Source organism: Aethina tumida, chromosome 1, assembly GCF_024364675.1.
Source record: "Aethina tumida isolate Nest 87 chromosome 1, icAetTumi1.1, whole genome shotgun sequence".
NCBI classification, from domain to species: domain Eukaryota; kingdom Metazoa; phylum Arthropoda; class Insecta; order Coleoptera; family Nitidulidae; genus Aethina; species Aethina tumida.
In genome coordinates this window covers 52726229-52796756 of record NC_065435.1, presented here as the reverse complement: position 1 = coordinate 52796756, position 70528 = coordinate 52726229, and the positions used below count along the sequence as shown (strand labels likewise).

At 30.8% G+C, this 70528-nt stretch overlaps 9 protein-coding genes and 1 long non-coding RNA gene across 17 annotated transcripts; 5 read left to right on the top strand and 5 right to left on the bottom strand.

The window, feature by feature from the left end:
* Window positions 1-5146: 5146 nt before the first annotated feature.
* Window positions 5147-7713, bottom strand: LOC109594606 (F-box only protein 39). Of its 3 annotated transcripts, XM_049961402.1 has the most exons (7): window positions 7456-7713; window positions 6332-6578; window positions 5862-6258; window positions 5783-5805; window positions 5653-5693; window positions 5358-5516; window positions 5147-5303 (listed from the first exon to the last, which is right to left on the bottom strand). In XM_049961402.1, exons 1-7 carry the CDS (start codon window positions 7622-7624, stop codon window positions 5164-5166), a joined length of 1176 nt encoding a protein of 391 aa, XP_049817359.1. In that variant the 5' UTR covers window positions 7625-7713; the 3' UTR covers window positions 5147-5163. The 3 variants fall into 3 exon arrangements, with proteins under 3 accessions (XP_049817359.1, XP_049817357.1, XP_049817358.1); XM_049961400.1 differs by having other exon boundaries at window positions 5653-5805; window positions 5873-6258; XM_049961401.1 differs by having other exon boundaries at window positions 5653-5805; window positions 5873-6255.
* Window positions 7714-9264: 1551 nt separating this feature from the next.
* Window positions 9265-10135, top strand: LOC109594569 (uncharacterized). Of its 2 annotated transcripts, none has more exons than XM_020009794.2 (3): window positions 9265-9381; window positions 9745-9927; window positions 9987-10135. In XM_020009794.2, exons 2-3 carry the CDS (start codon window positions 9756-9758, stop codon window positions 10052-10054), a joined length of 240 nt encoding a protein of 79 aa, XP_019865353.1. In that variant the 5' UTR covers window positions 9265-9381; window positions 9745-9755; the 3' UTR covers window positions 10055-10135. The 2 variants fall into 2 exon arrangements, with proteins under 2 accessions (XP_019865353.1, XP_019865346.1); XM_020009787.2 differs by lacking the exon at window positions 9265-9381 and adding an exon at window positions 9468-9652.
* An 836-nt stretch (window positions 10136-10971) lies between these two features.
* On the top strand, window positions 10972-16807 carry LOC109594638 (C-1-tetrahydrofolate synthase, cytoplasmic). 3 transcript variants are annotated; one of them, XM_049961398.1, is made up of 12 exons: window positions 10972-11031; window positions 11596-11653; window positions 11708-11906; window positions 11972-12108; window positions 12239-12473; window positions 12538-12649; window positions 14032-14431; window positions 14491-14960; window positions 15017-15698; window positions 15754-16039; window positions 16095-16247; window positions 16576-16807. In XM_049961398.1, the coding sequence occupies exons 1-12, from the start codon at window positions 10980-10982 to the stop codon at window positions 16663-16665; spliced, it is 2874 nt and encodes a 957-aa protein (XP_049817355.1). In that variant the 5' UTR covers window positions 10972-10979; the 3' UTR covers window positions 16666-16807. The 3 variants fall into 3 exon arrangements, with proteins under 3 accessions (XP_049817355.1, XP_019865430.1, XP_049817356.1); XM_020009871.2 differs by lacking the exon at window positions 10972-11031 and adding an exon at window positions 11259-11400; XM_049961399.1 differs by lacking the exon at window positions 10972-11031 and adding an exon at window positions 11436-11459.
* Window positions 16808-16944: 137 nt separating this feature from the next.
* LOC109594139 (C-1-tetrahydrofolate synthase, cytoplasmic-like) lies at window positions 16945-20203 on the top strand. The gene is made up of 9 exons (XM_020009328.2): window positions 16945-17105; window positions 17357-17499; window positions 17550-17723; window positions 17775-17911; window positions 17961-18293; window positions 18542-19223; window positions 19273-19558; window positions 19614-19766; window positions 19973-20203. The coding sequence occupies exons 2-9, from the start codon at window positions 17378-17380 to the stop codon at window positions 20060-20062; spliced, it is 1977 nt and encodes a 658-aa protein (XP_019864887.2). The 5' UTR covers window positions 16945-17105; window positions 17357-17377; the 3' UTR covers window positions 20063-20203.
* On the bottom strand, window positions 20149-21381 carry LOC109594619 (probable methyltransferase-like protein 15 homolog). The gene is made up of 2 exons (XM_020009847.2): window positions 20889-21381; window positions 20149-20796 (listed from the first exon to the last, which is right to left on the bottom strand). The coding sequence occupies exons 1-2, from the start codon at window positions 21379-21381 to the stop codon at window positions 20201-20203; spliced, it is 1089 nt and encodes a 362-aa protein (XP_019865406.2). The 3' UTR covers window positions 20149-20200.
* Window positions 21382-21383: 2 nt separating this feature from the next.
* On the bottom strand, window positions 21384-21970 carry LOC109594147 (ubiquinol-cytochrome-c reductase complex assembly factor 2). Its single transcript, XM_020009340.2, has 2 exons — window positions 21749-21970; window positions 21384-21669 (listed from the first exon to the last, which is right to left on the bottom strand). Exons 1-2 carry the CDS (start codon window positions 21829-21831, stop codon window positions 21384-21386), a joined length of 369 nt encoding a protein of 122 aa, XP_019864899.1. The 5' UTR covers window positions 21832-21970.
* Window positions 21971-22097: 127 nt separating this feature from the next.
* LOC109594631 (dihydrolipoyllysine-residue succinyltransferase component of 2-oxoglutarate dehydrogenase complex, mitochondrial) lies at window positions 22098-27295 on the top strand. Its single transcript, XM_020009858.2, has 8 exons — window positions 22098-22277; window positions 22452-22531; window positions 22583-22699; window positions 23497-23765; window positions 25469-25775; window positions 25974-26266; window positions 26320-26477; window positions 26817-27295. The coding sequence occupies exons 1-8, from the start codon at window positions 22191-22193 to the stop codon at window positions 26949-26951; spliced, it is 1446 nt and encodes a 481-aa protein (XP_019865417.2). The 5' UTR covers window positions 22098-22190; the 3' UTR covers window positions 26952-27295.
* Window positions 27296-29820: 2525 nt separating this feature from the next.
* LOC109594452 (40S ribosomal protein S20-like) lies at window positions 29821-30505 on the bottom strand. The gene is made up of 2 exons (XM_020009674.2): window positions 30360-30505; window positions 29821-30226 (listed from the first exon to the last, which is right to left on the bottom strand). The coding sequence occupies exons 1-2, from the start codon at window positions 30360-30362 to the stop codon at window positions 29864-29866; spliced, it is 366 nt and encodes a 121-aa protein (XP_019865233.1). The 5' UTR covers window positions 30363-30505; the 3' UTR covers window positions 29821-29863.
* Window positions 30506-49212: 18707 nt separating this feature from the next.
* LOC109594883 (uncharacterized) lies at window positions 49213-49770 on the top strand. The gene is made up of 3 exons (XR_002191274.2): window positions 49213-49325; window positions 49395-49538; window positions 49605-49770. It is a non-coding gene; the product is annotated as an uncharacterized LOC109594883 (long non-coding RNA).
* An 11424-nt stretch (window positions 49771-61194) lies between these two features.
* On the bottom strand, window positions 61195-67011 carry LOC109594869 (flagellar attachment zone protein 1). 3 transcript variants are annotated; one of them, XM_049961156.1, is made up of 13 exons: window positions 66774-67008; window positions 66509-66721; window positions 66399-66451; window positions 64077-66346; window positions 63726-64020; window positions 63626-63664; window positions 63540-63572; window positions 63374-63493; window positions 63271-63318; window positions 63135-63218; window positions 62979-63052; window positions 62282-62348; window positions 61195-61294 (listed from the first exon to the last, which is right to left on the bottom strand). In XM_049961156.1, exons 1-11 carry the CDS (start codon window positions 66924-66926, stop codon window positions 62980-62982), a joined length of 3381 nt encoding a protein of 1126 aa, XP_049817113.1. In that variant the 5' UTR covers window positions 66927-67008; the 3' UTR covers window positions 61195-61294; window positions 62282-62348; window position 62979. The 3 variants fall into 3 exon arrangements, with proteins under 3 accessions (XP_049817113.1, XP_049817114.1, XP_049817115.1); XM_049961157.1 differs by having other exon boundaries at window positions 66795-67008; XM_049961158.1 differs by lacking the exons at window positions 61195-61294; window positions 62282-62348; window positions 62979-63052; window positions 63135-63218; window positions 63540-63572 and having other exon boundaries at window positions 63374-63495; window positions 63629-63664; window positions 66774-67011.
* Between the last annotated feature and the right edge of the window lie 3517 nt (window positions 67012-70528).

The following is a 70528-nucleotide window of genomic DNA, read 5'->3' as shown; positions in this document are numbered from 1 at the left end:
ATACCGGTCAGCTGTCTGAGATACACGACGAACCGCTATTAACAAGGTATGCGCTTCAAAACACTATATATACCACTCCATATCATAATAGAACCACTTCCACAATTTCGGGTTTCTCTAATGTTACACTGAGCAAATCTTTACCTTCGCGTCTGTACACTGGAGTGCGTGTATCAGAACCGAAAAGTGAATATCTAGACTTATCCGTGAAAAGGATATTATCCCAGTCCTGAATGTCCCAATGAATGTGTTCTCTTGCTTACTTATTCGTATCACACGGTGTTCCCTGGATAACAACGGTGCAGTAACAGGCATTTTCTTAACCTTTTCCTAACGGTTTTAATAGAAGATAAATTTCAGATTTTGATAGGGCAAGGAGAATCGCCTTACATCATGGGATCTCAACGACACTTGCCTAGATCGGCTGAGATCAGAATAGTACGATTATCAGGTGGTGGACGTCCAAGAGTAACAAATGAAACGTTACTATCTCAGCTGCAAGAACACAATTTAGAAGAACCTACGATAGACCGATATCTGCATCCGACGGCGACTTGCTGATGCTACTTTAAGATCCAGGCGGCCATTAAAAGTGCCTAGACTGACTATGCAACATATAGCCACCCGTCTACAATGGGCTCAAGAGCACATAAATTGTCTTTTACTGCACTGGAGGAACGTCCTTTTTCAGACTAGTCCAGGTTTAAATTGACGAGTGACAACCGACGTCTGAGGGTTTGGAGAAACCAGCACGTGCCGTAAGACTGGCTTTTCCCAGAGAAGTAATCACTTCAGGGAGGTACTGAATGTTTTGGGCGGTATTAAGTTTGGTCGACGCATTCCACATAAAACACATACATTAGCAGGGAATATCTACTTCCAAAACTAATTATCCAACCCACGAAACAACAACTGGAAGAAAATTTTATTTGAATGGATTGTAATTCGCGACCCCACCGCACAAAAAACTTCCAAAATGCGTTAGAAGAAGCAAATGTGCAAAGATTGAATTGTCCAGGAAACTCACCAGATATGAATCTGATCGAACACGTGTGGGATATGCTAGGTCAAACTATTTTAAGAAGACTAAATCTACCCACAACTTCTCAGGAACTAATTGTAGTAATTCAAGACCAATGGGCCAACATTTCGCAAGAAGACATCAATAATTAATTCTTTTAATGCCACGGCAGATTAATTCATTATATTATTATTTATAATACAAAGTAATATAGTTACTATGTGTTTCTACTACATTATTTTACAAATTTCAATATACTACTTTTTTGGTTCTAGTTTATTTAAAAACCTTTGTAATAAAGCAACAAATTATGTACAATTAATTAAAACATGTTATTATTATTTTATTTCTAAAAATATTAGGGGGTCCAAGAATTTTGACGGTGTGTGTATAATCAATCGATAATTGTTGCAGTCAGGGAACTTATCGAAGATTGTGCCAAATATTGAATTCGAGTTATTAAGATATTTGAGTAATCAATGTTCGAGTTATCAAGTAAAAATTACACATAATTTTCACCTTGCCATTGTCAATCAATTTACTATTTATATATATATTTTGAACTTGTTTATACTGTTTCTTACTATACTATTTATTATTTCCTACATTTCCGATATTGAAATTTTCTTTATGAGTTCAAAAATCAGCTTAACGCAACAAAAGTGGCACGTTGGATTCACAATGTATTTGAAGAAGTAAGTGATGAGGTTGTACGATTTTCGTTTTGTTGGTTCATAGTTACAATGCGATCGTCTTGAAACCTGTTTCAGCAAATAAATTAAGCAAAAAGTCTTGTAAAATCTTGGTAAAACATGTTGAAAATATGCCTGTCTTCAAATTGTATTAATCAAACATTAGAAAATGTCTTCGCGAATTGTATTTCATTAAAAAATTGGACAAATCTATTACACATAAATGCTCCTTACGTACGACGAAAAGTGAATTGATTTTGATAATTCTCGCCAGTCTGGACAATGGGTTGAAACTGGTAAATGTGAGGAGACATTGTTTAAAATAAAATTTTAACGCAGAATTGATCATTGCATGCATATGTATGTGTATTATGTGTGTATCTTTACATAATGACTACCTACCAAGAGATGTAACTGCTGGCAAATTGACCAAGTTCATGAAAAGTTGACTCAAAGAAGAAGCTCTACCGAACAAGTCTTCTACTCCTTCAAATCAGTGCAAAACCATATGCAACATTAGAATCTCAAAAGAAGCTTCAAAATGATTATTCCTATTATTATTATTATCTATTTTTACCATTATTTTTACCATTGTGCAATTTTTACACTTGTGAAGTGGAAGGTAAAACTGAGGTTGAGTTTTACATATTCTTCAGTTCTTACAACCCAGTCTTTTTCTCTTGTGACAATTGTAAATGTAGAACGTTGAGAAAATATTGTTGATTATAATGGTAATTTTGGAAGGTGTATTCAACTATTCCCCATAAAAATACCCTAATCATTTTTTGACTATAAATAATAATAAACTAAACCTGTTAGGTGGTATACAAAACTTAATAATACTATGATTATATTAACAACAATGCTTTTACAATCTCCTATAATTTTTATAAATTTTTAAATCCTCAAAGCTCAGTAAAATAAAATTTGTACAATCTCTGGTGTTACTAGGCTCAATAAGATATATTATTTTATCACAGATATAAGTTCTTTAATTTCTGTTATTTGATCTATTACTTCTTAAAATCGGGTTGTGGATAAAAAAGGTACTATGATTTTTCACATTAAATACGCCACACTATATTTATACATATAATTTCAATTATAAAATCTTCATGTAGTACAGTTTTTTTGCAAAGGATAAAGTATATTTTATATATACCTCTTGACGTGTGAGATTTATTTTGCTAGTAGTGGTAAGTAATATCTACTTATAAATTTTTCAAAAATTATGCTAATTATAAAGCAAAATTTAATTCATAAGTATAATATATATTACACTTTATTGTTAAAATGCTATTTTAATTTCAAACAATAATTCTGGGATACGTTAATATTTACTGAAATAGATATAAAAATTATTATTTTCTAATTAAGAAAATAAATGTATTAGCGGTTTTGAGTAAAAACAGTTTAATGTTTCTTGTTATGTCTGTCTATTATTACACATATTTAAAATTTAATTTATTCAGTGAGATTTCAATTTGTCGATTAATTAAAATTAAAAGGAAAAGCTTCGATGTGTAAAACAACGGTGTATTCATCTCTTTGACATGCACAGCAAATACAACAAATATTTCAGATTCCTCCATCTATGTTAACATATTTTTTTGGACATACCATAAAATGAAAACATATTTGTATTAATGCTTATGTATAATATTTTATTATTAAATTTATAAAAATTCAATTACGAGAAGTATGTAACATATAGTAAATTGCTTTGGTTAAGAGGTACTACTATTTAGATCGTATTTAATAAATATTGATCCATTATCACTTTTTCATATTTCTCTTATTGTCCGATACATGAGATAGAATAATAGCAATGTGTTTTTTTTATATTCAAATCTTCACATGCCTAGTATTAAATGTATAAAAATAAGATTACCATTGGAAATAAATGACAATCGGGTTCCTCACCTAGCAACACTAAACATAACAGTCATTTGTTTTCAAAATAACTAATACATCAAAATTGAGAACTACATTATTGAATGTCACTGTAAAGTGCGACTAGAAATTTGAGTGAAAAATTATCTCCAATCATAAATAATAAAATTGTCAGCATGTTCCACGAACTATCTGATGAAACTGAGGACATGGAAGTAGAAGACGTAAAAATTGTATTGGAAAATCTTGTTAAGAAACAGCCTCGGGAACTGGACATTAAGGTAGACCGATTTTTACAAAGCGTTAAGGAAAAATGGTCGCCGCTTGGCCATTTGGTATTCATAGGTGGAGAAAACAACGGCCCAGTCAATTACTTGATGAACGGAATTAAACGGGCCAACTGTTTTTTCGATATACGAACGTCAGACTACAAATGTCAATTTATAGTCAACAATATTTGCGTTGTGGAAGATGATTTACCGTACCCGCAACTCACCAACAGAATTCGACATAATTTGAAGCAGAAGGCGTACCACAAATTAGCTCAGGAATGTTTCACGGTTGTAAAAAAAGATCAATTTGAGGATATTTCTTTGGACGAGATTGTTTGTACAATGAATGAAGTAAGCGCATCGAATGAATCTATGTCAGAATCCGATAAGTTAATGGTAGCTGTGACTAAAATCCTTAAGGATTTCGCTAGTTCCGATAAGGTGACTATTCTCAGGTTCTGTGCGGAATTTAACAAGGAAGAACGTGACATGATTCATGTAACAGCAAGAGCATGCCTGTTGAAATCCAAGAGCTTAGGAAGTGGTGCAAGCCGCAGAGTCTCAGTTTCCAAGGTGTGGGACCCAATGGAATTGGTTCGAGTCCTGCTTATTAACGGCTGCGAATCACTATCTTATCGCCTCTTAATTCCTGTGAAGTTTGCCTACATGTGGAGGGCTATCCAGTCTAATTAATATATATGTATTATACTGTTACATTTTCTTATATACTCATATTATACTTAAGATTGTATTAATTATATGAATAATAAACAGAATATTAAGATACAATGTGTTTCAGTTATCTGAAAAATTTTAACTACCACCATTAAAAAAAAATATATATAACAGAGCAACAGGAAACGAGATAAAAAATAATTCAATCCTTCTATAAAAGCTGTTTGTTTTTTGTTCTTATTGATTTGAATGCAAGCTTTGGCCCGCCGAATTCAATTTTAGCACACCGTTTTTAACCTTATATACAGGATGTTTCGCAACTTACATAAGTAGTCGATTTATCATATCATTTTAAATGAACTTCTTATGTAACAGTGTATCGGATAAGTTGCAAAACACCCTGTAAAATAGTGAAGTGTATCAGTGTATTATAAATTAATATTTTTCAAATGACATTTATTTAAAAAATAAATCTAATAATACATATAAACTCCTTTTCTGAATGCTCCGGAGTGACCAACTTAAATAATGTGAACGATAGTAATCGATCGAAAGTTTCTACTAACATTAAAATTTTTTTGATGCAATACGAATTCTCAATTTAATTGGTTTAATGATAAATATAGACTACATTTCCTATCTCATGATTTACAATTTTGAAGTCGATTCCCTTTTTAAAATATTCATCCGTAACTTGAGTCCTTTCATCGTCATCACGTTTTTTTAACTTCACGTGAACATACTTGGTATCTAGAAAAATAGAATATAAAATTATACAATATATACTAATTAACTTATACTCACTTTTGTTTTCTTTTAATTGACATATATCACGTACAGTATTCATATTCGTAATCACCCCACCGAAGTTCACGCCTGTTAATTTTGGACAACTCTTTACCAAATTTAAAATATCATCGTCAAGTATTTCACTGTGGTTTCTTAATTGAAGGTTTATGTTCTCTGTAATAAAATAACTTGGTTTAATTTAATGTATATTTGAAGTATTACAAAATTATAAAAAAATGGTCTAATTGTCACCATGTAGTAACATTAAAATTGTTTGGAAAAAGAAAAGAAACGGAGCAGTTATACTTACCCAAAGTTTCGTGATAATGCTTCACCAACAAATGTATAGATCTACGAAAGTGTCTTTTAGATTGATCACCCATACCAGTATACATTGAAAATGACGAAAGTGGTATATTTGGCTTTAAAAAATTACACACCGCATCATAATGAACCACATTCGCTGCAACAAACCATAATTTATTTGTTCATTAACTAGAAACATTTATTTTGGCATACTTTTGACTTACTTATGGTGAAGCCAACGGTTAGTTGAGGACATGAATGGCTTAATTTTCTCCAATCTTCTTCTAATATTGGACTACCAGAGGCATCCCGAATTCCAACATGTAAATACCTTAAATTTTTATTGTGGCGTCCTATTAAAGCTCTGATAACGCTTCTGGAAAGGATGAAATAATCCAACTCTATCACTTTTAAATTGGACAGCCCTTGCACTAAACTTTGAAATTGCTGAGAATCGTAAGCTAACTGATAGCAGCTGGTATTGTGAAGGGATATATAGTTTATGGTTTCATTTGAGCCTTTCGAAAGACTAGATATGAAAAGTTTTATACAGTCATCTCTATACATGTTCAAATTATTAAACGTAATATTGCTCAAATTGTCCTGGCTGCTATAAACAATAAAATTACATGAAGAAATGTGTCATAATATTAGTAATATTTTCATAAGTAATGTACACTTACACCAAAAAACGATTTAAGTGGTATATGATTTTTTTGCATTTAAATACATCATACCAATCAAATATTTTGATGTAGTTCAGTTGAACGTTGCTCTCAATTAGGACACTTAACCATCTTACTGTTCGTTTCGTGAGAGCCCTATGTTTCAAAGGCAACCATGATCCCATTCGTTCTGGGTGAGCCCAACCAATTTCCAAAGATTTTATGTATTTGGAAAAATATCGGGTACAAATCATCGTGCTTGGATCTAAAAGTAGTGTAAAATCTTTATAAACATTAGTTTCTATTAATACACTAGTCACAAAAAGTATCGCATAATTGATTTTTGACTATTTGATTATTTTTACCTTCTAAAACTGTACGAAAGTGGCAAGTAATACAACTTAGGAATGGTTAATAATGGTTTATTGCATAAAATTAAAGAAAAACCAGCAAAATAATAAAAATAACAGTAAATTACCGAAAATATGAAAAAAACGCTTCTAACCCCAGTTGAATCATTTTAAAATCTAGTATCTGCCTTTGGCTCTAATGACATCCCTCATTCTATGTGGGAAGTTTCTTATAAGATTTCTAACGTAGTCCAGATACAACTGTTCCTATTCTTCATTTAAAACGTCTATCAGCTCATCAAGACTGTTTGGAGCTATATTACGGGTTCTTATGCATCTCTGAAGGTGGCCCCAAACATGTTCGATTGGATTTAGATCTAGATTATTTCGTAGTCAATCTAAAACAAAAATTCCAATCCCTTGGTAGTAATCTGCAGTTATTCTGACAAAGTGAGGGCGAGCGTTGTCGTACATAAGAACTAAATTGACGCCTATAACAGGGACAAACGTTACTACATTTTCTTCAAGAACCTTTCTTATATACCGACCAGCTGTCAGAGATCCATGACGAAACACTATTCACACAGTATGAGCTTCAAAACATATACCACTCCATATCATAATAGAACCACTATCATAATAGAAACACTAAAGGACACAAATATAAAAATGTTTTAGTAAGAACTACGATTAAATTTTAGTCTTTTTTCCTATTTTAAAATTTATGCGATACTTTTTGTGATGAGTATAAATGGATATACCAAATAATTAGTTGAACTCATGGGAACGTACCCATTAAATCATCATCAATATTGACGACCATATAATCCCATAATTCGACCTGATCCATCGCCCTTTTCCATTGGGAACACACCATCGCACAGGCTAATCTATCCTTCCTCGGTAGATAACCATATATTGCTACTAGTGCAGTTAATGAAAGTTTCTGCCAGTTAGTCATTACTCAACTTTCGCAACTCACTTACTTTCTTTGAACAACACTATTACAGATTCGTGTTACGCAATTTAATTTTTTATAGGACCATTATATCTGACATTTCAAAAATAAAAAATCGTTTTGACGGAAAAAATAACCTAGGTAACTCAAATAATGACACAAGAAGGACGAGCTTCGTATACAGATGCTCTTTTTCAATAATCTTATTTATTCCACTGCAAATGTCTTGATTAAATTATACAGAATTGTATCAACATAACTTTTAACCCTGTAATAAAACTAATATCATCAAATTTCTTGGAAAATTAATAAAGATTATATATAAAAAAGAGAATATTAATCGTTACATTATTCAAATCAATACTTGGTCTGTTTTCATTCCACCCTCCTTGGTATACTCAAAATTAATGAATGAATAAATGCTTGATTCACATCTCGCCATTCTTCTCTAAGAACATTACAAGGTACTTCAAATTTAGAAGTTGATGGTTTCCAGTGTAAATTTGTCTTTGAAGATGGTCCCATGTGTTCAATTGGATTGCAGTCTGGTGAATGCGTCCTCTGTATCCAAGTAATGTTGTGAGGTCAGGCAAATTTTTGAGCACATAGAATTATAATTGATTGAACAACCAATCCGTGGTGTCTTTAAAAAATTCCACCCACATTATTACAAAACTACCTCCAAAATCAAAAGTTGGATCCATGTTTGGCTCATGATATTTCTCACTACGATCACGTCATGTCCAAATACGGCTATCCCAGTGATATATGTCCATTGAGCAGCAGTTCTATTTAACAAAATGTCTTACAATAATTCTACTGTTTGCACGAAGCGTGGTTGTAGAGAATGTGCAATTCCATCCAGTAGAAATAATCAGTTCCTCCATTCTAGCGCGTTGCCTGACCGTCTAGGGCTAGAAATATTCAATTAATATTACTGATTAAAATAAAACATTTTGAATCGGCAATATCGATCGTTTTTATCGATTATCTCTTTGGACATTTTTTTCTTAGGCACTTTGCCTTACGCGTGTCACAAATGGGCGAGGGAATCAGAACCTTGATCTTCGGCTAATAGATCAAACTGGAATACGTGACCCATACTTTAGAATTTTGGGAACCGGTTCGTTCCGCTCATTTTGAAGATCTGCATCTTTGAACTGGATCAGTTTTGATCTGGAAATTTCTAGTCTTAGTTGTTGATGTTTAGTGTAAATTTCCACAAAATTTTGGACAATGACTCTCCAGTTTCAATATTTTTAGTGGAACTTTCTTCTGGTTTCAATAGTCATTTATTAATAAACTTTGGAGTTGGTCAGTACAATGATTATGATTGTTCTATTCCACTGACATTGTTGATTTTTAAAACAAAAACTAAAAGTAGTTTTTATTATTTGTTTGTATTTTACCTGTTTATTTATAGGTATCAATGAACTATAGTGATGTAACATTAATATATCACAAAATTGAATAACTCAATTCTTTGCACCATGTCATATATATTTTTTATAACTTTTGATAGGGACTGTATACCGGAAATGGTCAAAATACTACTTGTTATTACTATTTATTATTAATAATATTATTTATTTATTTATTATTTATTAAAAGGGATTTAATACCGATTTGCAAATGCAATTCTACTGAATTAATTTTAAATTCCGTGGCAAAACTCGTGCCAGTCGCGCCGCGACTTGCGCATTGTTTCTCGGCCGAAGTCGGTAATTCAGTCAGACATTGCTAGTGAATAAGTTGGGCAGGTAATTTTTTAATGAAACTGCAATCGTTTCATTATTATGCATTGTAACATCTAGAAATCGAAGTGGTGCTTTTTGTTTTGAGTGTACCCTCATAACCTGTTTTGTTTTAGTGTGATTTCCTGTTATTAACATTGTGTTGGGCAAAGTGACGTTTTGGTTACATAAACTCCATATCACCCCATTTAACTTAATTTTCATCAACTAACCATCAAGATGAGCAACCTAGAGAAATCTAAGGCCAAGCCAATGAATTCCGTCATTATGGACATAAGTAAACCCCTCATTTTATTACTAATTCATTTTAATCATCATCTTAACCTCACATTCCGATCATTGGGCATAATGTTATTCAAAAATTTTCAGAAGACACCACCATGGCCGATAAGGTAGAGAAAGTTGGCAACCCAATGAAATACCCGTACACCTTCACAGCCAAAATGGCTCAATTCCCGTGGAAACACTATTTCAAGAACCAATGGATCTGGAAATACTATGCCGTATCACTCCTCGTCTGTATTCCAGTCTTCAAGTCCATTAGTAATTTGTGTAAGTACAACTGTGATAATCTTTGTGTTACTAGGTGAATATAATCTTCTTGATTACAGCTAACTCCCCTGAGAATGTGGCCAAATGGGCTGAAATCCGCCGCAGGGAAGCTGCCGAACACCACTAAATTTATTGTTTCATAGTCTGTATAGCAATTTCAATCCACATTTTTGTTATATTATTTATGTATAATAAAATGTAAACAGTTTACATGTAATTTTGTTTTCTGAGAGCCTTATTACAAACTTTTAACCAAGTTGATTCATTTTTATATTTCATTTATTTAACCAAATGAATAATTTCAACTAACCTTTCAGAAAGGCAACACCTATAACAACTTGTTACACTTAGTTGCCTACTTCAAATCTAAATAAAACTTATCACTCTTTATATTTTTTATTATTTTTAATTATTTATCCATTTTTTAGTAGAATATATATTAATAAATTTATAAGTCACTATAACAGCCTTATCATCAATGCAATCAATTATGTATTAATATTTGTATCTAAATTACGTTAAATATTGCTTAAATGTTTATTTTTGTGTTTATTATAAATATCATAGTCATATTTTATTAGATTATTAAAGTAATAAAAAATATGTACATATGTGATAATTAAAAATTTTAAACAAATTTATTTTTCATTGATGCTCAGTATTTAATTTTTCCTGAATAAAATAAAAATACTTACTAGTGTGATTTTTATTACATTTTTTTTCAAAAATTGTAATAAATAATAATTTAAGTCACAATTGGAAAAGAATAATACTGAAGATATTTTAGAAGTAAATTTCTAGATTATCAAATTTAAAATGCAATTATTTAATTAGTTAAATTGTATGATAATAATAATTTTGTTTTAAAATCTATTGAAGTCATTTTTGAAATTCATATAATATGGTAAAATAATATGATTTAACGTCATTTTAATTGTAAACAAAAGGGACATTCATATCAGTTCAAAGGTAAAACTAATGCCACTAATGATAATCTTTTGACCCATTTTAAAACTAATAATAAATAATAGTACCAAATGAAAATCGAAAATATGTTTGTGAACAAAGTGTTTAAGAAATTAATACCGCGTTCAATATATAAAGGTAACAACAATTTATTATTGTAAAATAATTATTAAATAGCATTAACAAATGATTTTAGTCTTAAGAGAAAGACAATAGTATTTGGGCATAACCGCAATAATATTTTAAAATTTGCGCCTTGGTGATCAGTCAATGCGGTGCATCACACGGGGAACGCGAAAAACGCGCCAAAACATTGTGTTTAACCTTAAAATGATTTTTAAATTTACCTTTACACCGAAAGTTTTTAAATTAAGATAACAATGGCTTTTTTTCAGAAAATTAGTGTTTTAAGATTATTTAGGTTGCTAATTAACCTATACTTTTCGTGTTTCCTTCCCGTATCTTGGAACAACATTTTTTTAAAGAAAAAATCAAAATACAATGAAAGTAAGTTATATCCAGAAATATTCTGTTTTTCTGGCGCAATATTTCATAATATTTATTATGTACGTTAAAACATCATAAGACATTTATTTTTGTAGCTCTTATCCTACTAAATGATAACCCCTAACCTTTTGTTTACTCCTTAATAAATACTACCAGCACCCATGGTTAATAGTTTCATTCTCATACTCATTTTAGACATTAGAAGAATGTCCGCCACCACAGGAAATATTTTATCTGGAACTGACATAGCCAGGTACGAAACGCACACAATTGCTTCTCAGATCAAGTTTTAAAAAATATTTTACAGGGAGATCAAGGAACAGTTGACAAAGGATGTAGCTGCAATTAAGCAAAAGCTGCCCAATTTCCAACTGGGGTTGGCTATTGTACAAGTGGGTGGTAGAGAGGACTCCAATGTGTACATCCGGATGAAAATTAAAGCTGCCCAAGAAATTGGTATCAATGCTGAACATGTTAAACTGCCAAAATCTACCACTGAAGTGGAGGTAAGAGATTGTTTTTTCTGTTACTAATTAGTTACAGTTTTTAATTGCTTTAATAAAAATTTCAGTTGCTGAGTAAGATTCAAAAACTTAATGCTGATCCAAATGTGCATGGAATTATTGTACAAATGCCTTTGGATTCTGACACAAAGATTGACTCACATTTAATCACTGATGCAGTTGCTCCTGAGAAGGATGTGGATGGGTAAGAAAAATACTAATTATTTCATGAATTAAATTTAATTAAGAGCAAAAAATTTATAACACTTATTGTAGTAAAATTAATAAATTTTCGATGTAATAAAGTAATTATAATAAATTTTATTATTTTTCAGTCTTAACACAATCAACGAGGGGCGAACAGCTATTGGCGACTTAACAGGTTTCTTGCCATGCACTCCAAACGGCGTTATTGAAATGATAAAACGAACTGGAATTCAAATGGCAGGTGCTGAAACTGTTGTATTGGGCAGGAGCAAAATCGTTGGAACACCCGCTGCAGAACTTCTTAAATGGAACCACGCGACTGTTACCGTCTGCCATTCAAAAACTAAAAATTTGAAAGCTCAAGTACGTTGGTTAATAATTTAAGTGATTTTCATTGTCTTGTTTATGCAGATTTTGTCTATTCCAGTGCCTTAAAGCGGATATTTTAGTCGTTGGTATTGGACAACCGGAATTAGTGAAAGGTGATTGGGTGAAGCCAGGAGCCGTAGTCATTGATTGTGGAATAAATGCCATTCCAGGTAAGTTTTCTTTTTGTTTGATTAACCACTTATTATTAATATTAATAAATGCATACCATTAGTCAGATTACAGTTAAATACTAAACATTTCTTGGAAACATTTAAAAGTAATTACATTATTGACAATAATTTTGTTACCAATTTACTTTATTATCTTGCTCAAGGATACAAATTAAAAAATGAAGACAGAATAAAAAATGCAAAATTTATTACGTTAATCTAAAATACATATTGCATGACTATTACACCACACTGATACATGTAATTCTATTACCTTAGTTTCAATTACTGTTACTTATCTCTACTCAATTGACTGAGGTTCTTTTGTTAATAGCAGTCCACTTCTTATCGTCGATCAGTAACCAGAAAATGTTTTTTATAATTAAATATATATTATCTTGATTTTACTTTCTATTGCCCACCTTATCAAAACGGATTTTCTAAACATTTAATCGTATTTATTTTTTCGAGATGGAACCAACAAACGGTAAATATTCTTAAATATTCTATAATAGTTTGGTGAAAATGAGTGCTTACTAACAAATTTTTCTATTGTATTGTTTCATGTTTATTTTGTGTTGTAATATTGTGATGAAAAATGGTTTATAGCTCCAGTGTTTTATTTTAGGAAATATTTAATGTATAATTTTGTTTGGTTGAAAATTCAAATGTTTCCATTTCTCTGACCATCACTGTATAATAAATTTTAATACATATTAAAAATTTCTTAATTTTTAAAATTTCTTGCGCAAATCTAAAATAAATATCGCATGACCCGTTCATACATGTGATTCTATTATCTTAGTTTAAATTACAGTTGCTTTTCCCTACTTTATTGACTTCAACTTTTTTATTATTAGTTCAGTTTTTCGTCGATAAGAAGCAAAAAAGTGTCTTTGATAATTAAATATTTATTACCTTGGTTTAACTTTGAGATTTACTAAACGAATATTGATTCGTTTCCACTTATTTGACATGGAATCAATGAATGGTAAATATAATTAGATATACTGTGGTAATAAATTTTTCTGTTTTATTTCACAATTATGATACATTAATATATTGTGACCAAAGGTGGTCCCTTATGTTTTCTAAATAGTTTTTATATTTTGTGCATACTGCAATTAGGGTGTAAATTAAAATGTATAGCATGCTACTTCTCTTCACTGTATAATAAATTGTAATAATATATTTTTAAATTTTCTATTGTATTCTAAAATATATATTCGTATTTATTATTAAAATAACTTCCAGTACCAAATTTTGCTATTTGATTAATTTTATTGTTTATTATACGCATATTGTGTTTATTAATAAATCTCCCAAGCATTTGTAATAACAATTTTATATAATATATTATATATATATATATATATTTTTAGATCCCACCAAAAAATCTGGCCAAAGACTGGTCGGAGATGTTGCATATGAAGAGGCTCGTAAAAATGCCTCTTACATCACCCCCGTCCCAGGTGGCGTCGGTCCCATGACTGTAGCCATGCTCATGAAGAACACCGTACAAAGTGCCCAGAAATCAGCCAACCGTATTTTGAACGCGAAATGGAACCTGAAACATTTGCCGTTAAAACTTCTGAATCCAGTTCCCAGCGACATTGCCATTTCTAGAGCACAGGAACCCAAGAACATCGTTCAATTGGCCGAAGAAATTGGATTGTATCCGGGAGAGGTTTCTCCCTATGGTACCACCAAGGCAAAAATTTCACTTTCGGTTCTTGACAGACTGAAAGAACAACAAAACGGAAAATACGTCGTTCTTGCTGGGTAAGAAATTTTAATGCAGTTGGTGCATATTTTTCTAATTTATGTGATTGATGTTTTAGTATTACTCCGACTCCATTTGGCGAAGGCAAAAGTACCACCCTTTTAGGTTTGGTACAAGCCCTGTCCACTCAACTGGATAAGAATGTGTTCGCTACACTTAGACAACCGTCTCAAGGACCAACCTTCGGAATCAAAGGTGGCGCTGCTGGTGGTGGATACTCTCAAATCATCCCCATGGAAGACATGAACTTGCATTTAACCGGAGACATTCACGCTATTACTGCGGCTCACAACTTACTGGCTGCCCAATTGGATGCAAGAATGTTCCATGAAGCCACCCAAACGGATAAAGCTCTATTCGATAGATTGGTACCAACGATTAAGGGTGTGAGGAAGTTCTCTGACATCCAGATCAGGAGATTGAAGCGACTGGGAATTAACAAAACTGATCCCAACTCTTTGACTGATGAAGAAAAGGCCAGATGGGCCAGGTTGAACATTGACCCTAACCATGTTACTTGGGATAGAGGTAAGATGATTTTCAATATAGAGATAAAGAATAATAAGCAATGTATCCTTTTCCAGTGTTGGATGTCAACGACAGATATTTACGTGAAATCACTGTGGGCCAGTCTCCAACAGAGAAAGGTCTTTCCCGTAAAACGGGCTTCACCATTAGTGTGGCCAGTGAAATTATGGCTATTCTTGCCCTCTCTAATGATCTTAAAGATTTCAAGGAGAGACTATCTAAAATGGTCGTCGCTTTTGATAAAAACGGCAAACCTGTGATTGCCGATGATTTAGGAATTACTGGGGCACTGATGGTATTGCTTCTAGACACCATTCAACCAACTTTGTTGCAATCTCTGGAGGGTACTCCCGCTCTTGTACATGCTGGACCTTTCGCTAACATTGCGCACGGTTCAAGCTCTATAATTGCTGATAAGATTGCACTGAAATTGGTTGGAAAGGATGGTTTCTGCGTTACTGAAGCTGGATTTTCGTCTGAAATTGGCATGGAGAAATTCTTCAACATCAAATGTAGAGCATCTGGACTTACTCCGAATGCTGTGGTGTTGGTTTCAACTGTTAGAGCATTGAAAATGCACGGTGGTGGTCCTGCCGTAACGCCTGGAGCTCCTCTTGCTCCTGAGTATACCCAAGAAAACCTGGAATTAGTCAGAAAAGGCCTTCCCAATTTACTAAAACATATTAGCAACGGTGTTAAATACGGGGTTCCCGTAGTAGTTGCCATTAATCACAGAGAGTAAGTTTTACTAATTTTTAACTAAAACTGTAGATTAATTATGTTTATTTTTCAGCGGAGATACAGACGCAGAAGTCCAACTTATTGCTGAGGCTGCCAAACAAGCTGGTGCTTATGATGCTGTTGTATCTAAACATTGGGCTTTAGGAGGTCTTGGTGCTAAAGCTTTGGCGGAAGCACTTGTCAAAGCTACTGAGAAGCCCAGCAACTTTAAGTTCCTTTACGACACTAATTTACCTTTGCAAGAAAAAGCTAATATCATCGCTAAGGAAATGTATGGTGCCGCGAAAGTTACTTTTACCGAAAAAGCGCTGGAGAAAATTAAAAAATACGAAGAAGAAGTATGTCATTTATATAGATAAAATATAGGATAATCAAAATTGATTTCGTTTTTAGGGATATGGAAAATTGCCAATTTGCATGGCAAAAACTCAGTCATCACTTACTGGTGATCCCAAAATTAAAGGTGCCCCAACTGGCTTCACCATTGATGTTTTTGATGTATCCATCTCTGCTGGTGCACAGTTTGCTGTACTCTATGCTGGAGAGGTATTATAACTCATTTTTATGCTTATTAATGAAAAACATGTTTTGCAAAATAGTATATTTAACATGAAAAAAGTCAGTTTCTCAATCACTGAAAAAAAAAAACTCCTTCAATGGGGGAATCCGAGGAGCTGAAATTATTTCATCTGGTTTCTTTTGAATAGAATTAAATACAATCAATTAGAATCTTTACCGTAACTTTACCATCGACATATTAAGACCAAGATTGCATTGATAACCGTTTATCCAAACTGTATTGATATAGTTAGCAATTACATACATTAATGTTGTGAACTTAAAAATAAGTACTAACTAAATGTAATTTTTTCAGATCAATAAAATGCCTGGATTACCAACTAGGCCAGCAATTTACGACATTGACGTGGATACTGAAACTGGAGAAATAACTGGACTATTCTAAATTAAATTTATTATTTGACACATTGAATTGAATGGAAATTGAATTACCGGAGTAGTTTTATTTTCATATTTGAATTGTTTTTATTTGTAGTTGTACATTTTTCATTAAATTTCATATATTTTTTATAAATATTATACTTTAATTACAGGTGTTTTATTTACTTCCATTTATTACTGCAACACTAAAATATATTAATAGTATTTTTTGTAAATTGAGTGTTATACATGTTATTGATATGTAATTTGTAATAAATATTTACAGTATAGAAACGTAATTAAATTTTTTTTCGTTTCAATCATTTACAATTACATAGTATATAGGTCATATATTAAATTTCTAATACAACCGTTGAGCTCACATATCATCTAATAATGACAAGATTCATTTATGTCAAGCTAAAATTGTTCCAATAACTTTTTATCGAAAAATCAACATTTCAGGTCAGTGACTCATTCCGCAACATTTTCAATGTCCAACCAAAAAACATGTTTGTTAATTTCAAAATAAAAATAGAAGTTGCCACTTATGTTGTAATTGTTTTCGATTTGAATTATCTATTTCCAAACGACTCATATATTTAAGCAAATACGTGTTCAATACGTCGATAATCGTTTAAATATTTGCATCATAAGTAAAGAATTATTAGACGGCAAATAGTTTTATCAATATCTAGCTGTTAATTCATTTTCAGTGGGAACAGTTAAATTGCAGCATGTTCATAAAAATCACCTCCAATATTGGTAAAATACAAGTGCGCACTTTAAAGACTCCTGTTGCAACTGCCAAATGGAACAGCAATATTCTACCCTTGCACATAGAGGACCCTGTTCCAAGGTAGATATTCAAATTTAAAAATTATACATGATCATGTATTATAATTTTAGCGATATACAAATTTCGCGCTCACAAAAACCAAAATCCATAGCCAAATTAGCAAGTGAAATTGGTATTCTCGAGGACGAAATCTCCCTGTATGGTAAGACAAAGGCAAAAGTTTCCCTGTCGGTTAATGACAGACTTAGGAACGAGAAGAAGGGAAAATATGTTGTGGTCACCGCGTAAGATGATATACAATCAAATCACAAATAACTAATAGATATCCGTTACAGCATAACACCTACTCCATTTGGCGAGGGCAAGAGTACAACGTTGTTGGGGTTAGTTCAAGCCTTATCCAGTCAACTTCGAAAAAATACATTTGGAACTTTAAGACAACCTTCACAGGGTCCAACATTTGGCGTTAAAGGTAAGAATGTCATAAACAATTAAACATTAAATCAAAGTAAATATATTAGGTGGTGCAGCTGGTGGTGGTTATGCCCAGGTTATACCAATGGAAGACATGAATTTACATCTAACTGGTGACATTCACGCTATTACAGCCGCAAATAACTTATTAGCAGCTCAACTCGATGCCCGCATTTTTCATGAAGCCACTCAGAAAGACGACACCCTATTTCAACGGCTCGTACCAAAAATTAAGGGTAACAGATCGTTCTCCACAATACAGTTGAGAAGACTTCAAAGATTGGGAATCACACAAACTAATCCCGACATGCTAACGGAAGAGGAAAAAGTGAGATTCGTTAGATTAAATATTGACCCCAATCAAATAATGTGGAATAGAGGTAAAATAATTTAATCAAAAATTTATGTGCATTCATGACTAACAGTACGAAAGAAACTTACCACATTAGTATTTTATTAGTCATTTGGTCATATCGGCTGCATTTTTATTGAAACAGATAAAATGAGAATCCGATTTAACCAAAAGTTATTGAGCTTAATTGCCGCATTATTTCATTAAATTTACTATTTCTTGCTGTTTTTACGGAATGGACATATTTCATGTTTTAACCAAAATTTCCTATTTTAGTTGTGGATATTAACGATAGATTTCTTCGAGAGATTACCATTGGCCAATCGCCTACTGAAAAAGGAATGGCTAGGAAAACTGGATTCACAATCAGCGTAGCGAGTGAAATTATGGCTATTCTAGCTTTGGCTATTGATAGACAAGATTTTAAAGAGAGGCTCTCAAAAATGATAGTGGCATTCGATAAAAACGGATATCCAGTAACCGCTGATGATTTAGGAATGACTGGAGCACTAGCAACATTGTTACTAGATGCAATAGAGCCGACACTGTTGCAGACATTAGAGGGATCGCCTGTTTTTGTGCATGCTGGGCCATTTGCAAACATTGCTCACGGTTGTAATTCAATTATTGCTGATAAAATTGCGTTAAAGCTAGCTGGCGAAGATGGATTTGTTGTCACTGAATGCGGATTCTCATCTGACATTGGTTTAGAAAAGTTCCTCAATATCAAATGTAGGACTTCTGGAGATATTCCTGACGCAGTGGTTTTAGTTACAACAATTAGAGCACTGAAAATGCACGGAGGAGGGCCGAAAGTATCTCCTGGTGTTCCGCTTCCTAGTGAATATACTCAAGAAAATCTGGAATTAGTAGAAAACGGCTGTGCTAATCTCAGGAAGCATATAAGTAATGTCAAGAAGTACGGTCTTCCAGTAGTTATCGCCATAAATCATTGGAGGTAATAAAACGGCAATGTCTATTTATTATAGTCTAATTGTTTATTATAGTAATGATTCACCATCCGAGACCCAGATGGTTATTGAAGAATCGAAAAAAGCTGGAGCCTTTGACGCGGTTGTTTCAAAACATTGGGCTTATGGAGGAGCTGGTTCGGTGGAATTGGCAAATGCAGTGGTAGCTGCATGTAATGAACCGAATGATTTTCGTTTTTTGTACAACGAAAATTTGTCATTGAAAGAAAAAGTGGTGATTATTGCTAAAGAAATGTATGGAGCTGAAACAATAACATTCTCCGATACAGTATTAGATAAATTGTCCAAGTATGAAAACCTTGTAAGTATCTAATAAGAAAAACTAAGAAAAAAAGGAAAATTTTGAAATATTTTAGGGGTTTAAAAGTCTTCCCGTATGCATGGCTAAGACACCTTTGTCGTTGACAGGAAATCCGGCTATAAAAGGAGCTCCCACTGGGTTTGATTTGAAAATTAACGATGCCTCTTTATCAGCAGGAGCAAAATTCGTGGTGATACTTGCAGGGGAGGTAATTTAATGAATTACTTAATTCATTTATTTATAACATGAAACATAAAATTAGTAGATCAATTATATATGTAGATTTAGGTATTTAATAAAGATATGATACATAAACTTATGAAGAAAATTGAGAAAACATTCCATAACATATGAGAAAAAAAAAAAATTAGGAAGTTACTATTCTTAAAAATATGTATTCAAATTATGTTTTAGATTACCAGAATGCCTGGATTGCCAACACGTCCAGCCATTTATGATATTGATGTTGATGTAGCAACTGGAGAAATTTCGGGATTATTTTAATCACCTATTTAAATATTTCTGTAACTACATACATATAAGTATTATATATTTTTAAATTTATTACTAAATATAAATTAAAAAACAGATTTTTCAAAAACATGTATATTATAACAATGCAAAATATAACAAATATGATGTCTACTTCACTTTTACTGCAGCCCTGAGTTTAGCAGACCTACTCCTAGGATTTTCGTCAACTTCTTCAAACTTAGGAACTATTACATGCTTGTGCAACATTTTCCAATTGGAGTCCATTACAGCTTTAACAATATCATTGTTTATACTGAGAGAAACATTGCTATATTTTAAAGGCAAGGGATTTGCTGAATGTTCAATAACATTTCCTAGTAGTTGTCTTTTAACAATTGTATCCTCCAATGAATGAAATGTTATTGTTACAATTCTACCGCCTATTTTTAAATACCTATGAGCTAATATTAATCCATAATTAATTTCATTCAGTTCATTGTTTACAAAAATTCTCAATGCCTGAAACGTTTTTGTTGCCACATGTGAACGCCTCTGCAATTTATCTAACTTATATTCTGCTGAGGACACTGTTTCCACTAAATCAGCTAGTTCCTGAGTAGTAGTCAATTTTTTGAATAGATACCTTGCATCCACAATTGCTCTTGCGATTTTCTTTGCCTGTTTTTCTTCACCATAATATTTAATTATTTTGTATAAGTCTTCTTCTGTTGCTTTTGATAAAACATCTGCTGCTGTTGGCTCATCTGTAAATAAAAAAATATATATTAAAAATGAATATTTCAAAATATAATTGTTTAAAATATTTAATATATTTATATGTATTAATTTTACTCACCAGGATATCTTCTTCCATCCATTCTCATATCCAATGGTCCATTTTTGGATAAGGAAAAGCCTCTGTCACCAGTGTCTAATTGCATTGATGAACAACCAAAGTCAAACAATATACCATCTATAGAATTTTGTTTAATATTATGTTGCTTTAATAGTTGTGGTAGCTCTGAGAATCTTCCTAACAATGGTACAACTTGATCAGGATATTCTTCAGCCAAAGATTGTGAAAATTCATGTGCACTTGGATCTCTGTCAAGGGCTAGCAGCTTAATATTAGGAGCACATTTTAGTATTTGTCTGCTGTGACCTCCTGCCCCAAAAGTCATGTCTAAAATGGTTTGGTTCTCTTCTGGTTTTAAATTTTCCAATACCTCCTTGCTCATTACTGGTATATGTGGTCTGGATAAATCTTTTTCTGCAATATTCTGACATGCTACATTACTATATCTCCTTAAATAACTAGTTCTAAACAAATTTCTAACAGAGAGAGCCATGCTTAACTTTGATTCTTTTCAGGTCTCAGTGAAATTAATCTTTTGAAAAAGCTTTGATTTTCTTTTTCAAGTTCAGCGAGGTACTCGTTAGAGAGGGCTATGTTGCACTGCTCAGCATTTAAGCCAGTAGCACATGAAGACAACACTCGAGGGTACTTGTTTTTGTGTTCGTTCTCTACCAGTTTTTTAATTGAAAGATATTGCTTGTCCCAGTACTTGTAATTCGTTTCGAATTTGTTCTCTTTGTACGATCTGTTCACGTACTCCCGCAAATATTCACCCAGGTCCCTAAAAATTGAGGTTATGTTAGCAAAAATTGTTTGTTGACAGTTTGAATTGAAAGCGGCGTGTTGAAAATTTCGTTTACCTTCCTCCAGCCTTATTTTTGTCAATGGGCCACTTTTCCAACAGCTGAAGAATTCTTTTGTAATTTCCTGCGGCCGATGCCATATTTTGACAAATAAGCAATTACGATTGGCAACGGTTCAAGAACATGTGACTACATATCGAATTTAAACTGCTTGAATTTTTTATATTGACTTGTTATATAATTAGTTCAATTAATATATTTATAAGTGATTAGTTTGTAAGCGGAAGGACTGTAGTCTGGTATTTCACGTAAATCGTCTGTGTCGAAATTCAATATACACATGACGCGGTGACGTCAGTGCTGGATTAGGAGCTCTACCGTGGTAGAGGTATACCAATAATTTTGACACTAGCAATCCTCGACCAAATTCAGTGGCAGCGGAGCGAGAACGAAACCCCTTATTAATATTCGTGGTGGAACTGGGGTAAAATTTATAGAAATGAGTATGCTAAAAATGGCATCGCGGTCGTTACCGCGAACAGTGCTTAGGACCATAAATACTTGTGTAGAAAAATGTGTGTCTGAGGTGAGTGCAAAAAATAAATCCATAACCATTTGGCGAATTTGGTGCATGGTGAATTACAAGTGCAAATTATGTAATGCTATTATGTTACTTAGATCAAAATGTAGTTCAACTTGTGCAACGAATTAATAATAATTCTCAATAATTGGTTATGTAACCACATTGTATTTTTTTTAGGCACCTATTGCACAAAGGGGGATTTGTCAGGGGGTCAAAGTTATTCGTAAATATAGCATAAATAAGCAAGCGTTAGAAAGGTATGGTAAAATATTGCTGGTTATTTTTAAAATATAATAAGAATGTTACAGGGGGAATACATTTAGAGCTTATAATCAAAGGTATTTCCAAACGTCAGCAACAGTATTTGATCTTCAGACAGTCAAAGTACCACCCTTTGCTGATTCTGTGTCAGAGGGAGATGTTAGGTAAGTTTAAAATTCATTTAACTTTATTTATGTGAAGGTTTTAAAGTAGAAGTATAAAAATTGCAATTTTGTACTTATTTTGCACAAGTTTGCTTCAATCATATGTTTTAGTTTTCCAACAAGATCAGTTTCTCACCCATTAAAACAAAAATAAATAAGTTATGTTTACTGTTAACACAAAACTCTGTGAAATAATCATTTCTAAAATTTAAAGTAAATCAACTACCTCTGCTTTTGAGTCTCTCATGAACAGCTATATTTTATATTTGAATTCCCCTATTATATGTTGCCCATAGTTGAATATCTAGGAAGTTTGTTGTTACATGAATTTAAATTGGCTGCATTAGTGTTAATTTAAGATAAAAAATGTTTACTTAAAGTATCGGTAATTTTGTGTAGTGAATTTATATTTATTTTATCCTTGAAACCGTATTCCAAATTGATATTTACACAAATTTGTAGAGTTCCATTCATATTTATTCAGTATTTAGCAAATATATTATGTATAACTTACTTTACTTTGATAACAAACTTTGCTTGAATACTTTGTAACATTTAAACGCAATATTAAAATTTTGTTTTGTCGTTTTTCTGGATTTTATGATAAAAATTGTGGCTTTTGACCCTTGATATTATCTTCTTTTCAATTACTAATTTAAAGTAATTGATCAGAAAACTACTGTGACAAATAAAAAATCACATTAACTTATATAATGCATAATTAAGCAGTCTCAGCAGTCTGACTTATTATCATGTCAATTACTTTGTGGACAAACTAATTTTTTATTTCTACCAAGGTTCGAACGAAAAGTGGGCGATCATGTGGCCGCCGATGAAGTCGTGTTGGAAATCGAAACTGACAAGACTTCGGTGCAGGTACCCGCCCCCGGTCACGGTATCATCAAGGAGTTCCTGGTCGCCGACGGCGAGACCGTTAAGGCTGGTCAGGAATTGTTCAAAATTGAAGTGACTGGCGAAGCACCTGCGAAGGGAGGTGATGCTCCCAAAGCTGCTCCTCCACCGGCTGCCGCTCCGCCACCACCTACTCCACCACCGCCACCACCAGGTAAAACATGCTTGATAACATAATTTATATTTGACCTTATTTAATATGATAATAATATGAATTACGTACTTTTTGTGCTAACATTTTCCACTATTATATAATTATGTTATCTACATAACTCAATAAAAGCAAAATTAATAGTAAATTTTGATTAATAGACATTCATAGATCACGCTATTAAAATTTTGGAAAATTTAGATGAGACAGTAGTGAAATAATATTATTGTTTTGATTAAAATGTTATCTCGCAATGTTCGTTTTGAGTTTGGAGATTGGCCAATAGTATGGTTTATTTTTAAAGTTTATCAGAGGCTGTTGTTTTCCCTTAGACGATTTTAACATAAGGAGATTCCGTGTCTCTTGTCAATTCTCTTGCCTTATGCAATGCTAATCAGTGTTTGTTGATGCTCAATATGTTACTCAATATGTACAATATATTAAATCCATAATCTGAACCTTGTGCTGTCGCCAATTAGGGTAGATATTGATTATCTCTTTACATAAAAGCAATTTATAATTCGTTTTTGTTTAATATAGTTACATTTATTTGCAAATTATAAGTTTTATATGGTGTAAATATTTTGATCAATTTTACGTCAGAGTATTTGTCAATCTTTACAATACTGGTTGAAAATAGAAAAATACAGAATAATATGCACTTAACAAAGATTATATTGAATTTAATTATTATTAACACACTATAAGCGGGTCGGGTAAAAATACCCGTCTCGAGAACTGTTGATTGTTAGTGGGCCGGGTAATTTTTACCTTTTTGAATGTACTTACGTTAAAAGCGGGGTGAGATAATTTTACTCTATTGGTTTTACATACGGAACTGAAAGAATTATCTCTTATTTTTTGATATCATTCAACAACTTAGTTTGGACTATTTTGCTACCCGCCTATAGAGTGTTAATAGTTGAGATTTGTTACTTTTATGTCACCTGGCAAACTAATTTTGAATAATAATATATGAAACAAAATAATCAAAATAGTATATTTGGACGTAATACACAAAGTTTGTTTAGCACCCAGATATATCAAAAGATACAATATTACATTACAACGAAAATTATGATTGATTAATATTAAGCTTACGCTTTATGCACAGATGTATATTAAAATTTATTGCGTTAAGTACAAATATTTCAAAATTAGTTTCACAGACAAAACAATATCCATTCCTTTAATGGGTAATTAATTATACAACAATATTTAAGTTGAAGATTGAAAAGAACGCCTGATTAAATTTTCAAATTGATAAGTGATAAACATTAAATATTTATTTTGTTATATAATTTAATTAAAGTTATTCATGTAGAAATTAAAAATCTACAGAATTTTTTTTAAATAATTATCACATTTTACATTACGTTTTAGATTAATTCGAACCCATTCATTTCAAATTAGATATTTGTCTTTGTGACAACTCTTATTAGATACTTCATTAATTGTAAAATATACATAACGTACAACTCGGCTTGATGTAGATTTACTAATTTTAATATTTTGGATGTCTATAGCTCAAAAATCTTTACATAATCTCAATAGTTTTTATTTTATTACGTTATTTATAAGATTATTATCAAACTTCAACACGAGTGCTATTTTCATAATTTGCACTCGGGGTTGATTATTTTTATGTAACAAAATGTATTCACACGGTCACGAATTTGTTAAAATGGATGATTCGACGTTTTTAGCTGCTGCAGCTGCTGCCCCACCGCCACCACCACCACCGGCGGCCGCCAAACCAGCAGAACCATCAGCTGGACCGCCAAAGAGGGCTGCACCTGTAAGTTCGATTCCAGTCGCTGCAATCAGACATGCCCAGTCTTTGGAAGCGGCCACCGTCAAATTGCCACCCGCCGACTTCACCAAAGAGATCACCGGCACCCGTACCGAGCAGCGCGTCAAAATGAACCGCATGCGACTCAAGATCGCCGAACGGCTTAAGGAAGCTCAGAATGTTAACGCTATGTTGACCACCTTCAACGAAATCGACATGACGTAAGTTTCATTTACCGTATTACGTTTGCAGCCTAATTCCAATTTTAATATTGTTAGATATTGAATTGGCATACATGTATTAGTATCTTTAAAACATATTCTTGATGGATTGACGAAGAAGACTTAAGGGATTGATCGTGCATGTAATTGTCTTATAAGTCCAACTTATATAGTGTTAATATAAAATGATTATTTCAGAAACATCATGGAATTCAGAAAGCAACACCAAGAGGCGTTCCAGAAGAAATACAATCTTAAATTGGGTTTCATGTCGGTGTTCCTTAAGGCATCCGCTTACGCTCTTCAGGATCAGCCTACCGTCAACGCTGTCATCGATGGCCAGGAGATAATCTACCGCGACTACGTGGATATTTCGGTGGCCGTTGCCACGCCTAAAGGTTTGGTCGTGCCCGTTGTCAGGAACGTTGAGAAGATGACACTGGCCGACATAGAAATCGCCATGGCACAAATGGCCGAGAAAGCCAGGAAAGGTAATTGTAATGGTTCTTCAAAGATCACAAGATTAAGTGGTTTGTATTTCTAGGACAATTGGCTGTTGAAGACATGGACGGAGGTACCTTCACTGTGAGCAACGGAGGAGTCTTCGGTTCACTCATGGGCACTCCCATCATTAACCCACCTCAATCTGCCATCTTGGGCATGCACGGTACTTTTGACAGGCCCGTTGCTGTAAAAGGACAGGTAAGGATTTCAGTTATCAGAGAAATATGTGATAGTCAAGCAATATAACTTCAACTGAACACTGGCAAAAAATGACAACTATTTAAAATTTTGTTCAGTATTCATGTAGAATAAATGGGGGTGTTCAATTTCATATACAGGTGAAAGTTTATGCAAATTATTTTAGAAAATAATCCGAGTCCAACTATAAACACTATTATCAATATTTATTTATATATATTTTTTTTCAATTCCGTATTGTTTGCTGTTCTCCTTAGGCATTGTATTTATACTTTATTTATATGTCTTGGACTATATACATGCCTATACTTTTCTCTAAATTTATTTTTTTTCTTTCAGGTCCTTGTTAGACCAATGATGTACATTGCTTTGACCTACGATCATAGGTTGATTGACGGTCGTGAAGCTGTGACCTTCTTGCGCAAGATCAAGGCAGGTGTTGAGGATCCACGCATCATCCTCGCCGGACTTTAAACTGCCCCCTATAAGTAAACAGAATAATTTAATTGTAAAAATCCACTTACCTGTAAAATACGACATTGCAAAACTGCACACAAACAATTTTGCAGTCTTGCAATCGACGTATTTAATGCACCGATTAATTCAGATTGTAAATTATGTAAGTATTGTGTAATTTTAATTTTATTTTTTAAATGTATTAAATGGAGTCAAAGGAAAACGGTGAACAAGATGCTGATGTAACGAGTTATCACTTAAAATTTTATTTATTTGCAACATGTTGATTCATGTTTTGATATTAGGACAAATAGAGTCCACAATGTATTATTTGTTAAATATACAAATTTGAATTAATACAACTTTCATTTATTTATTTAGTCCATTTATAATTTTTAATTTGATCTAGTTAACTTTAATTAGGGTTACTTTCAGAAAACATATCTGTAAGAATTTGAAAATATATATTAGTAGTAAGTTACATTATTACTTTTTATTATATTTTAAATTCTTATACCAGTTATTTTTCTGTTTAAAATGGGTTTAGTATCACTAATTAATGTTTTCAAATAAAACAATTTATTGTGTATTATTTTAAATTACGTAATTTAAATGTGATAAGTATAATCAGTTGAAATTATATGCCAAAATTGTAGAGAACAAAACCGAAATAGTACGGCTTTTATTAATTGATGGATCAATAGTATTAATAATAATTATCTGTTAGGGCTAAATATGGATTGTACAGATGTATATTATTCTGTTAATTTTAGGAATAAAGATTTTGTCTATAAAAACAATTATTCTTATGTTCAATCTTTTGATGAGTCAGAAATATACAGTAAATATATGCAATAATTAAAGCAACCTGTTGAAGCATAAAATCATGTTTAAATATTAGGGATATTAACTTTTAGGAGTTTTATTCATTTTTGTGGTATTCGAAACAAAGAAATAAAATTACGTTAATCCAGGTGAGAGACGTAGAGTAATGAGAGTATTGGAATCAGGGGTCAGCTAGAAAACGCCACAGGAGATCGTATCACTCCATTTACGATATAGAGACGCTTGACAAATGTAGGTTTTTGTTTACAAAGACGCTTGTATTTGGTCCACGACCATAAGCAACTACGATCACTGGACGGAAAATAGTAGAAAATAGAATTGAGCTGGAAAAATTATGTTCCATTGTGGTATAGAAAGGATTTGGTTATAATGGTTATATATGATTGTATGTCAAGGCACGATGAGCGGTCTAATATATTCAAGAGACATTATTAATCGTATACTATCAAGCAGCTATGGGTAAGAACTTTTTGTTGGCGATAATGCTTATCCACATTGCTCCAGAGTTAGGTTCAAACGGCTCAACGCTAGGTATTGAGACCTTACAACTCCCCGAGATCACCTGACCTAAATCTTATCATGCACACATGGGATATGCTAAAACTGTTGCTTTTGAATCATAAACCCTGTTCTAATACTCTTCAAGTGCTTTGAGTTGTAATTTCGTTGACATGGGCCAACTTCATGAAGAATTGAATAATCTCATAAAAGGCATGCATGAGGAAGTGTCAAGTGTTCATCATTGCCCATGGAGGACATACAACTACTAAATTTTATTTATGAATAAATTTGATGAAAAATAAAAATATTTGATTTATGTTAAATTTATTATATCGTGTATATTTTTACTAAATAAATTATTTTTTAATTTTTCACGAGAACTTATTTTTAATTAAACAATTGTAAAAGAAAAAAATAACGAAAAGTCTATGACAATGTTATTTTTACATACTTTGTTCTATATCCCTAACTTTTGTATATGAGTTTATTAAAAATACGCATTGTATTACTTGAATTGTGTACCACCATATTTGTGTTTATTGTTTTTGTCTGTTGTAATATAATTTTATTCTTTATACGTTTACGGTACGTTTTCTATTTTTCGTTGGACAAAATTTTTGTAGCTTTTGTGTTCCATTGCTCCGTGTGAATTTCAGTGATTATTTATAATACGGTGTTTTATTTATTGTAATAAAAATTATAATTTAACCTGACCAAGACAGAGAGAAACTAGCTGGAGGAAATGGAATTTGCTGAAATTCGTTCAAGAACTGTGAGTACACAGAAAAGTCAGGAAGGGTAGTTTTTAGCAAGTTTAGAGTCTAAAATTAATTAAATTAAAATTAGTGGTTTTGCTTATGTCAACGTCCAACAGGCACAAAAGTTTGTTATACACAGTGATGGTTCAAGTAAAGTTTAGGAATGGTTCTCTGCTTCTGACATGGGCTTCCATTGTATAGAAGAGAATAAGGATCAATTTATGTACAGGAATACGTTAAATAATAATTTGCTACCATATATTGAAGAAATGTGTTTCATTTAAAACAATCCTGTTCAACGTGCTACCATTTATTTACCATCAAAAGTTGTAAATCTCAGAAGTTGACATAATTTCTTGATTATCTATTGATTGTATCGTCTCATTATATTAATTATATTTGTTCAAGTTCAATGAGGGTATTTGAAAATGAAGAATGTAAACATGCTGTTTATAACTAGGAATACTATACAGTATTTTTTAATCATTTAATTATTAGATATTTGTAGCAACTTAAAAATTTAAAATAAAACAATCTGTTGAATGTTCTCTGATCTGTTTAGTATATGAAGAAACTGTAAAATTCATATTAAACCATTTCAGAAATGTTGATTCATTCTTAACTATGTAACTATTTTTATAGTTAATGTAGCTTATGGAATTTAGGTTATTAACAGGCTTGCTGATAATACTATGCAATAATTTGTACTTACCTCAATCATTTAACACAAGCCCAAGAGTTGTACTCAAGGAAAAATTAATGGATCAGAACAAAAAAGCCAATTGTTATTTTTACAAACTTTTATTTACTTTAGTATCAAAATACTTAAGCATCTGCAATGGTCACTTCTACCTCTACACCAGGTTCGATGTTGATAGAAGTGATTTGTTTGACAATTTCAGATGGGGAATGTAAGTCGATGACTCTCTTGTGAATCCTCATCTGGAATCTGTCCCATGTCTTGGAACCCTCACCACAAGGGGTTTTACGGGTTGTGATACGTAAAGTCTTGGTTGGCATACGTACTGGACCCTTGGCGCGAAGCTTTTGCTTTTTGGCGGCGTCAATCAAGTCGGAGCATACTTTTTCCAAAGCCCTCACGTTACGAGATGTAAGCGTGATACGGATGTGGTGGATTGGTGCGGATTCCTGAGAGGGTTTCTCGGAGTTTGCTTCCTTCACAGATGCCTAAAAACAACGAAAAATGTCAAGCACGTGTGAACAACATAACCTATAAGTTCAATGTTTTGGATGTAAATAACGGTTTATTTTATAAAAAAGACTAGATCTTTTATGTGTTAAATAAAAGCAGTACACTTACCATGGCTTTTAGACTATTTCTGGTCGAGATAATCAATTTTACCCTCTAACAATTGATCAGCGCTGAACCAGATAACTGACGCAGCACAGATGCGGAGCAAAAATGGCCGAATCGACGGTTGGTTATTTTCTATCTACACAAAAGTAGTTGTCAGATTAGGGCGCGCACTTTTGAATTACGAGGTCGAGCGCTTCGTTCAAAATGACCAAAACGTGTTTAGCACATTTTATTATTAATTTATTATTTGACGTTGTTGCTATGGTATAATTTTTATTACTTTAACAATTTGTTTATATTTAATAATATCTTTCGCATTTGTGTTATTACATATTCAGATTATTTATAATTAATAATAATAATAATATAATATGTTATATAGATATTTGAAATTATAATTACACATGTACTGTTTGCCTAAATGTTCTAATTAACGTTTATTGTTTTTTTAATGGATATTCTAATAAAACAATAATTTCAAATATTCAAATTTAATATTGAAAATAAAATATAAAATTGTATATTAAAGAATCATATCTACTTCTAAATAATTAGTCGATTTCTTAAAAAAAATTGTAATAAAAGTCCATCAGAAAACGCGATAAAAACTGTTAAAGTTTATAACAAACCTTGTTTTTGTACTTTTTATGCAGTGTTCTTAATATTTATTTTCAATTATTGTAACCCAAACAATTTTTATCTGGTTTTTTGTTGTTTCAACCGAAGTATACGGTACGGAGGTACGAAATATTGGTGAATTGAGTGATCGGACCACAACGGCTGCCTATAATCTGCGTCTCCGGGAACAGCAGCAAGGAGGAAATTTGGAACTATGCGACGAAATTAGATAAGACGGGCCCAAGTTTGCTTACAGGTCAATGGAGAAAACTTTGTACAACTTTTGTAGAGTAAGGTTTGTTACAAAATTTAACATTTTTTATCTCGTTTTCTGTTGGACTTTTATTTAAAGAAATCGACTTATTATTTAGAAGTGCATATCTGTTAAAAAAATTTAGATAAGTTATGAAACACCGTGTATATTCAGTAGCTTGTAATGTCTAAACAATTTACGCAACTCAACTAATTTAACTAGCGAAACTTCTTTGCTTTTAGTTGCTCTCCTCTGAAAAGCAGGTGTTTGAAAATCAGGAACTGGCCTTTGGCCCGCACTCTCATCCATCCACGCAGACATTTACACACACACATACATACACAGCTAAAACACTCAATTAAGGTTAATATAGTTATGATGCGAAGATGTCCTGAAGGGTATGCCCCGTCTTTTATGTGTCCGAACTTCAGCTAATTCAGTCAGGGAGAAATTAGATGAAGACGCCACACCAAAGGACTTCAATGTCAGCAAGAAGCCCTCCACGAGAAATTGCGGAGGAGAGCGTGCAACTGATGGTCGAATGGTTCTGCTATCTTTGTCTTGGGGAAGCGTATTAATTTATCTGAGTGGAATTTTGATTTTCAGATCATTTGCATTTCATGGATTTTTCTACTAATATTAATATTTTTGTCAGTCTTTTGTTGGTGGTATTTAATTAATATAAATACATTTTTATATATACACGCACTTCAAAATTTTATTTGTTTATAATTTTTAATCGTTTTTATGAAAAGTGAGTAGAAAAATTCGATCTTATTTAATTTATATTCATTTTTAATAAAAGATATTTCTAATTTAATTAAATTCATGGTTAATTTTAAAAATATATGGGAAACATTTGTACAGAATGTGTACAACCACTAATCCTAAAATTAATTGAAATTTTCATATCATACTTCCAAATGTATATTTTATAAATATAAGAACTGGATGAGCTCAAAGCAGAAATGAATAAATTTTAAAAATTTGTTTCAGTCACATACTATATTCAAGATTTTGGCATCTGTCCAACAGAGATATTTAAAAAATTATTTATTTTATCATTTATTCATAAATTGCAATGTATTGTATACTAATAATTTCTAAATTTAAAAGAATCATAAAAATAGAGATTCTTGATTGTTTGAACGTCAGTTTAGAACAGTTCGAACATTTGTTTCTGAAATTTCCTGAAGAAAATGCTCAAATTTAAATTTAAAAAATTATTTTTCTCATATTTTCGAAACCTTTGATTCAATTATGTTTAAATATTGTATGTATTATCCTAAAATGCACACCTATAATTCAGTCTAATAAACTTTTTCCATAATGACACAGTGGCACATTAAAATTGTTTTAATCAAAAATTAATCAAGAACATGTTCTTTCTTATAAATTTTGAATTTTGAATATGAAAAGGTTCAGTAGGATAGAAAATTAATTGTTATTTTGATTTCTTTTATATTTCAAATTACCCACTTCAAATGAATTATCAGTGGTTAAGATACGTTAATAATATATCAAATTGGTCATTTAAAAAAATGAGTTTTTGAAACTTTGTTGTTGTCAGTCTTTGTCTGTCTGGTCTGAATATACAACAACCAAAGATAACCAATTTTTAACGTTGTTAAAGATTAAATGACACGTATTTTTCAAGACATTACAAATCTATAAATTCAGTGTGAATAATAATATTTCAATATTTCATCAATCAAAATTCGATTTGTATAATAAACCATACCAACTTTGATAATTTATTTGGATATTTGAATATACCAGAATTCGAATAGTTATTAAAAATATTATAGCATTTAAATAATTGTAGGAATGTTTAACATTATAAATTTTAACAAAATGCAAAATGTAGCGATTTACTTTCATCATAAATTTCTTTTATAATATTGAACGAGTATACGGAATTTCAAATCCTAATTGTTACATTTTATTCTAGTTTGACAAAAGTTTAAGTGTTTGCCCAATGTACAGTGTTAAAACATATTTTCGTCGTGTTAGTTTGGAAGTTGCAATGTTTGATAAAATATGGGTAACATGTAGGATATTAATTAATAATAAGTAATTCGAAGTTGGAGGAACTTCTTAAACAATGGTTCAATTTATCATCCCATTGCTGTGTTACCGGTTGGGCGGTTTTATCCCGAAACACTCCAAACTACGAATTGTTGCCTAAGTTTGCCCACACAAGTTTACCTTACCTGAAAACCATCCATACATGTCCTAATTTGACGTTTGACCCTAATTCCTCAAACATCAGCATAATTCCCATCATCTTCAGTTCCAATTTGATTAATTATATCCCGCTGACAATTCTTCATGCACTTCCTATCAATTAAAATCAGATTTCGTTAGCCGACGTACAATTTGTAAATGGCGCGCCCGCCAGAAATTAATTTATTTGCCGGGTGTTGCACGGACCGAATCATAAATCAGGCCCGTTGTAATGAAGAGAAATATTGGTCTTTCGGCGACCAAAACGCAATTTACAAGATTAATACTGCAGATCCTGCATGATGAGCGGACTACGGCGCTCATCTTAGAATCGGAGCGGGCTTGGCACACAACAACCGCATTATGTCCGCAATTGTTTTTACTGTGGCTTTTTATTGCCTTTGCCAAGTGGGTTGTGCATCAAATTTTATTGCGATTTCCATTCCGGCGACTTCCAGACTAATTTGAAAGGAAATTCGCGATATAAAGTCCTGGAAAAAACACTTGGACTTGTTTTTAAGTACCTAAACCAAATTTACAAATTTAGTTAGCATTTTATTCTTTGCTTCTGTTTTGAAGTTTAATTTAGATGAATCTAACAGATTAAAATTAAAATCTTATTTTGTTTGAATGAATAATCCAATTATAGTCTTTCTTTTTGTATTATTAAAACTCTAGGAAATTGTATAATTTAACAGCCTAAAGCTGAAGCTGAAACTGAAAATAAATAAAACTACACAATTTTCTTGAAGCGTATATTGATACATTCTTATTAATGTTTGTTAATGTGAAAACATAATATTATTCGTTCATAAAATGTACAGAAGGAACTCCGACGTCTCCCCTGTTTTTCTGCTCATATTCTGGTAGGTCAAGTATGATGCAAAGGGAGATTTCATATAAGGCTTGGTTTCTTTTATTCGCTGGCGGTAAGGGTAAATACAAAGAAATCTCCTTCCCTAACGTTGCATTTCCGCCCTCCTCAGTGCTTTTTGGATACGCCCTAATGCTATTGTCCTGAAAAATAGAATTGTTCCCATTGTAACTGATTTATTAAAATCAATATACAACCATTCATATGTTATAACAATTCAAAAATATTATGTACACAAAAATATTTTATAATACATTTTTTGGATTGAGAGCGTTTGGGATAATGATGTGCCACTAAGTCTTTAATACCTAACATTTCTCTATTTTCAGGCGATACTCTATAAAAATTGTTAAATTATTAATATTCATTAATATTTTTATAGAAATCCTTCCAAGGAAAAATAAACTAGCAAAATAGTGAAATAATAAAGATGATCTTTTATAGATCACTATCCAAATAAATATAGATATATAAGGATGTACATAATTAATTATTATTTTTGGATAATGGTCTGTAAATAATAATAATTACAATAATACAAAATGTTTACCTAATTTATAATTTCGCTAATTTTAATAATTTTGACGATACGGAAATTATATAAATTTGATAATTTAACGACCGTAAAAGTTTGTATTGGAATTTTTAATTTATTGGGATAGTGTTATTTAAAAGAGGTAGGTGTTTGTAATTTAGTGTTATTTACACTGACTTTGTTATTCTTGCAAATTAATTATTAAATGTAAGTATAATAGGTTAATAATAATTAATTATTAATATTTCAAATACAATTTTTTTTATGAATGAGAACAAATTGACGTTTAAAATTTGCATCAAATTTAACATAAACTTCCTCAAATATATTTTTCATTAAAGATTTTTAGAAATATTAAGCTTTAATTTAGAATTAAATTCGAATAATTGGAATATTCGAATATTTAATTGTGTCCCCAATTTACATTTATAACAATATGCTTCCTAAGAAAGATATAGGCCTTCAAATGTTCTTCCAGTTACTGTAATTCTTTTACTAACTAATATCACAAAATTCTAAATCAATTTTAATTTTATAATATTCGTATACAGGGTGTTTGAATTAATTATATTTATTATTATTAGAATATTCGATGTGCTAGAATTTATATGGTGAAAGTTCAAAATTGATTTTATTTAGAAACTGTGTATGCTATCGAATTTCAACAAGAAGACCATTTTAGGCAAAAACTTTTAAAATTTCATATTGTGATGTTAAAGTTAAAATAAGCATATATACAAGTTAGGCGACTTTTAAGCTCCTCTTCTTAAAAAGTTATGTATCTATACAAAATTTTATTATTCTACCTTTGTTAGTTTCCGAGATATATTATGATAAATAAATTCAGTAATCAACTTTTGAAGGCCCGTATCTCCCTTAGAAAGCATATTGGTCATCGGCCTGTTTAGAAGTCAGAATATGTGGTTAATTTTTCAGTTTAGGGAATATATGCATATTCGAATAAATTTTCACCTCGAGAATTTATGATAAAATTCTGTCCAAACTTTTCACTGATAAAAATTAATACTTGCGTTTCCTAACTTCTTTAAAATGGGGGAATTTAATTTGAGACATTTGAGTTTTGGTAAAAAAATCTTAAATTAATAAATTAATTTTTTGATGTAATTTTAGATCAATATATGAAATCAGTATAATTTATAACAGGTAATGTAAAATGTATAACTCAAACATGTTTACATTGAATATTTGCCTTCGGGAAAATATGAGGAACATTTCCGTTTCAAGTTTCCTGAGAATTAAATTCTTGGGAACGGCACTACACACACATACATTACAATTCTCTTAATTTTTATTTATTTTTTAAATTATTATTTGTATGTTTTTTATATACTTATATGTAATAAAGATATAATTATTTTATAATCTGTATTCAAATTTTTAGATATTCGTAGTTGTCACAAAAGTATAGGTTTAAATACAATTTGATTACAAAGGAAAACTTGTTATAGTGGTGCCTACAATATCTAAAATATATTTTATATCGTACTCAATACATTAGTACATCTAGATATAATTGGTAAGCTACAGTTAATACAGTTAATTTTGAAAAAAATATGAGGGGATTAAAAACAATAATTATGGTATTAATTATAATTGTAACCTAAATATGGTTTAACAAGATATTTTATAATAGACTGAAATTATTGAAATCTTTACAACTCATTTCTATATCTTACGTAACACAACAATACTTATAGATAACGCAAGTAGCAAGCGTTCTCAAGTCATAACCCGGACGTAAGCATCGGCCATAAAAGAGTTCCAGATACGGGTGAACCTCAACACTTGGAGATTACCGCGCCGGGACCAAAATCTTGTTTACACCCGTTTTTATCGTCATCGTCAAGGAGCATGAAAGCGACCGCCGAGACGATAATGGTCCAAACAGTTGACGATAATAACATCATCTCGCGATACCATCTGGACCCGGTATCTTTGTCCTTAGCCAAGTGCACAAAGCGGTCCTCGGAGCAGTTAGTTTTATGTGTGTTTGAGAGGCCGCCAGGACGATTAGGGCCCGATAGCGGTGGCGTTGTAAGACGCGGCCGGGAAGTGTTCCCCAAGGATGGAGCAAGGACCCCGGTTTAATCCGCAAGACTCCCCCAGTAATTTATTCATGGCAGTAGTCGACATGACTGTTTGAATCGGTTTGCGAGAGATTTCAACTTGGATTAGCTCCAGTCATAATCGCGCCGCATCAGTGTCGTTCCAGTGCGGCCACTTCAATCTGTACCCATATAATTATAATTTAACAAATGTACTCACTAGTTTATATCGAATACATGTTTTTATCCCGTAAAACATAATTTATCCACTCCGCGTTATGTTGGAGTACATCTTCAAACTAAGCTTTTAAATGACATGCTCTTCTTCCTAGTCGCAATCTTTGGTCTCGTTTATATTGGAGTCATAATGAATGATACTAGGAATTCAATGGATAATAAATGTGTGAAAGTAAATGTTATTTAATAATTTTTTGATTCGATAATATAGTTCCTCTTATGAGTTCTTTCATTTCTTGTATTAGAGACATAAATGTAGCAATTAAACAAAAAACTATTATAAAATATGTTTTTATTTATTTTTTGTTTAACAATTGTAAGTTATACTTACATCAGTTTTTTCTTCTATCATAAAGGACGGTACCCGGTAGTCATATTATTGGTTTGATGATGATATCTGTCATGGAACCTAGAAATAAAATGGTAAAAGGAGTTAAAATGATAATGGTGAAAGATTAAATATGTGATTAATAATTATAAATAACGGCGCCATTACAGTAAATAACTCATGAAAACTCATGAAGGTATTAAAAAACAAAAAATTGTATTATTTTTAATTTAGTTACTGCGAGGTTTAAATATCTGTTTACTAATAAATAAATAAAAATCCACTAATTAGTGATTAGAATTGGATTACTTTGGAGGGAACAACACTGGTCGCAAACATTACTGTCTGGAACTGGTCCTGCACCAGTCAACCCACAATTTCCTGCGGCGAATTCGTTGAAGTGAAGTTTTATTGCCTCGTTCAGCAGAATCCGCTGTTTTGCACATTGCTAATACAATCATGTCACTTACCACTTACTTGCAATTTTGTTGTATGCTAAGTTCCGAAGTTTTATCGGCTCTAGCGACAATTACGTTAAAAATTTAATCTTGTTTAAATGTTATGGTTTAAAGGTGTTGCATATTAGGTGGTGTGGAGAGTTCTAGGAACAATACGATATTAAAAATTGGGTTGATCAATACCAAAACCCGTTTTGGTACAGTGGGATTCTGGTTCAGCAGCTGTTATGGGCAATAAATTATGAATGCCAGTATCAACATTATCTAATTTATAATCTGTATCGTGCATCTAATAATGTAAAATAAAAGGTTTTCATGAATCGAATAGTTGCTGGTGATTTTCATACACTGTAATTTATGCACTTTTGTATCACATTTTGTGAAATGAAGGCTGAACATAAATGAGAAAAGTTTGATATGTACGAACGTACCTCATATTTATCAGTCTGCTAGTGATATTGAACAAAGAAAATGTATAACTATAAAATTAATTGCATATTTTTTCCTTTACTGTATTTTCAATATTAAATAAATAGTTATGTAGTTTTAAATGTTATTCATAATATAATTTATAATATTGGCACTTTTTGATTTAAAAATAAATAAGGAAACAATAAATACTACTGTTAAATATACAGAAGTGGCCACAATTCTATCAACTTATTAAAATATATTAAAAATATGAGATGCACTGCATAAATTGAATGCCATAACCTATAAGTTTATTGTTTGTTTTTTATTGTTGTGTCTACTATGTGACTTGTCAATCTAATTTTTTTCTGTAAAAAAATTCATACTTTCTTATTTTTCAATGAACAAAATTATAGTTTACTTGATGGTCTTTGTAAATTAAAATCGATTACTGACTAGTAGTCTTTTGTTTAATATAATTATTTAATCAATGGTCAAAGTGAAACTGTAAGAAAAATTATAATTCAGCGTTATCAAGACCGAGAGAAACAAGAAGAGATGGTTAAGAATTTTAGGTCTAAAAGAGTCAATCCTCGTATTGTTAAACAATTTAGAAACTGACCAAATGCTAACTACGAAAAAAGCTACTTGAGTTGGAAAAATTTGAAAGAAAATCGATAACTCAACTAATCGAATGTCAAATAATAATCCAATCTTAAAGATTCTGCTGAAAAAGTCCAATTTAGGATCACATTAATTGGACCACAGAATAGTGTGGCGAGTAGTTTGGGGATGCTTCAATTCTTTTGGCGTAGGCCCCTTTAAATTGATTTGTGTACAGGGAAATGATAAACAACAGTTTGGTTCCATATATTAAGAGCATCATCTTAATAAATGTGTCTCAACATAAAAACAATTCCAAACACTAATCTAAAATTGGTTAAGACCAAAGCATAGATGTTTTGTCTTGTCCGTTCTAATCTCCAGACATCAACTGTATAGAAAACATAGTGGATCACGTTTAGAATTAAATTTGATGTAAAAAATTTACAAATTTAAATACTCATCAACAGAAATTTGACAAGCTTGAAGGAATATGTAGGACTTGTATATTCAGAAAATGGTCGAGTCTGTGCCACGGAGGTGACTCACAATTATAAAACAAAAAGGATGGTATACAAAGTGTTGATGTTAAATTAAATAACAGATGTAATCATTAAAAATCATCTTTAAAATTAAAGTTGCTATATTTATGTCCCGCTCCATACAGAAAAATATATGTTACATTTTATAGAATAAGAGTAATTTTTATAATACAGTATAAAACAATAATAGTATATTAATATTATTTTACAGTTTACATTAAATAAAAAAGTAAAATATTTAACATTTTAAAAAGTTGTAAAAATAAAAAAATGTCCACGACTTTACATATAAAACTTTTAATTCAGATGATTATTTTTTGCCAAAAATTTGTTTAATTTTGAATTCGTTTATTTAATAAAAAAACTTTATTAATTGAATGATTCTTTAATTATTACGAAAGAGAAACATGTAGTTGCTATTGTGGGGACCTCATAGATGTCTTTAATTAATAACTTGGCCAAGTATTCGGCCGGTCCGAAATTGGGGTGTACTGCAAAGTCGAATATCGGCATGGAATTCGGATCTTATGTTAATTATTGCTTGTGGCCGTCTCAATATTCATAACATTTGAGAGGGCGCTCTTATAATTACGGATAGTTGGCAACTTGAACGCTACGACCCCTCTGAGATGGGGCGAACTAACCGCCGACCACCCCAACGTTCGCCTCGCCATTTTTATTCGATGCCTGCCCAGAATTATTATCGATGTTGCCGACCCTTGTACCCTTCGACTAACTATTGCTCTTCAAGGTGTTCGTGGAATGTCCGCGCTTTATCCCGGGGGGACATTGTAAGGAAATTGTTTTGTGTCTCAGATACTAAACCCGTTCCGTTCATAACTTCTGTAACTCCTTCGACGTCGATTGTCTCTACGAGATGTTAATTGTTCATTAAATTGTTCGCCATATTTACGAAAATGTTTAACGTATTGCGGTTGTTTCCTTGGGAGCTCACCCGCATTAACTACGTTACACGATACTACAGAAACAAAAAAAAAACAAGAAAATCCGGTCAACTTCCTTACAACAAAGTTAGCTTGGCATTAAGTATGTAAATCTGCACGTTCCCGGGAAGTTGAAGCCATTTTATTTCGGCATACGGTCAGGTATACACTTTGTCGGTCCCGGTAATATAGATAATAAGTTAAATTAGTTCGACAAGTGTTTATACCTTGAGCGTAATAAAGCGTGGTTGGCTGAAACTCCCTATACTTTATAGTCACACTGACTTGCAACTTCCCAACTCCCTAAGCTCACGTAAGCTTCTCGTTTAGTTACTAATTTGAACATAAAGCAAGCAAAGCTCCAGACCGCTGCCTTCTTACCGCCAACTTTAGATCCTTCTTAGGCCATACAAGGACTTTTTGGCTGCCGGCATCTATTATACATGTTGTTGATAAGCCGTTCTCTGTGTATTATTATTGGACTTTAACGTCTCTTGCAATTTCTAACGTGCATCTATAGAAGTTTACAAGATTATAAAAATTAAAAGAAAATCTTATAAGAGGAGGTTAATAGATGCTCCGAATCTAAATATAAAATGCGTCAATTGCCATTTTCTGCGTATTTAAATTATTAAAAGTTTTGAGATGTTTATATAAATTAAATTTCACAAATTACAGTACACCTAATTATCTTTTTAGACGAAAGACACATTCTCAAAAAATTTGTGTAAAAAGAGAATTGGTTTAAATATTATTAAAAATTCTTGTTAGACTTCACTTAATTTATGCTTACACATTTTAATTTATTAAATTATTATTATAAAAAATAAATTATACTTTGAATAAAAAAGTAATATAATAATATGAGATTCAAGAAAAATCGTGTTAAAACAAAACAATTCGTGTAAAAAGAAAATTTCTTCTCGTTTTAACTCGTGTTAAATTAAATTCTTACTTACTTCTTAAATGCTTTCCTATTTGCCAATTTATCCTATTTATCAATTTTTTGAACTTTTAACTAACAAAATTTAGATTATTAAATAGTAGCTAAGGGGTGTCTAAGGTTTATTACTAACCATAGATCCAATTAATTTCTAGTTATCCTATTAAAATAGTATTATTTCAGACTTTCAAAAATATTGTCTAATGTGAGATCCACAAAAATTGTCAATATTTATCTAAACATCGCTCAAGAGTCTAAAGACGTTCAGAATACCTCTCTTCTTTCAAGATTTCTACAGACTCAAATTCGAAAATTTCCTTCGATCGTTCATCCAAATAAATATTGAATATTAATAAAGAAATTGAAAAGAAAATTTGTATACAAAGTAAAAATAAATAAAAATTATATTATACGCATTTTGTTTTCATGATGGAGTCTTTCTTATACCATGATTGTAAAATATTCATCTTGAAAGAAGTTCTTCCTTGGAAGATATATGAACAAACCAACATTAAAATTCTAGATAAGTTAATTAGAAGTTATACTAGAAATGAAAAATAATATAACTAGTAATTTATATACAAAATGAATTATTATTTCGAAATTATGGCTGCATACATTTTTGTTGTTTCTATTTTTTATTTATAAACATAAAATACTGGTTATTTATATAAAAATAATTATTTGTATTACTAAATCAGAAAATAAACTATTGAGAACTTAAGTGAGAAATCTGAAAATCAGGTTTAATTTGCGTTAGATTTCTTTTAATAATTGCTCCTGTATTGTGGAGCTATATACTAATTAACTGGTGCTAATTATTATTAAAATCATGAGTTTATCAATCATTTTTTCATATGTTAATGAAACAGTTTTAAATGCATTTATAAAAATGCATATATTTTCTCATATTTTATTGTAAAATTTTTAGAAAAACATTTTTTATTTTAGTTAAAAATTGTTTCTTATAAACCTTATTCTATCGAATAATTTAAATTGATTTTTTTAACTAATTGGGGTAAATATTTGTCAATTTATTAAATATAATATATTAATAATTGTCATATGTTAATAAAATATTGAAAATATTTATATAAATATTTATTTCAATTTAAAACTACTTTATCAAGATTAATTTAGCAGATTTTTAATTTAGAAGAAAAATAATAACCATAAATTTACATATAACAATAATTTTACAACAATATGAATTTTTTAATTTATTTTATTAATATAATTAAGTAATTTAATACAAATAATATTTATCTAATTCAAATATTTTTCAAATTATTTCGGAAATTATTTATTTAATTATATGTAAATATTTTAATTATGAATATTTATAATAAATAGAAATTAGTATATAATAATATATATTTTATTAATATAATGATAATAATATTAATAATACTAATGTAATTTTTATTATATCTGTCAAAAATTTACTTTTATTATATAAAAGTAAAATATGATTAACATATTATCAACAAAATTAAAAATATGTATTTAATATTTGATCATTTTTTGTGTAATTTAGTTGTTTATATTTTTATTGCACATTTTTTAATGCATATTTAATGAATTTCAGTTTATGATTTATAACGAAAATTTCTGGTAATTATAAATAGGAATTAAGAAATAGTAAAAAGTATTTAATATTTTTATAAACTTCTATGAAAGATATTTTACTGTCTAATTCATTTCACTCATGTCATTTTAACAGGGGCTTTATTTCAATCAAATGAACGGCCGTCCACGTGAAATTGGTCTATTTTAAAAATCGTTTATCTGTCAATAAACGAATGCGGAAACACTTCATCGACGTTCAGTCATTTGCAGATTTTCAGAATGCCGTCCGTCTTGTGTGGAAATCGAGGGACGGTGATTTTGATTTTCCATCGCGAACAGACAGAGGAAGCGTCCAAGACAAGACATAGGCTGCGGTCGTCAAAGTGGGCATGCTGTTGACGCGTGCAATGAAGGGAAGAGATTCCTGCAGAACGATGAGAGGGACAGCACCGAGATTTAATTACCGTTTCACGCAGCTACAATAATCTTATTACTGTCTCCATTTCCCACTCTCTTACGGCCAGACAACGAGATGCGCTAAGAAATAAAGTACATCACAACTATTTTGCAATTGTAATTTATATGTAGGTAATATAGGAAGCATCTAACTAAACAATTTTCGTTTATATAATTAAACTACTGCTGTTTATGAATATAAATCATTTTGTGCATATTTAGTAGTAAGAAGAAGTAGCCAAAACGGAAGGGGGCACGAGCGAAATCTTAAATTAAAATGCGGCCATTTGCATACGCATAACAAGACAGACAATTTAATTTCTTAGTGGCAATTTACCAAGATCCATATTATTCAGCGGAAAGCAGTGCAGAGTAGGGGATGGAGACTCGGCGTTTTCTCGAGTGGGGTGCGTCTTTCCAGCCCCTCCATCTTTCCCTTCCTATTCTATTTAGATGCGAGCCAAGGGTTTATGTATTGGAAATATTACCCTTATAAAGAATCGGCTCCGGATGATAATGCGTTTTATGATGAGGTCGTTAAGGCCTCGTTCGCTGAGAGTCTCAAGTAAAACGGCCATATTTTACTAAATATAAATTTCTGTCGACTTTTATAGTGTCTACTTTTATGTTTGTGTTGATACTTTGTCTATGCAATATATCAGAACTCGGATTTTATGAGTTCGGCCGAAAATAAGGTTTTTATTTATGGTTGCCCCTACAACATTATTTCAGAAATATAGCGACGTTTTTTATTAGATAGATTGGCCTATAAATTTACATAGTTTTCTGTTCAAGATAAACCAACTGTGTTTTTCTGTCCGAGGATGATAAATTGAAAACTGGGTTAAATTTGAGACATCCAAACCCAGTTCGAAGTTATTTTTGTTCCGATTAGCATTATGAATAAAATATATGAAACAAAAACGTTACACTTGAAATAATTCCGGACCGTTTATGACCAACGGAATCGATAAATGTCTAACTACGTGCAAAGTAACCTGATCACGTATTCTGTGTCTTGAAACCCCCCATTCTAGTAAATCAAGAACAATAATAATTTCCTTATGGTCACATAAATTACGTAGATAATTTATCTTAGACGTTCATATGTTTCATCCGTTATCTTAAGAATGGTTCAATTCGAGAGTAGGGGGTTGATTAAAAAGGGTGGAACAAAAGATCGCACCCTCGTTATGTTCCTTTGAGGATGTCTAATAAGATGGAATATTTCAGCGGAGGTTAAATTCATTACGAGCTAATAATGCTGTACGTAAATGATCAAAATTTTTAAATTTTACTTTTTAGAAAGTAAGAATATAAAGGAAATATAATTAATTATTATTAAATATTAAACGTTAGTTATATTTATTATTATATAAACTAGATAAACTAGATTTTTCTGAACTTCTGATCTCAAATGTGTATTTAAATATTAAAAACATAGAATCTATATTCAAAACATAGAGAATTATCAACTTAAATACTTTTATAATGACTATAAATATAATTTTTAAAATTAAAAACATAGAATGTATATTCAAAATTTATAGAATTCTAGAATATTTGTCTATATAATTCGAATCGTTGTTTATAACATTTTTATATAATACATGATGTGATCAGTTTAACTTTAGAATATTTGACTGAAAATTCGGAAACTGACTTCACTTTTTTTATTTATAATTATAAAAAATTAAAAACTTAATTCAAAAACAAAATTAAAAACATAGTATGTATATTCAAAACTAAATTATTCGTATCTTTGTTTAAAATTTTTCCTTAATTTTAGATATGATGGTGAATGATCTAGTTAAGTTTCGAGTATTTGACCAAAAGTTATGAAACAGCCTATATATCACCCCAAATATAATAATTAAGATTAAAAACTAAACTCAAGAATAAATTTAAAAACATAGAATGTATATTCAAAACTTATAGAATTCTCAACTTTAGAAGTTTAGAGTATTTGGGTGGATGTTCGGAAAGAAACTTCATTTTTTTTATTTATAGTAATAAAAAAATAAAAACATAGTATGTATATTCACAACCTAGAGAATTCTCAACTTACATACTTTTATAAATTATTCGAAACTTTTCTTCCTTAATTTGTGTATGATGTATATGATCTGTTAAAGTTAAAGTGTTAAAGATTCTTTGTCCGAAATTTTTGAAACCTTTGTTAATTTTATAGATAATATAAAAAGTTATGAAGTTAACTTGAAAAGTTGAAAAATTCTCACGAATATGACCGACCTTAACAAATTAGTCATAATAATAATATTATAAAATTAAATATTTTAGTTTTTAGATAATGATGACAAAGATTTTGTATCTCAAAATCCATGTGCCGTGTAATATACGTAAAATTCAAGCTGTGAAAGGACGTACAGAAATTTGTTGTTCCGATGTCCCCAATAGTATTTTTCCCAATCATCCCCCATGGCTCTTAATCACGAATTCCGTTTGCCGAAAACTGAATATTAATCAAATTGGAGTTAAGTAGGTTTAAGATGAATCCGCGTCCACCCCTCGACAACTCTCGCTTACCCCTCCGGTTCATCTCCGGCGTAGACGTCTTATCTAGCCTTAGGGCGGGCGGGCGCCCTCGCGCGCCATGATTGCGTAGGGACGCGGTCCATCTTACAATCTGCACTGATTATGGTTCTTACACGGGCCCTTGGCATATGATTCAGCCGTTAATAGCGGTCGCGAGGGTCAGCAGGACTTCGTTCGGACCAGTTCACGCATCGACGATGAAAGGAGCAATGTCTCAACGAGATTATGATTATGTCGGCGGCGTCTTTTCGACCGGAGGGGTGTTCTTATTGAAATATTTATTTGCCAGATGAGTCCTTTCATAAGGATAACTGCGCATTTACTTCTGTTTAGCCTAAAATCTTATCTAAATACGGGAACGATTATTTACCATTGACATTAAATGATTATTCATATGTAGTATATATTTATAGTTGTCATAATAAAAACTTACAATTTATTAATTTAAGATAATTCTTGACTATTTGGTTTACAGTATTTAACATATTTGATCGTAAATTTTGAATTTCATTTTTAAATATTTATATTTATTTTTTACATACATATGTAACAAACGCTTTAACTAATGTATTGTTGAATTATTAATTATTATTAGTTTATTTTATCTTAAAATACAAAATGGTTGTCACACGTATTTTCGTTGAAATTCTTGTACATTATTTTTTCTTTAATCTTAATTAATTTTTTAAATATTCTATTTGTGCCTATTTTCTAATTTTGAACCATTTTTATTATGATATGTTGTGAAATTCTTTTAATTGTGAAATAAATTGAGACTGCAATATAATCAAAAATATTTCTATTTAAATTTTGATTTAGAGATAAATCTTGTTTATAAGTACTATTTACGTTATGGATTTTTTAAACTTTCGCGAAAACAGATTGTACATACGTTGTTCTTGATAGAAAACATTCAAATTATCTTAAACAATTTGAACTATAATATCTAATTAGTTAATTATGAATTAATTAATAATGATTTTTACAATTTATCTTTTAAGGAAGCAACAGTGTATTCAAAAATACACTGATATGCAGTAACTATTTTAATACAATAAATTCTTACATTTTTTATTACACATTATTATTTTTATTTATATAGTTATATAGTTATTATATTTAATAAGTTTGATAGAATTTAATTATGATTTTTTTTTAAAAATTAATAATTGTTGATTATTATAATTACTAAGAATAAACTAGTTTTGCAAATAAAAAGTTTTTATTTATTGTGTAATATTTTGATATAAAATATTTTTGACTAGATACAATTTCCAGATTGTTTTATAAAATAATTATTCTGGTCATAAATTTTTATTATTCAAAACATTATTTTAATTAACAGTTTTTAAAACGTGTATGTATGTTTTGATAGAAAACATTTAATTAATTCATTCATTCATGTGCATTATAATTATATTTTAAAGAAGGGTCTAGTTTCAGAGATTTTTTAGATTTATAAAAAAGTCTAATCTTTATTGTATAATATTTTGAAATAATTTAAAATATTTTTGATTATATATTTTCGTAAACTTGTAGGTTATTTTTTATGTTCATTAGTACAAAAATAATTATTCCGGTTATAAATATTTTCTATTAAATAGTGTTATTTAAAAGTATTATTATACATAACTTAAGCGAAAACAAAATATATGTATGTTAGTTCTGATAGAATACAAGAAAAAAATATCGAACTAACTTATATATAATTAATTCTGGGATTAAATGGATACTTAAAAGAGTTAAATATGAATCAGTGATGAATATTTTAATAAATTTTTTAAAGAATAAAGTAATTTTAGAAAAATATTATTTATTATATAATATTCTGATATATGGTAAACTTTTATATATATTTTTTTAAATAGAATTATTTATATTAACAATTTTTAACGGAACAAGGTTACCTAAAAAGTAATCAATTAATTAATATTTTATTTTTTTACGTAAAGATTAAATTATGAATCAATAATAATCATTTTTTAAGGATTTTATGAAAAAATCTCTAAAATTTATTGTACAGTATTCTGGTATAAGATGAATTATTTCAAGTACTTGAAATAATTCATCTGTACATAGGTAAACTTTCCGATTATTTTATAGATATATCAGTTCCAGAATAATTATTCTATATTGATTTTTATTTTTAATTTAATGCTTAAATTGACATATTTATTAATATTTTTAGTTTCGATTTTTTCAAATTACATCAAGTTTTTATCATATAGTACATATTTATAAAATATATACATATAATTTCAATATTAATTTCATGTCATTATTTATGAACAATTGTCAAAAGTCTATTTTTTATTACAATAAACAATTTTATGTTTAGTTTCATAATCTCACATAGGGTTTCTAAATTAACAAAGTAATTATTTCAACAACATTTTGATTAAAGAACTGTTTAATAAATATCTTCATGTTAGTATATTTTGTGTAGCCTTTCATTCATCTTTACATGTGTCTTGATAGTTAGTTTTTAAAATTATATCTAAAATTACTTAATTATTTTATACAAGTTAATTGTGTATAACAAAATTTAAAATTTTAATTATTTAAAATTAATACTAAACTACTACAATTTAATTGAAAGGTAATAATTACAATATATTAGATTTTTTAATTTTATTAATATTAAGAATAATAATGTTAATCAATTCAACAAAGTTTTATATAATTACATGTTTTCAATATTAGCTTTGCATTAAATAATTAATTAAAATTGTGAAATTTTTTATTCAAATCAAGTTAATACTATAATTTACATGTGAGGTCAATTCGTAAATAATCGCTCAAATTCTTAATATATACACTTGTATATAAGCAATAAATTTATAATTTAAGAGAAAATGAACTATTATTATTAATAATGATTCCTGTTTTCACCATTTCCACCAACCGTTTAGTGAAAGCATCGTCGTACAGATGGTGTTCACATGCTGCATTTCAATTTTCCCGATATTCCGGCGCCAACAGGAATACGTATGATTTATTATCCGGAAATCTCAGAAGTTTCCAACGGAAACCGTTATTATATATATCTAGAAGCTGAATAGATCCCCTATTTTCTCCCATAAAGAAAGCAGAGACACGTCACGGGGGAATTTTTAGTAACAAAAAAATAACCATTCATTACATCTATAAATTTACGAATCTATATTTCTTTCACGATTTTTTTCGAGTAAAAAAATATTCCTTGTCAAAAAATAATATATTGTTTGGCGTGCATTAAAACTATTAACCTATAAAGAAAATTATGTAGTGTAGTGTCAAAAAATGACACAACGAAACGAATTTGTTATCTTATGTAAAACATGCAGTATAAATCAGAATGAAGTCAACAGGTATTCGATCTAACAGGATCATCCATTAACACCGTTTCGTACCTTAATAAAATACTTGCGTCACTTCAGGGCACGCAAAAATGGCATTTTGCTCCAGCACCTCGGAACATCGCAAGTTTGGTTATAATGCAGGTCTTCTTTTGTGTGTACATATTCATTGTAACAGTAATACTGTTGCTGGCCTTGCTCAGTAGTCGAAAATCGCGGAAAAAAGTAAAGGCACAACATCACCGATTCAAAAGCTACGGAGAACTGATCTGTTTAACGGTTTTTTTACAGGACCACAATGAAGAGGAGAAAAATAACGAGGTGGACAGTGGTCAGTAGTTGCGGAACTGGTCCAGCTACTTCGCGTACAATGCCGAGCAGCTTCCCCGGAACATCTGGTGCTCGCTCTCCACAAGATTATCCCGCGTATCAAATTCAATAAAAAACATTAATCATATACTGCATTTGCATTTGTATACGAGGACTTTGTGGAGTCGTTTTTTTTTTTATTTTTTTGGTAGGTAGGTTTAATTGAATTAACATGAAACCACTATGAAATTAAAATTAAAGTATTGAAATCATTTTGATTTTTTTTTGCAACCATTTGTGACGAATTTAATAATTTTATTTTTTAACTATATGTACTATGGTACACAAATACCTAAACTTCAAACAGGTTGCTACCCCTTTATAGACATGAGGAAGGCAGTCCTTTGGTACACATAATAACGATAGATCTTAATCAATCATTAACACTTATGTATTATTAGATGTACCTTTGTAAATCTGTAGTCAATTTGTCCATTTATGAACGCTTTTATGATCTATAATATTTGAAATACACATTATGTTTCATATATTTTATTTTCCTACATTATTTCTGTGTTATTAAGGCCTATAGTTAATATTAATTAACTATAGACCTTAGTACCCACCTACTACTCAGGTTAAACTTTGTTGTGCATTATTTAAATTTGAAATTACAATTCTCACTGAACTGAAAAATTTTTGTTGTTTATTTTTATAATGTTTAAATCCAACGGTATATTTATTAGAATTTAAAAAATATATAATTAATAATTAGAAAATTATTTAAATCTGAAATATTTAATATAACCCTTAATGATCACTGAACTGAAAAAGTTAATTTTTTTTAATATATATTAAAAAATATTTTATTAAATTATAATATATAGAGTGAGATCTTAAAAAGTTTCTTCTCTGAAATATATCGACGTCGAATAAACACTCATCAAATTAACAATTTAAAAATTTATTTTATTCTTTTAATGTTATTAATATTATTATTATTTTGAAAATTATAGTGTAGAATTAATTTCGGAATATTTATGGTTTAGTAACTGTAAATTAAACCAACGATGTAAGTAAACTCAGCAATTATAAAATTATTACAATTAAAAAAAAGGAATTAAAAAAATATTTAAATTTGAAATTTTTATACAATTCTTAAGGATTAATTAAGTGTCGTAATTAATTTTTTAATATGTTAAATGTTTATTTTTATAATATTTTATTAAATTATAATGTATACGGTCAGATCCTCCTGAAATCTTGAAGAGAATAAGATATCGACTTCAAATGAACATAAAATAAATACTTTAAAAATTTACTTTATACAATTCATATTATTTATATTATTATTTTTTTGAAAATTGTGGTATACAATTAATTTCAAAGTATTTAAGAATTAGTGACTAAGGATTAAACCTAGAGTGTAATATAACTCAGCAATGGTAAATTGCTGAAACAATTAAAAATTCAAAGATTATTTAAATCTGAAATTTTAATAGGAATCTTAGGGATCATTAAAACTGGAAAATTGTTGTAATTAATTTTTTTTAATATGTTAAATATTTATTTTTATAATATTTTATTAAATTATAATATATACAGTAAGATCATAAAAAGTCTCCTTCCTGAAATTTTGAAAAGAAAAAGATATCGACCTCAAATTATAAAATTAATTTTTTGAAAATTATGGTATATATTAAATTCAAAGTATTTACGATTTAGTGACTGTGGATTAAACTAGTAGTGTAACACTTTAAAATTTAGTTTATATAATTAATATTATTTACAAAACTACAATAAGTAAATATAACGTGTTATTTTGTATGTAATTTTAAAATTATTGAGAGTATAGTGTGCAAAAAAAATAGAGTTTTAATTCCACAACCAGTTTTTGAATATTTTATTTATTAACAATGAAAACGTTTCTGACGTTATTTAAGAGATTGATATGAGTGATGTGATGAACCAAACGTCTGTAAAGGAATTTTATTTAAACCCAGAGAAACAATATTTTCATCACCCCCTGTACATTAAAATTTCATCGTCCCTCAAGTGTTTACGTGTCTTTCTCACGTTCGAGCACGAGCGCACCGTGTCATAACCAGTTCTTCAGGTGGTTGACGCGACGCGTTTCAATCGGCAGATGTTCCACGTGGATGCTGCGACGCATTGTCTCCACACTTGCCGGACCAGTTTTCCAACGTACCACTGACCACCGTCCACCGACGTACGTTGTCTACATTTTCTCCGAGAGTGTACATCCAATTTAATTCAATTTTTAAATGTGCAAAGAACAAAATATAAAACCACTTAAGCCAAAGTGTAACAACAATTTCAGACATTGACGTCCATCGGGTCCATTATGTATTCCGGACGTGATGCAACAGAAATTATTAATTAACATATTCCATAGAAGATAAGGCATTATCTTGCCACAATTACCCCGTCCAATAACTCAATAATAATTCAGTTGTAAAATCTGGTCGAAGCTGTGGCAGGTATGCCGTCGCACCTAAAGTAACAAGTTTAACGGGCCGCATTTAAAGATGAAAGATACGGCATACCATTTTGCAATTAATACCAACAATTGCGCCGAATACATTTTGTAACGTGGTCCCATTCATTATTAATAATCCAGTCTGGTTTATTGTTATAGTGTTGTGCGAAACTTCGCATGGTCCCAGTGTAAAGCGATCTGGCGTAGTTTAATATGCACAAAGCGCGGTCAATGTAACTGCCCTTGCCTCGCAAACACAACCGTAGATAGCCAATATAAAACCCGATTTCACGAATCCATTTTTTTTTTGTTCTCGTCATAAATCAATTATTGCACGACTATTGTTTATACTTAGTGTCCTTTTAAAATTAGGTGGAATACGTGGAACAATTTTAAAAAAATTTCAGCCTTCGGTACCACATAATCAGGTCACGTTGTTTCTAGAGTAATTAGCTCAGCTAAGGCAGATTTGATGTGATATGAAACTTTTTTAAAGATAATCAATTAAATTAAAATAAAATTTGATCATGTAGCGGCAGGATCCTACATAAACAGTTGAAATTAAACATTTTTAAAAACTTTGTCAGTAGGTCTCTGGATAATAAGACCTACGGTTTTAATCAATAATTAGTCAATCAATATGATAAAGTTAAATAGTTTGTATTTATGATCAAGAATCATACAAATAAAGCAAATTAATCTAAAATTTAATACCTTGATGGATTCTTTTGTATAATAGTCATCAGGACTCTTCATTAGGACCTTCATCTAACGAAACGACGAATGCTTCATGATTCCATTTACTACAATCACTTCTTTGAGTTAACGTTTTCTTATTTCTTTTCCTTACTATCATTATTTTTATGTAGCAGATCTTTTATCATTGGAATTCTTCTACAATTAATTGTCTTTCTTCTAATTATTGAAAGTTTTTCTCTTTTATTCTGTGGTGGACGACAATGAAATGTAATTCCGTTTAGCTATTTGAAGCTACTGGAAACAATATTATTAAAAATTCCAGAAGTCTGGATTGAGGACTGGGGAATTCCCTTAACATAGGTAATGTTGACGCAATACACAAACTTTGACTTGAGAAGTAGGTCTATAATAAGGTCTATAGTTAATATTAACTTATAATTAATAATTCCTAAGGTCTAGATTGGGGACTGAGAATTTCCTTGGTTAATGTTAATGCTAATACACAAACTTTGACTTGAGAAATAGGTTGATATTAAGGTCTATAGTTAATATTAACTTATTATTAACAATTCCAAAGGTCTAGATTGGGGACTGAGAATTTCCTTGGTTAATCTTGATGCTAATACACAAACTTTGACTTGAGAAATAAGTTGATATTAAGTTCTGTGGTTAATATTAACTAATTATTAACAATTCCAAAGGTCTGGATTGGGGACTGAGAATTTCCTTGGTTAATGTTGATGTTAATACATAAACTTTGATTTGAGAAATAAGTTCATATTAAGGTCTATAGTTAATATTAACTTATTACTAACAATTCCAAAGGTCTAGATTGGGGACTGAGAATTTCCTTGGTTAATCTTGATGCTAATACACAAACTTTGACTTGAGAAATAAGTTGATATTAAGGTCTATAGTTAATACTAACTTATTATTAAAAATACTAAAAGTCTACCATAGGTTGGGGACTGGGAATTCCCTTAGCTAACGTTGATGGTAATACACAAACTTTGCCTTGATAAATAGGTCTATAGTTAATATTAACTTATTATTATTGTATCGATTTTTTTAGTAAAAAATAGTAAGTTTTTTGTTTTTTGTTTTTTGTTTTAATTTGTCTAACAGATACTACTACTACTTGCCGAATTTTAGCGAGTAAAATTTAATTGAATAGAAAATTAAAATGAAAAATCATAAAACCCTTCCGTAAAAAAAAATAGGTGATCACCTGAAAATGGTCAATTTATATACTTTATTAAAATTATTATTAAATTTAAAATTTAGTTAGACTGATAATATTTACATAGTTTTTATTCAAGGTCGTTCCATTCAAAAGTTAACAGGAAGGAGACTTTACAATCTCACTTTATTAGTATAATAAAAATAAACATGAAGTATATTTTATAAAATTTTAGTTACGACATTTTTTTCAATTCAGTGACTCTTAAGAGCTGTATTAAAATTTAAATAATTTTTTAATTTTTAATTATTTTTTCAAAAATTCTAATAATTTACAATTGTTGAGTTATTTTAGCCGTAACAATTGTGAAGTTAATTCTGTACTATATTTTAAAAAAATAATTATATAAATAATATTATTTGTATAAAGTAAATTTAATGGAAGATTTTATTCGAGGTAGATACAATCTCACTGTATATATTATAATTTAATAAAATTTAATATTCTAATAAATTTGGCATTGCTGAGTTTTCTTATACCGCTGGTTCAAGTTTTAATCACTAAACTGTAAATATTCTGAAATTAATTACATATTATATTTTTCAATAAAATAATAATATAAATTATATTAACTGTATAAAGTAAATTTGTAAAATGACAATTTAATGAAAGGTTTTATTCGAGGTGGTATCTCGTTCTTGTCAAAATTTCAGGACAATCTCAGTGTATATATTATAATTTAATAAAATATAATAAAAATAAAAAAATTACATATTTTAAAAATTTTTAATTATTATTTTTTCAATTCAGTGATTCTTAAGAGTTGTATTAAAATTTCAGATTTAAATAATTTATTAATACTTAATTATTTTTTCGAAATTCCAATAAATTTACCATTACATTTAATAATTATAGTTCAATTTTTGTATTGTAAAATTTTAATTACGACATTTTTTTTAGTTCAGTAACTCTTAAGAATTGTATTAAAATTTCAAATTTAGGTAATTTTTTAATTCTTAATTATTTTTTTCTTTAATTGTATTATCATTGAGTTATAAAACTGATTTAATTTTCAATCAGTAAGCTATAAATATTCTGAAATTAAATACACATATTTTAAAAGTAAGTAAAATAAAAAAGTTGGTAAATAAAAAATAGTAAAAAGTACATATTTCTGAATATGCGTTTCTTGAAAATTAATTAAATTAATGTCTTTTAATAATTATAGAACCTAATGGTTTAGCCTGGTTTACAAAAACCCTTGCATGCACATGTGTGTGCATCGACGAACGTGTAAAGATAAAATGAAATTTAATTATGTGCAATACAATTATTGATTAAACAGCATTTAATTATAAAGGACATAGGTACGGTATTCTCATCGGCTTTGGAAACAGGAGAGGCCTTGTCTGAGAACAAATATCGTACGGTGTGTGCACCGGCAAAACGATGAATATACGTGTACATTTGAACTTTTCTCGGTGTCAAATAGAGGAGAATCGTGCACACATACGTGTACGTACGACAGACGTGTAGACAAAGAGGTGCGCTCTGCAGGACGTCATCTTTGGTCCGCCAGCGAGCCCGGTCGAATTATTCAAGAGCGCTTTGCTCGGTTTAATTTATATCCAAGTAAAGGCTTTATACCTGATTTATGATCACTCCGGCTTTAATATTAGACTGGCACACTTGGAGCCAGCTTTAGTTTTGCGGTTTTAATCAAAGGTGCTTTGCCAGCTTTGAATTTCTTCGGGCGTGTTTGCCAGGATTATTGTTAATATATACCCCAGATCTGGTTTCGTTTTTACGTCGACTGTTACAACGTACTTTGTCGTTCAATTATTCATGAGGCATTACAAAAGGATATCGGGATTCGATTGCGATCATGCGCATCTTAGTGTTGAAAAAAATGGAGATGGTTGACTAAGAATTAGCCAAATCGCCTGAATTGTTTAAACATTTCAAGCATCAACTTCCAAGGGGACCTACCAAACATTTTTTTTGAAGATGGATATTATTTTTGGTTGGCCATCATTATCGGTGTATCGCCGGCCGGACCATCGAACCCGGCTAGGTGGTCGGAAACGTCGTCTCTTAGTCCGTTGGGCTCCGAAATCCCTTGCGATTATTATCAAAAGGAGGCCATGTTAGGGGCGGACCAGCAAAAGTCCTGCCTTCATCTTCCCCTACAGTCCCTTTTCCCGCTTTTTATTTGACGGACAGCTGGCGCACCCTTAGCCCGCGGTGAAAAAACGAAAGAGCCGCTGCAGTTTTATAAGGGCGCGCGTTACGCTACCCGCGGACAGATGGCGGTTGGCTGCTGAAAAATTCCTGAAATAAAAACAAGACTCAAGTTGCCGGCCGGCTCTTTGAAAACACGAAAGGACGGACGCTTCGCCGTTTTTTTATTTTTTTTTTTTATTCGCGTCTATTGTTCGCACATTAACTTTTGTGCGGCGTTAATGGAATTTTGTGTGCCACACGGTCAGAAAATAATTAGAATATCGCAGCCGATTTTTATTATTCATCAGACAAAGTCAATAAAGTCGGTAAAAATTGGACTGGCCATGATTTGTCAATTTCGGTTTTTGGGTCACGATTTTTGTTTATGCACAGCCGCAACTTTGTTTATCCATCCCACTGTTACCTGAATTTATTAATGATCATGCAAAAATGTTTTTGCAAAAAATCATCCGGCTTTTATCGCGACCTGATCCGTTTATATTAAAAAATATCGACGGAACGATAATAATAATGGTTTGACGGTCCGAATTTGGAACAAGTTCGCATTTTCGTTAATTGGAAATTAAAAATAGAACAACTGATTTTTTGCCATAATTATTTTTTCTGTTTGATTGCGAATGTTCTGCGAGACGAATTAATGATGCCGTAAGACAAACAGGAATTACAGCAAATCTCTTTAAGCGGATGCTGGTCAGTGCAATTCCACTCTGACGGATAATATGCGCCCCGCAAATCTATTAGTATCACTATTGGCCGGTCGTTCTCATTGTTTTCAATACATAAATTCTACGCCGGCTCCGGTTTCCCACTCTATACGTGTTGTTTTATAGATGCCCGTCCGTATCGCATATTAATTGCTAATTATCATTATTTTCGCGCAAAACAAAAAAAAAAAAAAAAAAAAAAAATAAAAAAAAGAAAAAAAAAACTATTGTCAATCGCAATAATCATTTCTGCTTTTGTAAAAGTGTGTGTACGTGGCGCAAATACGAATTGTGGTGGACCACACAATGTGGCGTGGTCGGTAACATATTTTTAGTTGGTGAATGGAGTGAATAAATTTCTGGGGCACCAAATCAATGCTTTTTGTCCTGGCAAATTATTTTTTTGTACCTATTCATATCTCTAATCGTTTTATACAGTTCAGTCGGGCCGCAAAAATTTCAATTAGAACCGAATCACACAAGAACTTAACCAAATGCGTGTGCAAAGTTCAACCGTTCGAAATCACTAAAACGAAAACAAATGATTTATTTACTTAGTGAATGAAAAAAAAAAAAAAAATTGATGCCGCCGATAAATTATGTCGACTCTTTTGCCCACACGTTTTATGAGCGTATCGGTTACTAAATGGATTTTGATTTTTACAATTTTCATATATAAAAAAGGAATATTCACGTTTAATTGTACTTTGTGTATTTGAAGAGTAAAGAATTAAGGGTGCATTTTTTAATTTAAGGCATCTTTGTTTTGATAAATTAAAAGAATATTTTTATAATAATTACTATAAAATAAAATATACTTTTTTACTTGTTGAAAGAAAAAGGTGTGAAAAAATATATTCTTAAATTTGACATGTTGTTGGTGGTGACAATTTACCATATATCAAAAATTATCTTTACTAGAATTATTTAAAATCGTAAACTAATTATGTATTTACTAGTTTAAAATAATACTGCAAAAATTAATTAAAACCCTCTTAGAAATTTATGAATTAGCATATTTTAAGATATGTGGAATTTCTTATTTTTAAGATGTCTTTGGCTGTAATAAATTAAAAGAATATTTTTTATAAATATTTTAAAATATAACATAATAATAAATTTATTTGCTTGTTGTATGAACAAATAATGGATGATGATTATAATATATTTGTTAAACATATAAACTTTAAAAAAATAATAATAAAAATAAGCATTTTAATTTTTATAAGAAAAAAAATTTTTTTTTTCATTTTTTACCATACCTTTTTTAAATTTTAGACGTCTTTGGGTGTAGTAAACTGAAAGAATTTTTTATAATATAATAATTACTTATAATTATTAAGAAATTAAATTATTGTTTCTATACAGTGTGATAAAAATATAAATGTGAATTCTTAATTTTATGATGTTATCGTTTGTGTGTGTCAAATTTATTATAAAAATACATTTTTACTAGAATTACTTTTTAGTAATATTTTTATTTTTTATATTATAAAACAAATTATTGATTTACTTATTGAATTAAAAAATAATGCCGTAGGTAAAATATACACACCGATAAATTTCTAACATGATTTAATTTTTATAAAGAATAGATACATTTTTAGAATATTTTATCATAGAATGTATCTAACAAAAATGAGAGATAAGTGTGCTTCCTTAAATTTGAGATGTCTTTGGCTATAATAAACTGAAAGAATACGTTTTATTTTAAAACAAAAGAAAAAAAATGTATGTTGAATGAAGAAATTGATGTTGATGGTAACATGTTTTATAAACATACAAATTTTACAAAAATAAAATGATTATATAGAATTATACTATTGTTAATGCACAGTGTGATAAAAGGATTATATAATATATATATATATATATATATATATATATATATATATATATATGTGTGATAAAATTATATTTTTACTAGAATTATTTAAAAGAAAACAAATTATTGATTTACTTGTTGACTGAAAAAATAATGCTATTAATAAAATATATACTCTGATAAATTTCTAACATTATTTTATGTTTTATAAAAAAGATATATTTTTCTTGCATATTTTACCATACAATATGAAGTATTTAACAAATAAGAAAGACAAGTGTGCACCCTTAAATTTGAAATGTTTTGGGTGTAATAAACTGAAAGAATATTTTTTATAAAAAGAAGATTTATTTACTTTTTGAATGAAGAAATAATTTATATTGATGGTAATATGTATATAAATATATAAATTTTACAATTAAAAAGAATAATTACAAAACACTACTGTTACTACACAGTGTGGTAAAAGGATAAACGTGAATCCTTAAATTCGAGATGTCTTTGTCAGTTTGATTCAAATTTATCATAAATCATAAAGATATATTTTTACTAGAATTAAAATTTTAAAACAAATAAAATAAAATGATTTATTTAATTGGTAAAGGATAATATGTTATATAAACATATCAAACAAAAAAGAATTATATTTTTAGTGCATATTCTTAATTTTGAATATCAAAAATTATTAATTAAAATAATTAAAACGAAAACAAATAATGTGTGAAGTATCTAAATAAGAATAGAAAGTTGGTTGTAATCAATCCAAAAGTTCAAGTATTTATTGTAAAAAATTATTGATGTTATTGTTAAAATATGCTGAATCTTCTACTGATATATTTTATAAATATACAAATTTCTGAAAAGAATTTTAATATTTTAAAAAAAATATATGGAAATTAAATTAATATTTTACAATAAAGTATTTAAGTATTTAATGATACTATTGACGATACTTTTTGCTTTGGTGATTTAATTTTAACTAATAGAGGGAAGTCATTACATATTGACACGATACCATATTTAACTTGATATAATACCTTCCTCAAAACCTTAAGATAGACTAATGTTACAAAAAAAAGGTAAAATCTCAAATAGCTACTGCACCAGATTGTTTCCTTAGCTGTGAAATACCTGGCATTAGTATAAATATCTTACAACACAATATGTGTAATGACCATTGCCCGTTAGGTTACAGCTAGATCAATAATAAATTTGCTTATCAAATACAGAAGGACTTCATGCGGCCAACTGCGGCCAGAAACAGACAAAGACAACAATAAACAAATAGAAATTTACAGTTTCTAACTGGGTTGTAATCAATTTAACTTTGGTACTGATATGGTGGAATTGACAGGTAAATGCACAAACTAAGAAAAACTAATCCCTCGGAATACGGAAACGTTACAACTTTGCCTTGTAATGGAATATAAGACAAAGCGTAACTTTTATGTGTATCGTCTACAGATGAATGAAAAAAGTTTCAATACGGCAGCTCCACTTTTCTGAAACGGACGAACTGGCATGAAAGCTCAACAAAGTTCATTTTTTAATGGTTATCTATGCACATAAAATTTGGTTGGAGAAATGAGCGGGATAAAACAATGCAAGCAACTTCTTGTATTATAGTCGTGTAGTGTGAAGTAAATGGTAAATAAATGTTGGAGAGGACCTTGGCGAATAGGAGAAAACCAATTAAGCCTTCATTGCGTCACGTCTTTATAGTCTCCATCTGCATTGTCAACATAGTTCGTGTCGAAATAGCCCAAGAATGAAGTCCATAGCATGCATCTTAGGAATCCAATTATAACAAATGTTAAACAATTTGGCTTTGTGCGGTCGTAAACACGACGGACATGCAAGCAGTTGATGTTCCATGATGACCCATAAATAGGACGCTGGGACATGATGGTGTCCAGAGCCATTATCAGATACAGTAAGGACGGAAATCGCCTGTCAGGACCTAAGAGTGTAATGAGGCGAAGGGGTTGGAGGAATTAAGCAGACCGGGAGATTGGGAGGTGGTGTGCGGGGTGAGACGGTCCGAGACCGAAGACGGATCCGATCAATACTGGGTCCGGCGGACTCAAGGATCTCTGCACGGCTTCTCTCTAAGGACCCGCCGCTTTCTAAGGATATGCCTCGCCGGTCCCGGCCTAAGTTATCACAAATGCGCACAAAGGATCATCTTTCAGCCTCCGTAGAAGGACGCCGGACGGACTACGATCGATAATCTGTTACACCCGAAATATTATTAAGTATTATACCCAATATTCACTATTAACATGGTACATACTCGTCCTATTAAATCAAATTTACCATTTAACTATGACAGTATGTATTTACATGCTCTACATAGACCACACCACGAAACTGCATATAAGTTTAATTTTCTTCAATTGGCAGTTAGTAAAACATGTACATGCACTTTCCATATTTTTATTAAAATAATATTGGTTTTAAGACAAAATACTATTTTTCATAAATTATGCAATCCAATTTATTAGAACTGACGATTAAGACCTGAAACAAAATATGTATTTTAGATAAATCAACATTATAAATAATGTTTTTTAGACAATATTTATAAATACAATTAGTTGTAATTAAATCATTAATCACTTACAAATTAATATATAAATAATAGCAAATTGATTGATGATTTAACTTGTATATTATAGAGACTACAATTATTGTCTATATATATATATATATATATATATATATATATATATATATATATATATATATATATATATATATACTGCGTATCTTTTGAAGACGATAACATTTCTTTCTCTCCACACATTTTATTCGATTCATTCTTAATTCATCTGTTGTTCAGCATCGTAAATTGCTTCAACAAAGACTTTGATGCTGTAATTGCAATTTTGGAATCTGAATCAACAAAAAGTAATGGTAATGCTAATATGCGACATGATAATGAATACCAAAGAGCTACGAGACAAAATTAGAACCGTTTTCTAATTAAATCTATTTATTAGGAGAAATCGTACATTCTCTACACACAGGCTTCGTGCACATATTGAAATCACTATCATATATTGCATGAAGCTCGTTTTAGAGCTAGAACACATCTTTGACACCTTTTGTTAAACTGTGGTAGTGAGAGATATCATGATCAAAACGTGGCTCCACCTGGAACTTTTGGAGGTCGTTGTGTAACAGTGTGAAGTGTAATTTCTTTACAGGCTCCTATTTGACATTGCAAAATCATGACATTACTTAGATGCAGGTGCACCCACGTTCAGCAGATTGCCGACCTATTGAACACGTCCAAAGACAAATTTGCACTCGAAAATCAATAGCGTCAAAATATGGAGGAGCTTGCTAATGCTGTTAAAGAACAATGACCAGCTATCGATCAAGAATTTATTCGTTCACTAATTTTGAGCATGCCCAAGACTTTCAAATTCAAAAGGCTTCAAAAGACGCACATTATATTATTAATTGTGTAAATGTTCTATGTTAAAATAAAGGAATACTTACCAAAGTTAAACAGAACAAAAGAAACTTTTCAATCACACGAAATTACTAGAAATATTTTTTTTCTAACCTGAAACAATAATTTTTATTTGTATGAATAATTATATATTAATAATTATTTATTCTAATGTTTATTGTACTGATTGGTTGCAAATTGAAATATGAATTTATCTAATTTTCAATATATATTTGAACATGTGAAAACTGCTGAACGTTATTATGAATTCATTTCTAGGTAAAGTAAATGCGAAAATATTAATTAGATTGGTAAATATTTGATTTATATTATTATGTATTTGTTTACATATTTATATATTTTAAAATTAGTCAAAAAATTTACAAAGAAAAGCAGTAATATTGGCAAATATGTAATATACAAGTTTGGACATATTTTTGTCAAATATTCTAAATATATGTTTAATTCTAAATGACTTATTTGCAATGTTAAACATTTTCCCATAATTATATTTGAAATTATTAATTTATTTATCTATATTTAATGAACGTTTATTAATTTTGCAACTGGAAAATCTGATAATTATATTTTAATAGTATTTACTATTTTAATTTTTCAATGTAAAAGTAAACATAATACATACTTATTTATGTTTTAATTAGTTTATTTACAACTAGTACTAAAGTGGTGCACATCAAATCAGTATCAATGAACAACGACAACAAATTAAAATGATTGACTTACGTTAGTGATGCCACAATTTGCGTTTCTCTGATTTTTCTGATATTTTACGATTTCCAAGTTTAAGACTCTTCACCCTAATGGATTCCCACACAATTTTTTGAGTTAACCGTTCTGTCAGTCAGGAATCTTAAGACAAATACATAATATACAACTTACGATTCAGTGTGTACTCTTTCACGAACTGGAATCTTAGATTTAGCACAGGTTGGAGACTTTCTCGGTGGTGTTTTCAATCTAGATCTAACATACACCTTATTAGTATTTTAAAAGTGTAATAAAAATCTATACAAACTTCTTATTTGCGTCAGACGTTTTGGGTTTCTTGGACAAGACAGATTTTCTAAAAAAAAGTGTTTTCAAAAATATAAATTAAAATAAAATATTGATTTAAATACTCAGTACTGAGATTATTATTATTTTCCTTGTGTTCTATGAATTCACTTGCATCATTTGATGTTACCGTTGAATACTTATCGTAATTTTGACAACAAATTTCTATTTCATTTTCCTCTTCACTGAAACCATTCATTAACAATAACATTTATAACTTAATAAAATTACCTTGGATCTGGCAAAGAACTTAGCTGTTTTATACTAGAATTAAATATATCTTAATACTAATTTTAAGTTTTTAGAAGTATGATTACCCTAAACAATCGGTTAATCCTCGCTGAACAGGAGTACGTCTGGAAAAAAGAGGAATTGAAACTGAATTGAGTGTGAGTAATAAACACGGTTAAAAATTACGGTAAGTATGTACTCGAGGATTTGACATTTAACGTATCTGCATTAATAGTTTTGTTGTTTTCAGCTGCTTTAGTAATTTTTAATACAGATAGCAACTCTTCGAGTATAGATTTAACACTACTTCTATCATTTCCGCATAGATCTCCAATATTTATTTCTAATTTATTCAATAGACGAGTAACTGAATCTTTAATTTGGATTTCGAAGACAGTAAGACTAGATAGATGTTCACTTAATATTTTGGCTTTTTGATCTATCCAACTGACAATATCACCTTCACCATCAATTGATTTTGCTAAAATACAGAGAAAAGATATATAAAGATTTTATAATACTTATTGGAAGTCTTACCAAAATATTTTTTCATTTCGTCCCTTACGTGATCGTTTATTTGAGGACTCATTAAACAAATTTTATCTACCAATTCATCCATTTCCCTTACTTTCATATTATATTGGTCTTCTTTTTGGCAAAGCTTTCTCTGGTATAAACTTTGTTGACCTTCGTATAATTTTTTTAACAACCCAAATTCAGCATTAACATTGTCACCATAGTTGCACTGTTCCAAAAGTCTACTCTGAGTTTTATCAGCTTCTTCCAATAAACCAACCATTTCTTTTTTCTGTTGCTCTAATTTTTCTACTACTTCTTTATAATTATTTACCTGTTGACTCAAATCTTTCACTTCCAATTCCAATTTATTTTTCTCATTCATTGTCTTGCTTAATTGTATTTGTACTTCTGATATTTTTTCATTCATTTTTTCCTTCTCATTTAGTTGTATTTCCAACTTTCTTTTGTCGTCTAATGCACGAGTTAGTTGAGTTTGTATTTCAACCATTTCTTTTTCTAATTTCTCTTTGTCTTCATTGTTTTGTTCTATTTGTCTTTGAATAATTGTCATCTCACTTTTCAGTGCATTTAATTCTATATCTGTTTCATTTAGCTTTACTTTGTAACTATCTCCAATCGTTTTTACTTGTTTAAGCGACACAACTTTGAATTTCAACTCTTTATTTTCTTTTTTGAGAACTTCCACAAGTTTTTCCAGACTTTTTATTTTAAAAATGGCCTTCTCTTCAACTCCACGATCTTCGTTACATTTTGCCATTAATTCCAATATAATTTTGTTATGGGTATGTTGAATCGATTCTATTTCTTTTGTGAGTCTTTGTTTTTCCGCGGAAATTTCCTCTAACTCCTGGTTGCATTTACTTAAATCTGATTGTGCTTTCTTAATTTCTTCTTTGCAGTTCGCTTGTTCGTTTATCGACTGCCGTAGCTGCTTCTGCGTTTCTTCTAGTATCTCCGTTTTGGTTTGCATTTCTATCAGTTGGTTCTTCATTGCACTATTTTGTTCTTCAGCTGACTTTACCTTTCTGGTCATGATTTGATTTTCTTTTTGTATTCTGGGAAGTGAACTTTGACAACTGTTTAGTCTCATGTTGAGTTCGCTTAACTTTCTTTTAAAACTGTTGGTTTCCGCTGCAGCTTCTTCCAATCCATTTTGGCACTTCACCAGCTCTTCTTGAATACTTTGCTTTTCAAGTATGTCGGCCTCTCTTTCCTCCTTGACTTTGTCTAGTGTTACTTTGGTATTCTCCAGATCATTAAGTAACTCCGATAGTTTTTGAGCCTCGGCGTTTAATAGACTTTTGTTCGTTTTCAATACGTTCAACAGGCAAGTTTCATTAGATTCGAGGGTGTCGTGTTGTGGGATCTCCATTATATTTTTATCAGATATCGACAGTGATTGCGCTATATCTTGATGTATATTGTATTCTTGCAACAGATATTTCATTATTTTCTTTTTGAACACTTTAAAATAAGGTGGTTGCTCATTCGAAAGTTTGTCAATTTTAGACTTTAATTTGGTTATTACAGTTTCTTTTTCTTTCAGCAGGTGTTCGTCTTGTTTTAGGAGACGTTCGTTCTCTTTCGAAAGGCGTTTGTTCTCTTTAACTACTCTGTCGTTCTCCGCCACAATATTTTCCAAAAAAGTTTTGTTCGATTTATCATTTCTGCTTTTCAGTTTTATTATTTGGGCTTCTTTGTCCAGTAATATTTTTTCTGTGTTTTTTAAACGTGATCGAAAATATTGAATCTGTACCTTAAGCTGACAGTTTTCTTCAAAAATAGATAAATTATTTCCTGACGGCCCCATTATGCTTTTAACATAAGAAACAGCTAAATTTCCTTGTTGTATAGGTGGATACTCTAAACTCTCAGTCTCTACACCTGTGCTACGGACGTATCGCACACAAGTCATTTTTTCTTCTTTATTTATGTAGGATAAGTCGTTCTGCTTAGAAGAGTCTTCTTCAATCACTCTGTCCAAATTACTGGAATATAGCTTGTTTATGGATGAATCTAATACACCGAGTTCACCTTCAAGCTTTGATATTACATCTGTGTATTCCGTTATGACATCCTCAATACTCATAAAATTTTTATATAGACCACATCTTTGACATTTGATTTTATCAGTTGGTCCATACTTCTTTTCTGGGATATCTAAGGCATTGTTATCACATTTACATGTAATATCGTTTAGGACGACCTTTTGTTCCACGAGAAATTTATCAATGAACGTATGGTCTAAGCCAGTGCTTGCACTATATCTGAAATAAACTATATATAAAGCAAGTCGATACAATTGATGAATGCTCTTACATGTTTCCTAGTTTTTGCAAGGCAGTACGTAAATGCTTATTGTCGTCTTTCAACTGAAAACGTGAGAGAAACGATATATTAACACCCAATTTTAAATACAACGAACTTACTTCTTTACACATTTGTTTCAAGGTAATAAAATCATGAACGATGGATCTGTATTTTATTTTTAAGGTATTTTTCTCATCAATTAGTATTTTTTGAGACTGCTCCATTTCTCTCATTTGTACTCTCATTATTTCGATAAGAACTGTTTTATTATGTAACGACTTTTCTGAGTCAAATAATCGCCCTTTGATTAGTTCAAAATGGTCTTGAAGAAACTAGAATTATTTCTGGATGTAGTTTCAACGTTAAACGAATATACATACTAACGCTCAATTCGTAATTTTTTACATTTACATCTTCCATGTCAGTGGAAATAGTATCAATTCCGCATGATGTGGACCTGGATGTTTCTGAATCGGAAAGCACTTTTGAAACATATTTTAACTGATTGTGTGTTTTTAGCTTCTTAGTATTTGCCATACTACGGGAATTTGGAAGTAACACGGAATATTTTGATACATGTCGGAGTGTCAGGATCAAGTCAGAATTGACAACCGATGTGATGTATGTATTGATATGTGATGCAGGTGTCGCTGATACTATTATATACCAAATTTTAAAGACTTAAGTGAAGTTAGGTGTGAGAGATTGAGAAAAAGCAATATTTTTGTCATACCAACATTCACTTGTAATGAATGTGACGACTATAAAATCCCAATACTTCAGTCCCAAATATAACCAACCATGTGTGTAAATAAGAATGACTAGAAAACCAATACTACAGTGACCATTTTAAAACATTTATTAATGATCAGCGGATATCGATCTTCGGCGGTTAATTATAATCATGTCCTTTGTGTTTTCTCGATGCTACGTTACTTTTAGCACACAAAGATTCCGATAGCAATAACCGACAGAGAGCAGAGCGGAGTAGTCGGGGAATGCACAGTTAGTAGGCTACGAGGTAAGTGAAGTGTATAAGAATGCTCATCATCAGTTCCAAACTAACGCGTAGCTAATGACCCGCGCGCGACACAAAGGCGTCCGACCAACCCCACAGTCCGCCCGACCGCCGCTTTGTACTTATACTCATAACTGCAAGAAGGACTTTCCGTCCACTATCCCGCAGGATCCCCCCGTTCCAGGAATACATTGTCACCGCAACGTCAGACAATTGTGTAAATGTTGTTGTTTTATATACAGGCGCCGAGTTTGAGGGCCAAACTTAGATAATTAAACTTAATAAGTACATGCCGCGTCATTACGGCTCGTACTAATTCCAGGATAAATCGCCTCTTCTCCAAAATTTAATCCGGACCTCTTCAAACTTGGCGACGATGAGCTAAAAAATGTCTTTTGGTTGTGCTGGAAATTCGGTCTATTGCTCTAGAATGAGCTTAAGCACGGCCCACATTCAGCTAAGATTATAAAATATTTTGATAACTCCAACATCTTCAGACTCAATATAAAATTATAACGAATATTTCATACATCTCTTCATGTGCTTGCTTTACACATACATATTTATTGTTTTAGATTTTTGTAATTTTTATAATTTTACAACTCCTTTTGGACACCGTTGATCATCAACAAGATTCACGTCAATCTCCTCTCTCTAAAAAAATATATTTTTGTTTCTATGTTAAAAAATATATTGCTTCTTTTGGTATGAATTTGATGATGAGCAGTGTTAGAGATTATAACTAACCGTATTGATTTATGGACATAAGAATCACTAGATTACAAAAGTTGCTAACTAATAGGCTAAAACTAAATCCTCCAATCTAATCCATTATGTTCTTCTAGTAGTGAAGTCCGTGAATATTGGCCATTAACCGTTAAACTAAACCAAGGTCCTCTAAACGTGAAAGCCCAGTTAATTTCCCACTAATTTTTCATGTGAGACATTCGTTCATCGATCGCGTGAATGCAGCAGCAGTGGCAGCAGTCTTGGACGTCTGCCCGTAGCGTTGGGGGGACAGTTGGACTGTTCCGAGGCCGTTTTCCTGTGATCATTGAGGAGTTTCCACTCTGTCACCTCCGGCTCACATGAGCGAGTCCTCAGGAACTGGCTGGCTAGTCGATGGGTGCCCCCCCTAAGCTGATTACATACTTTGTGCAGCCACTCTCGCATGGTCGGCCTCTTTGCCCGCAACACTCACTACAATCGGTAACAGTTACTGGCCGACCACTTCTGCTTTATGGTCCCATAGCCACCGAGTTTATGTTAGCGTGCAAAGATTCGATAGGCACGGATTTAATGTTTCCTTAATAATCGCATCGATCGCATCGTTCTTCTTGCATCGTCTAAGGTTAAGGTCGGGATTTCTGGTCATCGATCGTCCGGTTTTTAGAATGGATTTCAAGCTTCATTTCCTTTATCCTTTGACAATCCCACAGTTTAATTCATTGACTGAAAAATTAATGAAGGATGCTAACTTACACTGTTTCCTGAGTTTCCTTTGTGTATAAACTAATATAAAATTGTTTTTCTTATTTAAACATTGACATCAATTAGACTCAATAATGGTAATAAATAAATAATAGTTTGTGATATACAGCAGACAATTTTAAGTGAAAGTTTCACCCTTTATTAAGGAATATTCTTCAAATCTGTTTGATTAAAGCCCAACAAAATTGCTGAATATTCGGAAATAACAATACCTAGTTGTTGCAAAAATGTTATTTAGCGAAAAGTTACTCTGTTTTAACAAATAGGTTTTAAGTCTAAACTATCAACATATTAATTAAACGTTAACAATGGACTACAACATAACTATTCCGTAACTGGTTGGATTTTCCAAGTTTGTATCCACAAATTTATGTTGTAATACCCTAAAGATATCGATATAAAGTTTTGTCTTAAAATTTATTGTACTTTTGACCGTAATTAATGGAGTTTGCAACTACAAACGCCCGCTGGGTTAATAACTCTGGGAATATTAAGCAGTCATAAACAAGCACTATGTGAAAGTCAATATAAATTTTAGTGTAATAATATATTCTATAAAGATTTATAGTTTGGTTCTAATGATTATGTATGATATAATATTAGACGTTCTGAACGAAATACATATATGTATTGGTGGTCCTTGGAAAAATAAATGTTTGGCCTCCTATTGAATATCCTTACCTTCAGAATTACGAAACTATAATAACCTAAATTATCTTTAGTCATATTGAACACTTAAATCACAGCATGAAAACAGGAAAATGGTAAGTAGTTAATTAAATCGATGCAGAGAGTAGTGAATTATAGAAAGATGCGGGTGAATCTGTGCGCGCACGAGACCTATGAGAAAATCTTTAATGAAAGAGAAGAGAATCGTGGCCAGCGCACTGACCCAGTTTTTAGTTTCTTTGATTCTTCCCCTTCTTAATCTCGGCGCGAAACGAAAGTATGCGCAAACGTATTAAGCAGGAATAAAACCACGTGGTTTTACGTCGCCGAAACATGTGATAAAAACGGAAAAACATATCGTATGAATGAAATATTAAGGGTCGAAGGAAAAGTTTGCTTGAGAAAAGAGGGGGCGAGAAGTGGAGGGGCTCAGCTCCGCCTTTGGACCAATGAGATCGGCGTCTGGACGATCGATAGAAGAAAACGTTCTCAGATTGTAAAAAGACGTTCTCATTAAAACTTAGCTGCCGGTGGTGGGGGTAAGACAAAACACAGGGATCATTATTCACTTTGAACAGCCAGGATATTAGTTGCTATGTATAACCTAACCTCAAACTAACAAAAATCTTGTCTAGCTCGTAAATTATTTTGACACAGGACTAGAGTATTGGCTATTTCAAAGTTCCCAACTATGAAAACTGCTTTCCTTATGATCAATATTAATATCGAGGTTTGTTTGGGGAATCTGCTTTCAGCTCCATGGTGCTATTAGTTATTAGACTAAATCAAAGGCACGCTCACTATTTGGTAATAGCGTTTTCCAGATGTAAAACATTCGTTTTACAAGAAAGGCAATTAAAGGATTTGTCTCAGCAACAAGCATTAGTTTCTAGCATATTATAATAATAGTCGGAGCAATATAGAATTGTTGTTAAGAAATTGTAATTGGGTACAGTGCATG

Coding starts and splice junctions, on each gene's coding strand:
- LOC109594606 (XM_049961400.1), bottom strand. CDS start 7,624: ATGACTAACTGGCAGAAACTTTCATTAACTGCACTAGTAGCAATATAT. Junction 5,806..5,872: donor AACCGTTGGCTTCACCATAA/GTAAGTCAAAAG, acceptor GGTTTGTTGCAG/CGAATGTGGTTCATTATGAT. Junction 5,304..5,357: donor TCAATTAAAAGAAAACAAAA/GTGAGTATAAGT, acceptor CTATTTTTCTAG/ATACCAAGTATGTTCACGTG.
- LOC109594569 (XM_020009787.2), top strand. CDS start 9,595: ATGAGCAACCTAGAGAAATCTAAGGCCAAGCCAATGAATTCCGTCATT. Junction 9,653..9,744: donor TTCCGTCATTATGGACATAA/GTAAACCCCTCA, acceptor AAAAATTTTCAG/AAGACACCACCATGGCCGAT. Junction 9,928..9,986: donor CAAGTCCATTAGTAATTTGT/GTAAGTACAACT, acceptor TCTTGATTACAG/CTAACTCCCCTGAGAATGTG.
- LOC109594638 (XM_020009871.2), top strand. CDS start 11,274: ATGGCTTTTTTTCAGAAAATTAGTGTTTTAAGATTATTTAGGTTGCTA. Junction 11,401..11,595: donor AAAATCAAAATACAATGAAA/GTAAGTTATATC, acceptor TACTCATTTTAG/ACATTAGAAGAATGTCCGCC. Junction 16,248..16,575: donor CTGTACTCTATGCTGGAGAG/GTATTATAACTC, acceptor TAATTTTTTCAG/ATCAATAAAATGCCTGGATT.
- LOC109594139 (XM_020009328.2), top strand. CDS start 17,378: ATGTTCATAAAAATCACCTCCAATATTGGTAAAATACAAGTGCGCACT. Junction 17,912..17,960: donor TCCAACATTTGGCGTTAAAG/GTAAGAATGTCA, acceptor TAAATATATTAG/GTGGTGCAGCTGGTGGTGGT. Junction 19,767..19,972: donor TGGTGATACTTGCAGGGGAG/GTAATTTAATGA, acceptor ATTATGTTTTAG/ATTACCAGAATGCCTGGATT.
- LOC109594619 (XM_020009847.2), bottom strand. CDS start 21,381: ATGGCTCTCTCTGTTAGAAATTTGTTTAGAACTAGTTATTTAAGGAGA. Junction 20,797..20,888: donor GGATGGAAGAAGATATCCTG/GTGAGTAAAATT, acceptor TTTTATTTACAG/ATGAGCCAACAGCAGCAGAT.
- LOC109594147 (XM_020009340.2), bottom strand. CDS start 21,831: ATGGCATCGGCCGCAGGAAATTACAAAAGAATTCTTCAGCTGTTGGAA. Junction 21,670..21,748: donor AAAAATAAGGCTGGAGGAAG/GTAAACGAAATT, acceptor CTCAATTTTTAG/GGACCTGGGTGAATATTTGC.
- LOC109594631 (XM_020009858.2), top strand. CDS start 22,191: ATGAGTATGCTAAAAATGGCATCGCGGTCGTTACCGCGAACAGTGCTT. Junction 26,267..26,319: donor GGCCGAGAAAGCCAGGAAAG/GTAATTGTAATG, acceptor TTGTATTTCTAG/GACAATTGGCTGTTGAAGAC. Junction 26,478..26,816: donor CCGTTGCTGTAAAAGGACAG/GTAAGGATTTCA, acceptor TTTTTCTTTCAG/GTCCTTGTTAGACCAATGAT.
- LOC109594869 (XM_049961156.1), bottom strand. CDS start 66,926: ATGGCAAATACTAAGAAGCTAAAAACACACAATCAGTTAAAATATGTT. Junction 66,722..66,773: donor TAAAAAATTACGAATTGAGC/GTTAGTATGTAT, acceptor AAATAATTCTAG/TTTCTTCAAGACCATTTTGA. Junction 63,053..63,134: donor GAAAGAGTACACACTGAATC/GTAAGTTGTATA, acceptor GGAATCCATTAG/GGTGAAGAGTCTTAAACTTG.